This window comes from Xyrauchen texanus, chromosome 21 (assembly GCF_025860055.1).
Source record: "Xyrauchen texanus isolate HMW12.3.18 chromosome 21, RBS_HiC_50CHRs, whole genome shotgun sequence".
Classification (NCBI taxonomy): domain Eukaryota; kingdom Metazoa; phylum Chordata; class Actinopteri; order Cypriniformes; family Catostomidae; genus Xyrauchen; species Xyrauchen texanus.
In genome coordinates this window covers 1,117,928-1,170,427 of record NC_068296.1, presented here as the reverse complement: position 1 = coordinate 1,170,427, position 52,500 = coordinate 1,117,928, and the positions used below count along the sequence as shown (strand labels likewise).

General features: G+C 40.2%; 2 protein-coding genes across 2 annotated transcripts; one reads left to right on the top strand and one right to left on the bottom strand.

Moving 5' to 3' along the window:
- Nucleotides 1-6,618: 6,618 nt before the first annotated feature.
- On the top strand, nucleotides 6,619-10,778 carry lepa (leptin a). The gene is made up of 2 exons (XM_052152951.1): nucleotides 6,619-7,150; nucleotides 9,305-10,778. Exons 1-2 carry the CDS (start codon nucleotides 7,004-7,006, stop codon nucleotides 9,668-9,670), a joined length of 513 nt encoding a protein of 170 aa, XP_052008911.1. The 5' UTR covers nucleotides 6,619-7,003; the 3' UTR covers nucleotides 9,671-10,778.
- Nucleotides 10,779-11,060: 282 nt separating this feature from the next.
- Nucleotides 11,061-30,872, bottom strand: rbm28 (RNA binding motif protein 28). Its single transcript, XM_052152938.1, has 19 exons — nucleotides 30,556-30,872; nucleotides 30,292-30,456; nucleotides 30,076-30,203; nucleotides 28,647-28,722; nucleotides 25,842-25,934; nucleotides 25,682-25,753; nucleotides 24,438-24,501; nucleotides 24,147-24,322; nucleotides 24,012-24,075; nucleotides 23,796-23,905; nucleotides 19,068-19,141; nucleotides 18,856-18,991; nucleotides 18,674-18,738; nucleotides 18,400-18,555; nucleotides 17,750-17,899; nucleotides 15,654-15,728; nucleotides 13,364-13,581; nucleotides 13,151-13,265; nucleotides 11,061-11,739 (listed from the first exon to the last, which is right to left on the bottom strand). The coding sequence occupies exons 1-19, from the start codon at nucleotides 30,671-30,673 to the stop codon at nucleotides 11,602-11,604; spliced, it is 2,193 nt and encodes a 730-aa protein (XP_052008898.1). The 5' UTR covers nucleotides 30,674-30,872; the 3' UTR covers nucleotides 11,061-11,601.
- Nucleotides 30,873-52,500: the final 21,628 nt, after the last annotated feature.

Genomic DNA, 52,500 nt, shown 5'->3' with positions numbered 1-52,500 from the left:
GAGAGTGTTAGGGTTAGGGTTGGGAAAGAGGCTAAATATAAGTCAAGTGTTTATAAGTAAAAATCGAATTCGTTGATGTACAAATAAAACATAATAATATGTGTAAAGCCACAATTAAAGTCCGGGTCAAAAATGACCCATGAATGCAAATATGTAAGAATTGTTTTTTGATAGTCTTGACAAAGACACAAATTTGGTTCCTGTACTAAAAACTATGTGGTGTTTAAAAATTATGAAATACCTCTCTCAGGTCAAAAATGCCCCAAACACAACAGCAGGATTAAGATATCAAAAATGTACATTGGAACAAGAGAAAAGTATATCAAAGCAGATGTGAAAAATTTTCATTTTTAATTCAGTTTTTGATTTCAGGAATGGACATTTGCACCAGTAACAATGTTACTATTGACTTGTGTATATATATATATATATATATATATATATATATATACACAGTATATATATTGTTTTTACTAGTGACAAGGACAGTTGAAGTCAGAAGTTTACATACACTTAGGTTGAAGTCATTAAAACTAATTTTTTAACCACTCCACAGATTTCATATTAGCAAACTAGAGTTTTGGCAAGTCGTTTAGAACATCTACTTTGTGCATGACACGAGTAATTTGTCCAAAATGTGTTACCCAAAATTGTGCAAATCAACCCCAGAACAACAGCAAAGGACCTTGTGAAGATGCTGGAGGAAACAGGTGGACAAGTATCTAGATCCACAGCAAAACCAGTCCTATATGGACATCACCTGAAAGGCTGCTCATCAAGGAAGAAGCCGCTGCTCCAAAACCACCATAATAAGCCCGACTACAGTTTGCAAGTGCACATGGGGACAAAGATCTGACTTTTGAGAAATGTCCTCTGATCTGATGACACACATATTGAACTGTTTGGCCATAATGACCATCGGTATGTTTGGAGGAAAAAGGATGAAGAACAGTATCCCAACTGTGAAGCATGGGGGTGCAGCATCATGTTGTGGGGTGTTGCTGCAGGATGGACGGGTGCACTTCACTAAATAGATGATGACATCATGAGGAAGGAAAATTATGTGGATATATTGAAGCAACATCTCAAGACATCAGGAAGTTAAAGCTCGGACACAAATGGGTCTTCCAAATGGACAATGACCCCAAGCACACCTCCAGAGTTGTGGAAAAATGGCTTAAGGACAACAAAGTCGAGGTATTGGAGTGGCCATCACAAAGCCCTGACCTCAATCCGATAGAGCATTTAGTGGGCAGAACTGAAGCAGCATGTGCGATCAAGGAGGTCCTCAAACCTGACACAGTAACACCAGTTCTGTCTGGAGGAATGGGACAAAATTCCAGAAACTTATTGTGAGAAGTTTGTGGAAGGAAACCCAAAACATTTGACCCAAGTTACACAATTTAAAGGCAATGCTACAAAATACATATAAGTGTATGTAAACTTCTGACCCACTGGGAATGTGATGAAAGAAATAAAAGCTGAAATAAATAATTATCTCGACTATTATTCTGACATTTCACATTCTTAAAATAAAGTTGTGATCCGAACTGACCTACGACAGGGAATGTTTTCTACCATTAAACATCAGGAATTGTGAAAAACTGAGTTTAAATAAATAAATAAAAGAACAAAAGTGGTTACACTGACCACATTCACTTCCATTGTAAGTGCCTCAAAGACATTTGGCATGGAGACTGGGACTGTTTTTCAACATTTGATCTGGAATTGTGCTTAATAAAACCAGGAAAGCGTATTGATAAAGTACACCGCATTTCATGACGACTTCAAGTTTCTGTATATTCGTGTTGACAGTGTGACGGCGCTCAGAATTCCATGTAAGGTGCTTAAACTCCTCTTTACATTGCCGAGCCACAGCATGTGTGAACAATACAATAATGTTATGTGATTAAATGACACATGGATACATACCAACATTCCTGAACGTTAGTAAGTATTCCATTCTCTCTCTCAGTGGACCTAGAGAAAAGTCCAGGAATACACACACACACACACACACCCACACACACACGCGCACAAGCTCTACCCCCAAAACAGCAGAAATAGCAGATGCTACAGAAATAGAAACATTTCCGCTGCATTCCGGTTCGCTGGATTCCCGTAACTTTGGCTGTGAGTGAAGAAACACGCTTCAATTGCGAATGACGGAAACAAAATGACGGATTTAAAATAATTGCTTTTTGCAACACAGAGCAGATGTGTGTCACCACATCTGGATAACTGGAACACTAATTCAAAAGTGTGTAAATACACTTGAAGCTGCACATGTTTTCACTGAGGATAACAGTAGTGGGTTTACAGTGCGCTGCTGGATGAAGCATTAATACTTTCACCTTATATTTTATGGCCTTATAGACAACATTCTTGCACTTTTATTTCTATCTGATAAAACTAAAAATGGTTACAGTCTCTTCTTCAATGCAAGTCTATGGGAGTTTTTTCCCCCACTTGTTTTATGGTGACGCCGCGGAGACTCACATCATGTGGAGGCTCATGCTACTTTCCACGATCCACACACAACTCACCACACGCCCCATTGAGAGAACCACTAATCACCACCACGAGGAGGTTACCCCATGTGACTCTACCCTCCCTAGCAACCGGGACAATTTGGTTGCTCAGGAGACCTGACTGGAGTCACTCAGCACGCTCTGGATTCAAACTCACGACTACAGGTGTGATAGTCAGCGTCAATACTCGCTGAACCCCCCAACACGGACTAATCTAAAAGGAATAGTTCACCCCAAATCATGCAAATTCTCTCATCGTTTACTCACTATCATATAATCCCATATGCAGGGCCGAAACTGCAATATACATTGAGGGGTACAAGTCCCCCCCAGTAATCAGATATGGCCAGATTGTCCCCCCCAAAAAATGTATATCCTTGTTGCAGTCCATTATGAACCACCATCTAGTTGTCATTATGTTGTCGCTGGAATAACGTAACTTTTTAGCGTGCACAGTAGTCTAACAACACTCGTCAATGTCATTTGAAAGCCAATCAAATCAATGGAGGCGGGACTCAAGTTTAAGGCTGGATTATTCCAGTGCCACACATCAGCTCAGACGTGCATCACTTTCGATATTTAAGTCTTTTTTTAATATAAATTATTCTCCCTGTCCAGTAGGCGTCGATATGCATGAAGAACGTGAATCGGAAAAAACTAAAGAAGAATGTGAAAGTGGAGATTTAAAGTAACAAAAGGCGTTCAATATTGATCGGTTTCTCACCCACACCAATCGTATGGGTTACTTTCATGCTGCATTTATGTGATTTTTGGAGCTTTTAATTTCTGGTCACCATTCACTTGCATTGTAAGGAGCAAAAGAGCCGAGATATTCTTCTAAAAATCTTAATTTGTGTTCTGCAGAAGAAAGAAAGTCAAACACATCTGGGATGGCATGAGGGTAAAAGAATAATGAGATAATTTTAATTTTTGGGTGAACTGTCCCTTTAAAAGTTTACTTTGCACCCCTGATGTGTGTCATGTGTCTGGTGGTAAAAGCAATGTAATATCCTTTCTATCTCATCGCTGTGCCTCTGGTATTTGTCAATGAAAAACAACGGATGCATTCATTTTTATTTACTTATTTTCAGTATTTTAACTTTTTCCCCTTTCCTTTTTGTCTTTTATTTGATATCAGATTTCATTCGGTTGAGGATATAAAATTAAATGTGTTTGAATGAATTAATCCCAAATACTTCTGTGAACCTGTTGACCTCACAACCTCATGTTTATTCTTTACTATTAATATTTGCACATTTTAGATGAATTCAAGGGCATCAATTCTGTGAAATAACAAAAATCTAAATATGGGAATTATGTAGTAACCAAAACTATTTTACACAAATCACAACTCATTCTTGGGACGTGTTCAGTGTGGGAGGATTGTAAACACCTCACTCGCAAGAGACCCTGATGTCTGTCCCAATACAGTCCACCCACAGTTGAGCATCCCATGAGTAACACTAACCAGCATTAACCGGCCTAGACCAGCATGGAAAGCGGGTTTTTCACAGAAGGGTAGATTATGTATATATATATATATACACACACACACACACAGTATAGTATATGCAGTATGTGTGTGTGTACGGGACTTTACATTATTCTGCATATTACACGGCTACCTACAAAATTGACAAATGGACACAAAATATTGCTTTGCATTGAAATTGTGTTATTATGCAAGAAGAAATATATACAGTATATACACTCACTGATGAGCCAAAACATTATGACCACTCACAGGTGAAGCGAATAATGTTGATCATCTCCTAACAAGGTCACATGTCAAGGTCAAGAGCATCTCTGTGCTCCCGGTCAGCAGTGGTGCGTATGTGTCCCGGTCAGCAGAAGGCTATACAGTCTGGTCTGAACCAGGGGAGTCTGTGGCTCAGGTGGTAGAGCGGGTCGGCTGCTAATCATCAGGATTGGTGGTTTGATTCCCGGCCCACATGACTCCACATGGCAAAGTGTCATTGGACAAGACACTGAACCCCAAGTTGCTCCCAATGGCAGACTAGTGCCTTACATGCAGCTCTGCTGTCATTGGTGTGTGTGTGTGTGTGTGTGTGTGTGTGTGTGTGTGTGTGTGTGTGTGTGTGTGTGTGTGTGTGTGTGTGTGTGTGTGTGTGTGTGAGAGAGAGAGAGTGAATGGGTGAATGAGTCACAGTGTAAAGCACTTTGAATACCGCTAAGGTTAAAAAGGCGCTGTATAAGTGCTGCAGAACAATCAAGAGTGCCCATGATGACCCCCGTCCACTGTCGAAAGTGCCTACAATGGGCACGCAAGTGTCGTTACTGGATCTTGGAGCAGTGGAAGAAGGTCGTCCCGTTTTCTTTTACATCACGTGGACGGCTGTGTACGTGTGCTCCATTTACCTGGGGAATAGATGGCACCTGGATGCACTGTGGGAAGATGACAAACCGGATGGTCTGGGCAATATTCTGCAGGTGTCCGGCCATTCATGTGGATGTCGATTTGACACGTGCCACTTTCCTAAACATGTTGCAGACCAGGTAAACCCCTTCATGTCAACGGTATTCCCTGATGGCAGTGGACTCTTTCAGCAGGATAATGTACCTGTCACACTGCACACATTGTTGGGGAATGGTTTGAGGAACATGATGAAGAGATCAAGGTGTTGACTTGGCCTCCAAATTCCCCAGATCTCAATCTGATTGAGCGTCTACGGGATGTGCTGAACCAACAAGTCCAATCCATGGAGGCTTCACCTCGCAGCTTACAGGACTTGAAGGATCTGCTGCTCATGAGTTGGTGCCAGATACACACAGGACACCTCCAGAGGTCTTGTAGAGTCCATACTCGATGGGTCAGGCAGCTGTTTTGGTGGCATGCGGAGGACCAACAGCCTGTTAGACAGGTGGTCATAATGTTTTGGCATATCGCTGTATATACATAAAAATAAATATATATTTTAGCCTTATTTGTTTTTAAGATTAACACATTTAAATTTCATAACAAAATTCCATAAACATTATAATTGTGTAATGTTTAACCAAATTAATTGAAATGTAAAATATTCCGTTTTTTATTTGAACTTATTTGATTAAAGACTGCTCCATAAATCAATTTGATTCAAATGTTGTCATGAAATTGAAATTCATAAATCTTAAAAATCATTTTTAAAGTGTAAATATCTATATAATATTACTAATAAATATAAATATGAAATATAAAAAGTAGTGCATGTCGCTGTTACACGGATACAGACAATTAGAAGAGCAATTATTAGTCCAATTAAATGCTAGAGATCCGGAATGCACTGTTTTATTATTCATTCAGAGTATTATCAAAGTGCTCTCTTGGTACACAGCCACTGATGTCCCCAAAGTTTGCCCTGACATTCCCAATATTTGCATCAGATTGTGCTCAGGAAGTGGGTGAGAGTTTTTTTTTTTGTTTTTTTACAATGTTTGGCAAGTTTTCCTCAAAGTGTGTCCATTAGGATAAGAGATTTAAATTACTGTAAGATCAGCTTCTTGTGTTAAAAGCTACAAATCATTAGTGAATAGTAAAACATACAGCCACAATGCATTATAATGACACGTATGTGTAGTACATGCAGAAGAGATGGGTTTGTGTTGTGTTTGAGGTGCAAGCGGGGGTGTTGTCCCCCCTCGCACACACTGTCAAGGGAAGGCAAGAGGTGATTCACACATGAGTCAACAGCTATCAGCTATATAAGCCTGACCACTCATGGATCCTGAGTATGATACAGTCTTCACATCTCAAAGGTAAGTCCCCTTCTCTCTTCTGTACTTCAGAGCTCACCTGCGCATGTCTCGCCTGCTTTATCATCTAACTTTAGATTTATAGCTTTTAAATAAAGCATTTGTACCGTGTGGAAATTTTCAAATGCCACACAGAGGAAAATATTAGAGTATTTTTGGAATGAAGCAATGAGTGTGTACACAAGGCAACGTGCTGTTTGGGGAATTGACCAGATATTGAAAGCCACATGCTGATTGACACGGAGCCAGTGATGAAGAGCCGGACCGGAGAGGCCTCACTGGACTGCATGCATGTAGACATCAGTGTTGTCCGAGATCTGGCCATGCAGATGGGCACTATTCTTGATGTCGGACCATTTATTACTAGACATCTGAGATTTCCAGGGTCATGCAAGATGCAACGTCAACTCATAAAGAATCATGCCTGAATTGCAAGACATCTGAGACATGACACAACAGCTTGACAGCTTCAGAGAGACTGTTTTTAGTTTTTAGACAACTATATGTGTTACTATATGTGTAACATCAATGCTTGGTACAAAAGCCTCATAAAGGGTCATACGTAACGTTTATATACTCTTATGTTATTGAATGAAAGTTATCGTTTAGTGTAACTGAGATCAAATGTTGGTGTATATCATTATTGATGTATATGTTGATGTTTTGCTGCAGGTTTTGCTGCACTGTTGCAGTGACACAGACACGCCTACAAAATAAACATGCATTCTTCAACTCTTCTCTACATGTGCATTCTGAGCATGCTCAGTCTGTCTCATGGCATTCCTATCCACTCAGATAATCTGAAAAACTTGGTCAAACTGCAGGCAGAGACCATCAACGCAAGAATCAAGGAACACATTGACAAGGTAATGTCTTAGTTCATTAACCTCTTGAGACCCGAGCGGGACAGCTGTGTGCATTTTATATTCCCTTTTTTATTTGTAACTAGCAGCACCTAATAAACATGCAAAAAAAAAAATGGTTTTTCTAAAATAATTCCTCATATGTGGACAGCAGGAATAATCTCAAGCTATAGAAAGTTTTATTTTTTAATCAAATTGTTTATGATGTGTCCATGAGTCATAAATGATCATAATTAATTCAGATTCAAAGTAATGTCCAGCATCATCCAATCACTGTCAACCATATTCAAATCAAATGAGCTATAGGATGCTCCCTTGCTCCCTATTTAGTGCATGACTTAACCTCCAGTGTGCTGTCTGTCTGCACTGGTCTCAGAACAGTTATAGAGAGCTATAGGATGCTCCCTTGCTCCCTATTTAGTGCATTGCTTAACCTCCAGTGTGCTGTCTGTCTGCACTGGTCTCAGAACAGTTATAGGAGGGCTATAGGATGCTCCCTTGCTCCCTATTTAGTGCATGACTTAACCTCCAGTGTGCTGTCTGTCTGCACTGGTCTCAGAACAGTTATAGAGAGCTATAGGATGCTCCCTTGCTCCCTATTTAGTGCATTGCTTAACCTCCAGTGTGCTGTCTGTCTGCACTGGTCTCAGAACAGTTATAGGAGGGCTATAGGAGGCTCCCTTGCTCCCTATTTAGTGCATGACTTAACCTGCAGTGTGCTGTCTGTCTGCACTGGTCTCAGAACAGTTATAGGAGGGCTATAGGATGCTCCCTTGCTCCCTATTTAGTGCATGACTTAACCTGCAGTGTGCTGTCTGTCTGCACTGGTCTCAGAACAGTTATAGGAGGGCTATAGGATGCTCCCTTGCTCCCTATTTAGTGCATGACTTAACCTGCAGTGTGCTGTCTGTCTGCACTGGTCTCAGAACAGTTTGAAACTTATTTTCATCCTAACACCATATAAAGCCTCTGAATGACACATTTATCAGTTTATGGATGAACACATTTATTCTCAATGTGATAATGTACAGTAAATATAGGAATGCATTTAATAATATTAATGAATAGAACCGTATTGCACAGAGATGATAAAATAAATAAATAAAAATGTATATTAAAATAAAGCTAATTAATCCACAGGTTTGTTCATGTTAAAAGCTATTAAAAATAACAAACATGTTTTTTCATTTTTAAGGGAATAATGTCCCGAAATCCACGTATGTGGACGTCATGTTTATCAGCGCGCTGATGCACGAAAAATGAACAGATTTGTTAAAGCAGAATATCAAATGAAACTAGAGACTCTCCTCTTTACAACCAAACATGTTCAAATGAAAAAAAGTAAAGAGGTTTCTTACCAGAGTCACTTTTGTTGGCGCTGCACCCGTAGAAGCACTTCACAGTAATCAACATCATGTTGTTGTGTCACATGACTCGGAGCGGCAGCAGTTTAACTATTAAATGACAGTCTACAGTCTTGTGAACAGTATTCAGTCAACAGTTTAAATTCATTTAAATGATGCATTGCACATAGCAAAGCCAAAATGTTTTGGCCTTTCGGAAACAAAAAGAGATGTTTCCGTGGACCGTGTCAAAGGTTGGCAAGGGGGGCATTGCGTCCCTAGATTTGCCTCCAACCACCCCATAAACTTTTGATGCCCCTGCGAAACGACTGACAGCAAAAAGATCAACGTGTCCCCTTAAACATACAAGTGCCTCACCAAAACTTTGATTTGAAGCCAAAAATCAGACAAAAATACAAAGATTGTGAACTGCTAAAGTAACGTCTTTAATGAGGGAATGAACTACAATCCCATGATGCATTGCCAATGATGTACTACAAGGGAAGATATAAAACTATAGATTGAAAGTTGTTAATAATAAGTACTGTATGTAAACAATAAATAGCAGTTTGAGAGTGCTGGAGCGACTTGATTGCGTCATTCAGTTCGTCATAGGTCGCTGCAGAGCTCTTTTGGTGCACTTTGTTCACTGCGATACTCTGATTGGAGGAAATTACACTAGTAAACTTTTTTACAAAGCTGAAATAACATGGAATGATGGCTTCAACAGTTGCATTTGTATACTTAAACACAACTTGACTACACATTATACAGTCTGAACACCTCTATAGCTCAATTGCTGCTTCTCTTACAGTTGAATCTGTCTCCAAAGCTGCTCATTGGGGCCGATCATCATCCTGAGATTCCCATTGATAAACCCATCCAAGGGATGAGCTCCATCATGGACACTCTCACCACCTTCCAGAAGATTCTTAACAGCCTGCCCAGGGGTCATGTGAGCCAGTTACGCATTGACGTGTCCACACTGCAGGATTACCTGAATCAAAGAATGAGGTCTCTGCAATGCACGCCCAAGAAGACCGCCAACGAGAAGTCTCTGGAAGCTTTCTTAACGGACAACGCCACCCACCCCATCACCGTCGGCTACATGACTTTAGACAGACTACAGAAATTCATGCAGCGGCTCACGGGTAACCTGGAGCAGCTAAAGACCTGCTAATTACTCGTCTTCATGTGCCATTATTGTAGCATACAAGTACACTATTTATTATATTTATTTAAAACACTATATATTTATAAACCAAAGCAGTATTTATGCACATTTTCTATGAATTTACATGTACAGTTTTAAGATTAATCCAAAAGTACTTCCCTGATATTAAAGGGGATAGGGCAGCCCAAAATAATACATATTCCGTCAGCATTTACTCACCCTCATGTCGTTCCAAAGCCTGATGATGACGACTGTTCTGTGGTACACAAAAGATGTTGTTCATTCTGCACATCATCTCCTTTCATGACAGAAAGTCACACGGGCTTGGGACAAAATAAGGTGAAAAGAATTGACCGTGATATTTGGGTGAACTACACTGCAAAAAACGATCCTCTCATGGGGTATTTTTGTCGTTTTCTTTCTATCTGAACATTCTTAAAACAAGATGAATTTACTCGATAAACAAAAAAGACATTATATGCATAAACATTGACAAAATATCTAAATAAATAAAACTATTGACCTTGGGGTTTATTTGTCTTACCCAGACTGTAGGGTGTAATCGGATTACACAGTAACTTTAAATGCTCTGTCCTCCATGTAAACAAACACACAGGCGGTCTGTTTCTGCACACATTGCTGTATCACTCTCTGACCCGTTTGCTTGATGACATCACCACTTGCTGAGCATGCTTGATGATGTCACAGTCTTACCAGAAGAGCTCAGTCAGAGTCTGCTGGGAAGCACGGATCATTTTCTACTTTTACTTCTTGCTGCAATGCCCGCAGGGGCCCAAAGTGAACACGTTTCCCAATTGGGCAAGTTCACATTTAAAAGTATTGTTATGTTACACATGATATTATCGGCAAGACCATTTAAGTGAAACGCTGTTAAGTGTTCATGCATTTCAGAATGCTTTCAAAGTGCACATTTGAGTTGAAATCCCAGATTATCAATGTGCTCATGGACTTTTGGACCCCTACAGTACATTCTATTTTACTACGGTATAAATCAATGCACTTTGAATAGTTTTGTATTTTGTGACTGATATTTTACTGTAAAGGTTTCTTTTTTTTTTTTTTTACAAAAATGTCACTAATAAAGATATCTTTAAATGCCAATGGTTATTTTGTTTCACTTTGTAAAGATGTCAATGTAAAGATGTATAGGTTGGGAGTCTGAATACATCTTACAAACATCAGAAATGGTTTCAACAGTCGAGTTTCAGTCCTAAAGGATAAATCTGATCATGCAAAAATGTTTGCAAAACAACAAAAAACACATGATATGTCCTGCAATACCTGCTAGTGATAAACGTAAATATAAACGGATTGATTGGCCGATATTGAAACTATTTCACAATATTTCGCAGGTGCTTCCTCCCCTTTGTGTCAGTTCCAAAATCTCCAGATGGCTTTGTCAAAGGATAATAAATGAAACTGTTAATTTACAAATTTATTTATTTAGTAAATTGAGTAAACAAGAGTTCAGCGATGTTGTGTACATCTTTGCCGTATTTAAATTGTATTATTGTGTATGTATGCATTATATCATAAACATCTGTATCAGACAAACACTAATACATGCTTTAATACAACAATAAACCAAGAACAAAGTTCATTTAGAAGGACTTTCCCGAGATGTGTGCTCAGAGCGAGTGCAGCTGTTTGGTTAAATAATGACAGCAAGTCAATATTGACACCAGCCTACAAACTATTCTGGATACAAAGCTGCAACTTTGTAACGTCTAAAAGATTCCGTGTTCCATTTGACACAATTGTGCACTTGATAGAATGTAACAATGAATTCACCAGATCAACCAGATTTATCCATCTCGTTTAAATGTTAAAACTGACATGAATGACACATTTGAGCAGTTTTAAAAACTCAACTGAGCAAGAGATTTAATTCAGTCCTCTACAGAGCTTCAACACATTCAGCTGAACCATTTGTTCTTCTTAACTGCAGTCTTATTGTTGGAGTTGCCCATAAGTTTCTTTTTATACTGCGCCACCAAACTGTCAAAGCGGTCGTCCTCTCGGTTTCGGAAATTTCTCTTTGCAGGTTTGGCATTCTGAAACAAAATAAAAACATACTAAACTTTCAAAAATGACAATAGAATGATACAGACAAACCTGAATGTAAAACTTGCTACAATACAACACCTTTGCAAAGACGTCAACACAATTTACACATAAGTGTGTGTGTGTGTGTGTGTGTGTCTGTCTGAGTGCATGTGTGTCCATGTGATTGTGTGAGTGAGTGAGTGAGTGTGTGGTGTGTGTGTGTGTGTGTGTGTTTGAGTGTGTGCACGTATGTGTCTGTCTGAGTGCATGTGTGTCCATGTGATTGTGAGTGAGTGAGTGTGTGGGGTGTGTGTGTGTGTGTGTGTGTGAGTGGTGTGCATGTGTGTCCATGTGATTGTGTGAGTTAGTGTGTGGTGTGTGTGTGTGTGTGAGTAGTGTGCATGTGTGTCCATGTGATTGTGTGAGTTAGTGTGTGGTGTGTGTGTGTGAGTGGTGTGCATGTGTGTCCATGTGATTGTGTGAGTTAGTGTGTGGTGTGTGTGTGAGTGGTGTGCATGTGTGTCCATGTGATTGTGTGAGTTAGTGTGTGGTGTGTGTGTGAGTGGTGTGCATGTGTGTCCATGTGATTCTGTGAGTTAGTGTGTGGTGTGTGTGTGTGCTACGACTGAAGACAAGTGTATTATTTTAAAGAAGACCATTTATTTTCAAAAAGAAGTTGAATCCTCTGGTTCCACATCATTGTTGATGACCATGATTCTTTTTGAAAATAAATATATATTTTTTGGTAAAAGTGCATATTTGCCTAATTAAATGCTCCAACAACAACCTAAAACAAATTGAGTCTGTGTCGTGTATTTGGCGCCATCTCCTGGTGGTCATATGTAACATTGTGCTTCATGTGGATTATCTAATGATCTATACATCTGATTATCTTGTGTGTGGACTCCATTGAAAGAGAATCACAGACTCTAAATAATCATATGTGATCGTGAAGTTATAAGTTAAAACGCTGCATATAAGCAAAAACAATAATTGTCAAATACATATATTTAGCTGTTACTCGTTATTTTTGTCTGTGAATAAATCAAATGTTCTTTCCAACAACATATGACACATGAATATTTGATCAGTTTGATGTTTTAACTGATTGCAATAAAACTAATTAATAATCAAAACGTAACACTTCTGATTTATCTGCAATATTAAAAAGCACTTGTTCAGTTTTGGTCATAATGTCTGCATGCATTGGAAAGAAGAGCTTCTAAACTTTCAAAGAATTTATTTACTAATATTTTGACGATAATTTGTTTTGCTTTCTTGTGGGCCCATCTGAGCTTAAAGGGTTTATATATTGCAGAAATGTACTTCATCTTATAAAATAATTTTTTTCAAAAAGGCATCCAGAGAATGACCCACTAACATTGACATTCATTTAGGCTACAACTGCACACAGCTTACCTGTTTCTTGTTCTGACTGGGTTTCTCAAGAATAGTGGACATGTTTCTATCTCTCCTGGTGGGTCCCTTCTTCAGTTTTTTGGGTTGTACAGGTTGTTTCCCCTTGTCACGTTTCCTGAAGAACAGCGGAAGGGTCACTTAACCTCACAGTTCGGTCTATTCACTATTGAATGAATAGTTTAGGTTGTGTTTGGCACATGTTAAGAGCTCTACCTGATCTTTGGGCCTCTATGGGAAGGCATGTGCAGAACTTTCTGACGTTTTTTGCCGTCCTGCAGTTCCACGTGTTCCACCTCTGGTTTGGTCATGAAGCCGGTGTACTGGCTTCCATGTGCCTTCTCCTGTTTGGCAACGTTAACAGTATTTCCTTTCCGAACGGGACCTTGGCTTTGTACAACACTTTGTGGTGGCTGACCTTTTTTCAGCTGCTTCTATAGAAAAGGAAAGCAGACATCGTTAATGACTCATTAAACATCCGTAAACATTTTATTTACATCTGAATAAATCGGAGCAATTTATAGGTGATGTCATCTTCACAGGTGCACAAGTAATATTGTTTATTTATGTTGTGCTGATGAAGATGCAGCATCACACAAAACAGACAAAAAAAAGAATACGAATGCAAATTATTAATAACATATTTGTTTTCTAGTTGTGTTGGTATTTTTTTGATTAGACTTAATTAATTGTGTAGCTAACCGCGATCTGTAAATCGGAATTTCATTAAATTATGCATCATTAACAACATACTAAAATGCCGCTAAATGCAGGTGACTAGTCTGAGAGTTTGGACTCGTATGGGCTTGTTTCAAACTCTAGTCTGAGAGTTTGAAACAAGCGAGTTGGACTCGTATGGGCTAGGCGGCTCTTACAAGTTACTAGACCGGTTATTGAACCAAAGAACCCGTTCGAAGCGAACAAATCAAACCTACGGACAGAATCGAAAGTCAGTTCTTCGGTCATGTCCGTCTCAAAAAGGACCAAATGAGCCAGTCCAAATAACTTAAATTAATGAAATTTGCAGAGGATTACCGAGGAGCTGCTGATACTATAAGCATGCGTATAACAGTTATTGGACAGGAGGAAGCTGGGACCAGCTTAATAAACATGTAAGACACTTTAATCCCATTTTACAGTGTCCAACGTAACAGGGTGCTTTCCTTAAATACTCCTGCCGCCCCTCACTGGAACGCGAGACTGGTGTGGCATACAGATGGACCTCATTCATCACTCATCTACCTGGTCTCACTCGGCCCAGATGCCCCGCTCTGCACAGGCTCGGCCCAGATGCCACGCTCGGCACAGGCTCGGCCCAGACGCCACGCCCGGCCCAGATGCCACGCTCTGCCCAGACGCCCCGCTCTGCCCAGACTCGGCCCAGATGCCACGCTCGGCACAGGCTCGGCCCAGACGCCACGCCCGGCCCAGATGCCACGCTCTGCCCAGACGCCCCGCTCGGCCCAGACGTCCGGCTCGGCCCAGGCTCGGCCCAGACTCGGCCCAGACGCCACGCTCGGCCACGCCACAATCCGATTACAGAGAACATGTGCGAGCCTGGTGCGAAATGCGAGCCTCTTTAATGACTGATAAAAATTTACGCTAAGCCCAGACGCCCCGCTAGGCCCAGACGCCCCGCTAGGCCCAGACGCCCCGCTAGGCCCAGACTCGGCCCAGATTCCCCGCTAGGCCCAGACGCCATGCTCGGCCACGCCTCAATCCGAGTACAGAGAACATGTGCGAGCCTGGGGCGAAATGCGAGTCTCTTTAATGACTAGGTTTAAATAAATACAATTTTTATCAAAACATGCACAAAAATAAACTTTTTAGTTGAGACATATAGATATATTTTACTATAGCTTATTGTGCATGCAGATTATATTTTACATTTCTATAAGATGAATAAGGGTTGATTTAGACTACTTTATTCTCTTTATATGCTTTAGAGTCATAGAACAAATCCACATTTGTGCAGGAGTGTCTGTATTGGGTGATTTCGGTGCAAAACTTTAATGTAGGAAACGTATCCAAGATGTAAATGAACATTTGCTGGCCACATTCGACATGCAGGGTCACAGAATGAACCACTAATGACAAAAAACAGCCATTAATATTATTATACCTTAATAGAATAAAAGGTAATAATCAGATATATGCATTCACATATGACTTTATTGAAATGTTTGAGCATGAAAACCATCTAACAACCATGACGGGATGTTAGAATTAGATGACCCGTTCATGGAAACGAATCAGTTCACGAAAATTAATCGGATTTCCCATCACTACTGCGCCAGATAAACGGTAAGTCAGTATATATTCCCTTCCGTGAGGTGCCGCCATTAAAACTGTGTTTACTGTTACAATACAGCTACAAATGTTTCCAACGATCCTTAAATTAAATGTATTAAAGATAAACAAAACAACATTTGAAACATGCTTCTCCACTATAACCATTTCTTCCTGTTGAGAAGTTTAGAAGATCACGTGAACAACAGAGTCTCACCTTGCTGTTTTGCAGACGCATGGCTTTAAGTTTCAACTTTCTTCCATCCTCCAAAGAAAACTCCACGATGGGTCTCTGTCGGGAAAAACAGGATATGATGTCATGCATTCAAATTACATGACAGAGTGGTAAACATCCTCATTGTCTTGCTCATTTATCAGATATCGTTTGATTGCAACAGTCTCTATCGACATTTATATCAAGTAAATGAGCCAAGACTCTTGCAAATGCTATTCATCAGAAGTCGCAGTCCAAAATACAGAACGGCGTGCCAGAGGAATGTGTGTTTTTAGACGGACACAAGGTCTGATTTGTTCTCAAGTGTGTTCCGTTGTTCTCCTTATGCAAAACACTGCTGTGAATCTGGCACTGAACACCTTCAAAACAAACTCCTCATCTCTGAAACAAGATTGTTTATAAGCTCAAATTATCTAACATCGTCAACTACTGCAATGACCCTGAACATCACTGAAATACTTCTAGGAATCAAGGCAGTAGCTTTAATGCCCAGCATGCTTCTCTTTCTAAGAATACTTCTTCTTGATAGGACAAACAGGTTATCAAATGTCCCTTTTCACTCTTCCAGTTCTGAATTAAGGCCTCATGTAACAATAAAATGGTGGTCTGCTCTTCAACCGGTGGCCCGTCTTCAGATCAAACCTGTCAATCATTCTTGTTCAAACCTCCCTTTAATTTTCACGATCAATTAAACTCGGCAGCAAATTTAACAACAACATCGTTTAAAAATGCACAATATTTTCAGGACAAAAGCAAAGCTTTACTTACTGAAAGGGAATTATATAGAAAGAGCTTTGCTGATGTACATGTCAAAACCAAACTCTAAAACTCCTGCAGCAACCCCACAACATGATGCTGCACCCCCATGCTTCACGGTTGGGATGCTGTTCTTCACCCTTTTTCCTCCAAACATAACGATGGTCATTATGGCCAAACAGATCAATATTTCTTTCATCAGACCAGAGGACATTTCTCCAAAAGTAAGAGCTTTGTCCCCATGTGCACTTGCAAACTGTAGTCGGGCTTATTTATGGTGGTTTTGGAGCAGCGGCTTCTTCCTTGCTGAGCACCTTTCAGGTGATGTTCATATAGGACTCGTTTTGCTGTGGATCTAGATACTCATCTACCTGTTTCCTCCAGCATCTTCACAAGGTCCTTTGCTGTTGTTCTGGGGTTGATTTGCACTTTTCACACCAAATTACGTTCCTCTCTAGGAGACAGAATGCGTCACCTTCCTGAGCGGTGTGATGCCTGTGTGGACACATATACTTGTGTACTATTGTTTGTACAGATGAACGTGGTACCGTCAGGCATTTGGAAATTGCAAGGATGAACCAGACTTGTGGAGGTCCACAATTATGTTCTGAAGTCTTGTCTGATTTTCCCATGATGTCAAGCAAAGAGGCATTGAGTTTGAAGATAGTTCTTAAAATACATCAACAGGTACACCTCCAATCAGAAGCTAATTGGCTAATTTTCTAAAGGCTTGACATAATTTTCTGGAATTCTCCAAGCTGCTTAAAGGCACAGATAGCTTAGTGTATGTAAACTTCTGACCCACTGGAATTGTGTTCTAGTCAATTAAAAGTGAAACAATCGGTCTGTGAACAACATCTGACAAATTACTTGTGCCATGCACAAAGTAGATGTCCTAAATGACTTGCCAAAATGATAGTTTGCCTATATTAAATCTGTGTGGTTAAAAAATTAGTTTTAATGACTTCAACCTAAGTGCATGTAAACTTCTGACTTCAACTTGTACTTCAGACCTCTGTTTTGTTGAACAAGGAAAACTAGCTTTATACCATGTGACCCACATTTGGTTTTCAAATGGGTCAAATTTAAGCATGGAGCCACATTGAGAGCCCCATATCTCTGGGACTTAACCAGATAGGGCCTTAAAAATGGAGATGCAAAAAGAAAAGTTTGTTTTGAACCAGAATCTAAAAGGTTATTAGGATATCTTTAATGCTTCCGGAGTTACAGGCACTCCAACTTAGGAAAAAAGGTGTTTTTTCCCATTTTTGGGAAAAATGTTTTTTTTTATTTTCAAAGTAAATTTGATCTAACACACCAACCTTTTGGGGTCCGCAGATGTCTGGGTTGTTGTTGAGGTGCCGTAGGACCTTGAGGGCATGTTCATGCTCCTTAAACTCCACAAAGCCGTATCCTAGAGAGTGACCCATCACCTGCCCTTTAACGGGCTTCTTGTCATACATCACACGACACTGGAGATGGTGTAGAGAGATAAAGAACAAGTCGTGTAGTAGTCTGTTTATTGAAAACAGCAGCACTGTGCCAACTATAAAGAAACTTGAATTAGGGGTGGTGCGGTGTTATGGGTAAAGTTCCAGGATGGGAGGGAAAAGACTAAGTTTGAACCCTACAAGGTGTGATTCATGCTATCCCCAATGAGCTCTTGATTAAAATACTTAACACCAGGTCACACCAGGGCGACTGGCCTTGTAAAAAGACAGCCGTTTGTGAAAATAATAGGGTTTGGAACAACATGAGGTTGAGTAACTGATGACAGAATTTTAATTTTTTAGTTAACTATCCCTATAACGTCCTGCCCTCTAGTGTTGACCAAGCAGAACTGCAATTACAGCGCCAATGTATGCAATGCATCAAAACGACAGATGTGACTTTTATTCTAACGCTTGTTCATTTTTCCAGTATTTATCAGGTTTTACACAAAGGAAACATTTTTATGAATGGTGTGCGTTACCTCAGTGATGCGGGCCGTTTTATCCCCAGCGGCAGAGATACAGATCTTGCGTAGTTTAGGTTGAGTGACGCTCTTTGGCAGGTTATGAACACACAACCGCGTTTGGGAGACGTACACGTTCATGTCCTTTAACTTTTCCCTTTTCATTTCTTCAAACTAACAACACACAAAAACATACGTTGTGAACAGCCCCTTAGAAAGGCAAATGCAGCAGCGATGTTTACACAAGCTGGTGCACATTAGATGCGTTTGAACATTAAACGTATGAACTCACTCTTGTCCTCTTGGCCATGTCACTCTCTGAAACACCTTCTGCAGCTTTAGATTGAGGACGGACCACTGCAGAACGTTCAAGACATGACAGTTAACAGTTTAGCACAGCGTAGCGTCACTGCTATTGGTTGACCCATTGAAACAATCTCAGGATTTTAGTGTTGTGTGACTGGCTCTACTCACGGCCCTCTCTGGCGAGGTAAAGGTTCCTGGAGCCCGTGTGAATCTTCACTTTCTTGTCCTTGAATCTGACAGCATCTTCTCGGCTCACGGCAGCCGAAATGTTCAACCTTCTGCCATCAACTCTGATGCCACCAGACTGAGATACACAGATCATTTGATAATCAAATATCTGAGAAACAGTAACTCAATAAAACAGAGTAAAAGCAACTCACTTCTTTTTCATCCTGAGATGCAGCGATGCATTTGTCTGCAGCCTCTTTCATTTTGAACTGAGCAAAAGCGCAACCTGAACAGACACAAAGAGATTATTTGTGTCCCATGCAAGTTATGCAGCGACTGTGACTAGAGCTGAGCGATGCAAATGCAAAAATGGCATCATAATTCATCTTTTTAGACTTGTTCTCCAATATATAAGCATTAGGGCTTGGTATCGATCCCGATTTCTCGATTCGAGTCCATAAGCTTCTGATTTCAATGGCACTTCTTTTACTGTGTGTTTATTGCAGTTATAATGTGCATTTCTCACATATGAAAGCCATCTGGCGATTCTCAAAGGCAATTTTGACAAACTGCTTTTGTTTTGTTTCCGATCATGTAAACTGTATAGTTTGTGTTGATACGACAAAGCGATCAAAAGTTACAACATTACAAATATAATTGATCATATTGTCCAAAAACATCTCCAAACAAATAAAAGATAATAATTGTAAATAAGAACTAATTACACATGCAAACACAACAATGACTAAAGGTTTGCATAGCATGCACACATGATTTTAGTCATGAGATTTCACAGAATGAGTTTCATTCTGTGTCATTTGAGTCATCATTGAGTCTGTGTCGTGTATTTGGCGCCATCTCCTGGTGGTCATATGTAACATTGTGCTTCATGTGGATTATCTAATGATCTATACATCTGATCAGGGACGTGGGAACTATATTGTGAGGGGGGGGGGGGGGTTTAGTGTAGGCCTATAGTAGGCTGTGTTATGTATCCTGATTGACTTTATGATTAGTTAAATCTGTTTTGCACATGCATCGCCACAGAGTTAACCATTTCAGACAGTACCGGTCAGCCTCTGTCTCGTTCACTTCACGTCTGTGGGCGTTACGCACAGCTCAGTGTGGCCGCTCCAATTTACCTTCAATGAAATCTAACCTAAGTGTAATGGACAGAATTACTAAAAAATATTTTGCTACCTAAAAGTTAAAGATTTTTAATAAAACTCAAGAGATGGTGGATGTGTGAAATTTCATGATTTATGAGTGACGTAGTCTAGTAGAATTTTCTAAAAAATATTTTGCTACCTAAAAGTACCTAAATATTAAATATAAAATGTGGACTGATATTTTTCCAATGTCTGGACTCCTTTATTAATGGAGTATATAAACAGACGTTTCAATATATTGGTATTAAATGCATTTTCTGAGAATTTATATTTTAAGTTTTTACTGCAAATGTCGAAATGCGCGCTCTTTGTTCCATCAGTCATCATATATCGGAAAACATTTGGAATGGGTCAGACATAATTCTGACCACTTATTGATTTGTTTTAAGTGAATTTCGTTTTGTATAAATTGTATCTTCATTTTAATCAATGTTTTCATCAACAAATTGACTGGATTAATAAATAAGCAGCAAAAATAGTAGACAATATAATTAGGACACGGAGGCGCCGGCGCGTGAACTGGAGCGCGTCTCTTAAATGAACCGAAAACTGACAGAAAACACTAGTTTATTAATAAACAATTTAAATGTTTAATGCATAATCCTTACTTTGGCCGGTTCTTTGTGGGAAGCTTTATGCGTGCGTTGAGATGCGGAATAGGCAATATAAAAATGCTGTCATTATAAAAGGTTTCTAGTGTCAATGTATTGCTTGTTTATCGTTATTTAGAATGTGTCACTTTATGGTTTCCATGGTGACACACCGCAGCAGCAACAGCGCTGAATGAATGATGATCTGCTTTTATGTCATTTTTCCTTTTTTATTCAGAATATTCACAAATGTGTTAGCTATGGCATGAAATATCTGATATTCCGATTGTCAAATACATGCAAGTGGAAGTGTATTGTTGTTTAAACACCTTTATAACGATCGCGTTAGTTCAGCTGTATGCGCGATGGGCGCCGCCATGTTAGTTTGTGCCGCAGACACAGTTCAGAGAATCGGATCTGTTGGATTTACAACACGTGAATTCATCCACTCCCCCGAAATACTTAAAAGTAAGTGGCTGGTGAACTGGGAGAAGAATAGAGTAAACATTAAAGTTACTAACACAATGTGTATCTGATATGAATAAAACGTGTCGAATTATATTGGAAAGGATTATTATTACCTCTTACATAGACATCAGTCTGTATTTTACAAATTCTAACGTTAAATGTATTGTTTTTTTAGTACTTGGGTGAATTTAGGGGGCGGACGCCCCCCCCCCCCCTGTTCCAACGTCTATGCATCTGATTATCTTGTGTGTGGACTCGTTTGAAAGATAATCACAGACTCTAATTAATAACATGATATGTTATATTATGTTTATGTTTCATAAAGTTGTAAGTGAAATGCGGCATATAAGCAACACCAACATAATAATCAAAGACATATACTATGTTTGTGTCTGTGAGTAAAACTAATACGCTGGTTGTATTCAACTCTTGCAAATTATCTGGATTTATATGTTTGACTACATAAACATGCTTTCATATTGCTGTTTACTGTCTTTCTGTTGTGCTGATTTGCAGGTGTCCTGAACCGTTTGTGCTATTTTTAATTGTTGTTTTTTTGTAAATATGCACTAGATGGACGTCTTTGATCGTTTTGATTATATTTACTAGGGCTGTCAATCAATTAACATTTTTAATCAAATTAATTACATGGTGTCCCAATGACAGCTTTGCAGTTTGTGCTGCTCTAATCCAAATCAATAATTACCAGAAGAAAAAAAGTGGTACACAAGATGGGACTTTTAGTTATAAAGAACCCCAAAATACACATGGGACTCTTATTTTGAAATGTCGGCATTCCCAGTTGTGAACTCACTGACAGCTGATTCACTGAGTAAGTGAATCTGATTCAAACTAACCTGAGCTCTTTCTCAGATCTTTTCGGGTGACTCATGAAAAAGATCCGGTTCGAAAGAGTCATTTGTGAGTTTGTTGTTGCGTACAGTGCAGCGAGCTAGTCAAAAACAGAACGGGTGAAAAGTGGCGCAAGACACACTGGTTGTGCACGAGCTAAAAATATGTTCAATAACTCACAAGATGATATCTGATGAAACCGCACGTGAACGCACAAAACCCGACTGTTGCCAGTGGGGACCAGATTTTTAATTATTGTCGCAATCAATTATTTTTTAGTCGCAGTACAGCGCCCTGCTGTATTGGAAGGGCTGCACGATGTTATCCAATCACTATGGTGAGCATTTACATTGAAGTCTTAAAGGGCCAGACAGCATTAAACCGAGCGTTTCAGACAGAGGGCCGGAGACAAGGTGGAACATTATTATATAGGGATAAATTATGACCGTTTTGGTGCAAATTACTAACATGTGGACCTCAGGGAAGATAATACATTTACTTTAAAAAAAAAAAATATGTCATGACCCCTTTAACTGCAGTATTCAAGTAAACATTCAGAAATTTATAAATAATGTAACATAAAAAAATACTTCAATTACTGATCTTCCGCCAATGTCGTGCCGCCATTCGATTAATCGCATTCAATGAACGAAATAATCAATAATCGCGATTAAGAACAATTAATGCGTTAAACATTTTAAATTACTGGTAATTGCATGCATTAACACGTTCATTTTGACAGCTCTAATTAATACTTTTTAAAGTGACATAAGTTATCCAGCCAAGAGCTGTTTTCTCATTTTTGTGGTTTGATTAATATTAACGATATTAATCTGGGTAGCTCAGTGGTAAAGACGCGGACTATCACCCCTGGAGTCACGAGGGAATCCAGTCAGGTCTCCTTAGCAACCAAATTGGCCTGGTTGCTAGGGAGGGTAGAGTCACATGGGGTAACCTCCTCGTGGTTGCTATAATGTGGTTCTCACTCTCAGTGGGGCGTGTGGTGAGTTGTGCGTGGATGCCGCGGAGAATAGCGTGAAGCCTCCACATGTGCTACGTCTCCGCGGTAACACTCTCAACAAGCCACGTGATAAGATGCGCGGATTGTCGGTCTAAGACGCGGAGGCAACTGAGATTCATCCTCCATCACCCGGATTGAGTGACTACCCCACCACGAAGTCTTAAGAGCACATTGGAAATTGGGCGTTACAAATTGGGGAGAAAAATAAATCAATATTAACGACATAAGCAGCAGGTCTATTAGTGCATTTACACTTCAAGTTCACTTTAGACATTTACAATGTTGACACTGTTTACAATAATACCTCAACAAGACATTTTAAGATTAAGGTGCGTAATATTACAATGTGCAATTCCACAAGTACGGTTGACATAGTGAACACCCCTGATATTAAGAAATAGATCGATCTTGTTAATTTAAGGATTGATAGCGAGATTGTTCAAAGGTAGATCTTGGCGTCCAATGAATGGAACGAGATTGGAGGTGCGGGTTAGAGCTACTTTGACTTATAAAAAGCACTCAAACATTTTGAATTTGTTATTCACAAGCAGCAATTTTTTTTTTTACGGGAAAAAATACTCATCAACTAAAGATTAAGATTTAAGAACGTCACAAAAACCCTCATGTATCATCCTATAATTCGGTAAAAGTCATTCTTTCATACTAATTTCTTTATTGTTGGCAAGTACGTTTAGTGCAACCGCTTAAACTCAAGCACAAGATGAATTGTCTGTTAAGAGCTGTTGATTACTCGAATGAAGAGTAAATCAATCATTCTGAGACCTACTTAATATTTATAAAAGCAGACAGTGTTCATGTCGTTTTGGCGAGTGATTGTACCTTTCGAGTGTCCCGTGTCGGCATTCATCACCACTTGCACGTATTTTATCTCTCCAAAGTTCAGCAGAGCTTTCTCCAAACCCTCCGAATCAGAGTCAAAAGACACATTTCTGACAAAACCACAAATGAAGAATGATTTTAGCACTTCGTCTTAATAGACTGCGACACTTGAAAAGCCATCTATACTGTAAGTCAGTGACTTTGAATGATTGTTACCTGATGAAGACGGTTCTGCCCTCGTTCACATCTGAAGGAAGAGGGTTCTTCTTCTTTGGAGATGCTGAGGATACAGATTTACATTCACAACGATGGACACATTTCACATGGTGTCAAAGAATGCATGAATCATACCGTCACTTTCTCCCTCACTGTCGTCATCGTCTTCATCCTCGTCTTCACTGGCATCACTGTCTGTCTGCTGAGATTCAGAGTCATTGTTTGCATCATCCTCTTCATTGCTGGCAGACTCGTCTTCATCACCCTCTTCCTCTGACTCCGAGTCGTACTCCTCTTGCTTTGGCACGAACCTTAACACAAGAGACATCTCGTCCTAAACATGCAACGAGAACCGTTCGGCAGCAAACAACATCAAACACAACCCTTCAGATCTGTGCGTCACAGATAATACGGTCCTGCGCTTACGTGTTCTTAGCGTGTTTCTTCCCATCAACCACTGCAACTTCAGATTCCACTTCTTTCTTGACTCCTGCAAGACACAATATCACTTCAGTCATACAACAAACCTGCCTACAAACACTTTTACTTGGATCTGTTGAACACATGACAGGCCAAACTTCTCTTCCGGAAAAGGACAGGAGGAGGGGCGCCTTCACGAAACGCTCGCTTCACATTGTATGTGAATGCACCATTAGTCCACATGGTGGCGTAGTGACTCGCCTCAATCCGGGTGGTGGAGGACGAATCCCAGCTGCCTCCACATCGGAGACCGTCAACCCGCACATCTTATCATATTGCTTGTTGAGTGCGTTGTCATGGAGACAGTGCGTGTGGAGGCTTCACGCCATCCACCGCAGCATTCACGCACAACTCACCACACGCCTCACCGAGAGCCACATTATAGTGACCACGAGGAGGTTACCCCATGTGACTCTACCCTCCCTAGCAACCGGGCCAGTTTGGTTGCTATGGAGACCCAGCTGGAGTCTAACAATTGACTAGCATTATTAAAACCTGGAGGGATAGTGGTGGACTGTCAAAAACGTCATGTCAGCAAGTCAGCTGACTATCTGAATGTACTGAATGAACAGGTTATCCCATACATGGATTTATTCTTCCCTGACGGCACAGGCATATTCCAGGACGACAATGCCAAGATTGATCGGGATCAAATAGTGAAAGAGTGGTTCAGGGATCATGAGGAATCATTTTCACTCATGCATTAGCCAGCACAGAGTCCTTAACCCCATTGAAAGTCTTTGGGATGTGCTGGAGGAGACTTTACGGAGTGATTCGACTCTCCCATCATCAATACAAGACCTCGTCCAAACATGAGTGCAACTCTGGATGGAAATAAATGCTGTAATGTTGCATAAGATTGAGGGGAGGGGGCGAGTTGTTATCGTTAGTGATATTAGCTCTGATATGATGATCGCCTGTTACCATGGTTACACATTATATATATCGTGTTCTTATAAGTGCCAACACTCACTTTATTTTTATTTCTGGATCATGCATTTGAATTCAGAGTTTTTACAAAGTGTGTTACTAATTAATTATAAATAAACCTATGCTGATGGATAAATATGGGCAGCTGATGCATCAGTGCATCCCTACTTGGAAGCTGTTAATAACCACATCCTCATAACTTAATGCATGTTAAGACACATATAACACTTAAGAAACATACATATCAAAATAGCAATTACCAGATGCTGAAGCCTGTTGGGCGGCGGTATACTTGTCCTTTGAAATGGCCCAATCCACAGCCACCGGTCTGCCTGAGGGGGAGAAACACCGCACATTCTGTCATATTTCCACATTGAGCTGATAAGAGACATATAGTGTTCTGCCATGAGGAAGTCTCACCTTTAATCTCCTTCATGTTCGTCGCCATAAGAGCTTTTGCTGCTTGAAGCATGTTCTTAAACTGCACAAATGCAAAACCTCGCATCTTGCCATCTGCACAAAATCAGTACAGTAAACACTTAGGTCACATTGTGTTGCCAGGGCATCGCTGTGCGGTTACTAAGGTGTTCCAATATGTTTTTAGCACAGTGTTATACAGTCGCTAGGGTGTGTTGGCATGTGAGATATTACTCAAGTCTCTCCTTCAATCTAAACGCGTGTGATTTTTTGCTAACGGATGGGAATTGTACAGATTCGATGTTGTGCATGACACCGCGGAGACTCACAGCATGTGGAGGCTCATGCTACTCTCCACGATCCACACACAACTCACCACACGCCCCATTGAGAGAACCACTAATCACCACCACGAGGAGGTTACCCCATGTGACTCTACCCTCCCTAGCAACCGGGACAATTTGGTTGCTTAGGAGACCTGACTGGAGTCACTCAGCACACCCTGAATTCAAACTCACGACTCCAGCGGTGATAGTCAGCGTCAATACGCTCTGAGATACCCAGACCTCCCTGCGATAAGAGCAGATTCTTGAAATAAAGTGTTTATACAGACAATATGGTAACACTAAAATAAGGTTTGATTATGTCTGGGGCGACAATTGTAATGAAAACTCTATAAACACTTTAAAAAATATTAAATAAAAAGGTCAACATTTATAAACTGCTGATTGATTCCTCACCTCCCCTAATGCAGCCCATTATAAATGATCATATTTATTATGAATCAATTTCTGTCTAAATTACTAGCTAATACATCTATAGTATATATATGGTGACTCTAAGGGTGCTGATGTGTGAAATGTTTTGTTTATATCTGCATTCCTGTTCATCATGTCAGTAGCCTATGGGCCGTTTATAGCGGTCTTAACCCGTGTGCGTCAATTTAAATAAGGTCCTTCGAGGACAAAAATGTCCATGTCCACTTTTAAATAGTTATTTTTTTTAATTAACATCATTCCTGATCATAACTACCAAATATTCATTCACTTTCAGGATTTTAACACTTTAAATGCCAGTTTGTTTACATAATGCCACTGTCGTTTTACACACACACACACACACTCACAATCTCTCACACACACACACACAATCTCTCTCACACACACACACACACACACACACACACACACCATTTATTCAGTTGTCCTGCAGTGCTCTATAATACAGGCAACAGAGAATAGGGGAAAAGCTTGTATTTGCTCCATAGGCAAAACATGAGATAAATGGCACCATCTGGTGGAAACTATTACAAATGTACATTTTGAAGCCAGGGCTCTGGAATGAAAACATAATATCATAAAATTCATGATTTTATGCTTTAATGGCACTGGGATCAAATATTGCAGTTTTAATGGGTTTCAATGGGGACATTTTGGTGACACTATTTTGTGTACACAGTGTATTATAGATGTATTATAAAAAACTAAAATGAAAAAGGCAAAAATGTCCCCAAGTTCACACAAGTGTTAACTTTCAAAGAGGTTTGCGCCTGAGAATCCTGTCCCAAATCAAAATGTTATCCACGTCTCGTGCCGAGCTTCACTGGTTCTTGCAGGCAGAGACGTTGCAACGGGGTAGGCGAACCAGGCAATTGCCTGGGACCCCCTCAAGGACAGCTGATTACATTGCACCACAGCAACGACAACATGGAACCCCCTTAAATTATTTGATGGTACTAGACTCAGCAATGACACCTCCGGAACCCCCCTAAAGCCCAAATGACGTGCTAAATGATATATACAGTGAGAGGCTTCTGGATCTGTACAGTAATCTAAGAATTGCACTGCAGCTCCCCCTGACTCTTCCTGTCACTGTTGCCTCTGGTGAGAGGAGCTTTTCAGCTTTAAAGCTGGTAAAAACCTACTTGAGGTCAACCATGAGCCAAGAGAGGCTCACAGGACTGGCACTGAAATCAATTGAATTTGGTATTCGGAAGTCTTTAGACATGGAGGACATAGTGGCTGCATTTGCTGAACCGCAAGCAGCAGTTCTAAAACAAATGTGCACTACGGTTTTGTAAGCATGGATGAATGTTTAATGTGCATTATTCGGGAGGTGGGGGGGTAGTAGGGGTGGTTGTCTCTGGTGGGGTCACCAGGTCCCTTCTGCCTGGGGCCCCCAGTCTCTAGAAACGTCCCTGTTCGGCAAGTAAACACAACTTTGTCCCCGTTCACGCTGGTTCTTACAGCACTGTAATTATATACGCTCTGCGAGTGAACGCACCTCTTCTCTGCTCACGCTGTTCTGTCCATTGAGCTGTGCTGATAATTGATCTGGGAAGCGCCATTTCGTTCCTCATTTGATGTGTTTGTTATGCTAGCTTAACATAACATAGTGCATAGCTTAATCGCCAACCCTAATGTTGCCTGTACATTATCTTATTGTCAAATGTATAGAAGACATCACATCTCACCACAACAGGTTGGTGATTTGAGGTAGTATTAATGTCTATAGCACAAACGAGTAGCACAAATGGGTTTCATGCTTAAGTTTAATAATGAATAAGGGTTCGAAGATTATTAGGGATTTGAACATTAATGTATGCGCTATAGTAATAATGCTGCTTGCATTAGAATCTAGTGCAAGAATGTCACAGACTCTCCTTATCAATAATACACTATTATTTTTATGCTCAGCCAAAATAATGATAATAATTAAGCATTTTATTTCAAGTATATCTATTTCCAAACTTGATGGAATCCTTTCCAACATCTGGGAATATTTAGTGCAGGATTTGAATCATTTTACCTGGTTTTAGAGGAATCTTGGTTTCAAGCACTGCTCCAAATTCAGAGAAGATCTGCTTCAAATCATCCTCCGTACACTGCACATAAACAAACCACATCAGTACCATGTGCATTGGTCATCTGCAAGGGTCATTCCATGTCAACACAACCAGAGGTTACCAGCTCAACATTTAGATTTTTGCTAGTGAAAGACATAAAATGTTAAATGCCATGGATGAATATCGACAGAGTAATATTTTGTTGAGGGGGTCAAAATGGCAATTTTCGCCTATGATTTTGGTGCAAAACTACAGGTCAATAAAATAACCTTAGGAAGCTGTCAGCGTCATTATTTTATGTTTACACAGAGATCAGTAGATCTATTACTGAAATCAGTTGACTTCAGCAGCTCTTGTTGTATTTATTCGCCAATGGTGACAGTTCAAAAATGGGAAAAAGCTATTTTTTTGGGTTGTTTTTTTCAAAGTTTGAGTGCCTATAACTCCAGAAGTTTTAAAGATATCTTAAAATCCTTTTATATTCGGGTTCAGAACAAACATTTCTTTTAGTATTTTCATTAATAAGGCCCTATGTGGTTCATTCCCAGAGATATGGGGCTCTCAATGTCACTCCATGAGTAAATTGAGTAAAATTGTACAGTGGTTAAAAACCAAATGTGGGTCACATTGCATACAGCTGATACTCTTTGTCTTTTAAAGAGGAATGTCTGAAGAACAAATAATGTTGAAACCAGAACTGTATCTTGCTTCCCGCTATCAAACAACTGCATAGAAAGTTCCAATTTTAAACAATATCTGAGTCCCTAAAATACACTGAAATGGTCATGTTAAATAAATGGTACATTTTTAGTTTCAGCATTATGTGTTCTTCAGAGATTCCTCTTTGAATACAATCAGTATCAACTTAATACAAAATAACCCACATTTGGTTTTCGACCATTGAAAATGGGTAAAAATCAACCATTTATTCATGGAGCCACATTGAGAGCCCCATATCTCTGGAATGTAATCATATAAAGTCTTAAAAATGGAGATACAAAAAGGAAAGTTTGTTCTGAAACAGACCCTAAAAGGATATTAAGATATCTTTAATACTTCTGGAGTTATAGACACTCCAACTTTGGAAAAACAGCAGAAAAAAAATAGCTTTTTCCCATTTTTGACAGGTCACCATTGGCGTATAATACAACAAGAGCTGCTGAAGTCGACTGATTTCAGTAATAGATCTTCCAATCTCTGTGTAAACATAAAATAATGATGCGGACACCTTTCTAAGGTTATTTTATTGACCTGTAGTTTTGCTCCAAAATTATGACGCCCTCAACAAAACAGTGGATTACTCGCATTCATGCATGTATTGAGCCGGGGAACTCGGTTGGGTTGACACAGAATGACCCTAAAGTACATAACAACATCATTTAGTTGACTTGCCTTAAAACTGAGATTTCTGATGATCAAACGAGCTCTCAGTTTTGTCTTTCTCATGCCTACAGACTTGAGTGGGCTTTTGGTTTCTGCTGGTTCTTTGGGTACTTTAGGGCTCTTTGTACCTTCTGCAGCTGTGTGAACAGTTCAAAGTCATTTCTTCCAGATGCAGAAGAGTAATGGTGCAATAACAGGTTCATACTAAACATATACACATCTAACCTTCCTTCCGTTTCGCTTTCGCCATCTTCTTCTCGTCAGGTTTTCTCTTGGCCACATCTACAAATATCTTCAGTCCGTCGTACTGTCGGACTTCTTTCAAGGCCCGTTGAGCATCTTCTCCCATGGCGAATGTCACATATCCAAAGCCACGACATTTTCCTGATTCTGCATAAACACATACATGCCAGATTTGCTCATACATGAGTGGTGTAAATAATGACACGACTAGAGACATTAGAAGCCCAAAGAGACGTTAAATCTTACCTTTATCTTTGACAACAAAGCAGTTCTTAAGGGGGCCTACTTCTGAGAATACTTCTCCCAGGTGCTCACTGGTGGCTGTAGCGGGTAATTTTCTGACAAATAAAGTGACTGCAGGCATTTTCACCAGTCTGCAGCTTAAAAACAACACTGATAATTTCAGGTGGACAGATACTGTGATATCCTTCACATTAGTCGCGATAACATTGACAATCCTGTTGTCTGTATAATATAAATAGAGCTGCTAAGGTAACACACGTTTTCTCACGTGTTTCTGCTGCGCAGGAAGTTGTCAAGGATTCTTCCTTTAGGTTTGACTACAGTGCGCGCTCTGCAGGGTGAATGGAAACACTGCCACCTACTGGACTGGAGAGGCTCGTTAAAGGGATTGTTCACACAAAAATGAAAATTCTCTCATCATTTACTCACTTTCAAGCCATACCACCTGAAAGGTGAGAATAGCATAACGCTGCGGTCCCATATACATTCTATGCGGTACACAGGAGACAAGAGGCCGTTATTTTTTAATGGATGTCTATGGAGAGATTCTTCAGTGTGCTAAGTAAATTGCTTTTTTTAGGAAACAGTTCATCAAATAATGACTTGGCCGCCTGTCCACTAATCTTAAACATGTTTTACACTAAACAATCCCTTTGGAGTGAAATGTCTGTAGAGTTAACTACGATAAAATTGCTGTTTTATTTGTGAAGTCACGGAGGATTTTGCGACAGGTAGGTGTCAGTTTACGGCTCTCCCAATTCATTTGTATGGTTTTCGTAAACGGTCACTTATTGTCGTAACACGCGAATTGACCGTTACGCTCTTGTTGTTAGCAGAGTATAGAAGATCTCTGGCATGACTTTCTATCATCTGCTGGAGACAAACAAATATTTTTTGAATAATGTTTCAGCTCTGTAGGTCAATAAAATGCAAGTGAATGGTGACCAGAACTTTGAAGCTCAAAAAAAGCACATAAAGGCGTTTTGTAGTGATGGGCAGATCGAGGCTTCGTGAAGCAATGAAACAGTCGAAGCAAATGTGCCATTTTGTTTCGAGGCTTCGAATCAATCCGAAACCCGTCTCCACGGTGACACCTAGTGGTCACTTGCAGGTGTTGATCTGAAACAACCTTTGCAAAGAGCTAATAAAAAAATGTGTTGTTTTTTGTTTTTTATTGTATTTTTGTAATATATGAAGCTTGTAACCTGTAGTCTCTTCACATTGCATAATGTGATTTTGGTCATGAAAAATGAATATTAATAAAAATAAATCAAGCCACAATGTCTCCCTTTCTTATAGATTTTTATTCAAAAATATTAATTTCTCTGCTGTTGAAGGACTCAGCCTACTTCTTTTTTACAGATAATTTCTCCAGCCTTTGAAAAAATTCTCTCACAAGGGACACTTGTTGCTGGCATACAAAGATATTTTTTAGCTAGGACATACAAATGAGGAAAGATTACTGCTCTCTCTTTCCAGTAAGTTAGAGGATCATGAGTTCTGGGCAAAAACGCATCGCTGAGGTATTTTTTCACTTCCGCTGTGGCATCAGCTGTAGGATTGTGTATCATCTGGGTCTCACGGATACGACTGTCAAAATGTTCCCATAAACTGTCTTGTGTTTCAACTGGTGTTGATGATGGGCCTGATGTTGACATTTGTGGTTCTGAATTAAAAGAAAACGGCAATTAGTAACAAATCATAAACTGACAACACATATGAAGTATAAATTTCATGAATCACATTACATAAGATAACATAGACTGAAACTCACCAGGAGTTGTGTTTGAACGCATCAGTGAAGCACACTCCAGTGTGATGTGCTTTTCAGCATCCAGGGCTTTGGCAGGATTTCCAAAAGCCACATTTTTAAACTTTGGGTCCAGCAGTGTCAGTAGCAGGCCTTGGTACAGGGGGAACACTACCATCCTCTGCACCCTGCAGAATGGCAGGATGAATGCTCCTCAAATGGCGCAACATGGATGATGTATTGTTGCAGTAGGCGAGCTGCCGATCACAATACACACATCTCACTTTATTTGGGGTTTCCAAATGGAAATGCTCCCACACCACAGATGTACGGCATCTCTTCTGTGGAGCCTCCATTTCTATCTATCTATCTATCTATCTATCTATCTATCTATCTATCTATCTATCTATCTATCTATCTATCTATCTATCTATCTATTTTATATGTAGCCTATCTATCTAATAATCTATATGTATCTGTAATATATGTATCTATCTATTAATCTATATATATATATATATATATATATATATTTCTATCAATGCATCTATTCATGTGTCACTATATGTACTCTGTGTGTCTCTAAGTCAATGTGTAAATGTAAATTAAATCCTAAATATAACTAAACAAATCGCACTATAAATGTCACTATATCACCAAAAATCCACTATCTCAAAACCAAACTCCTCTCACAAAAACCCACGATATGAAAATGCGTTGACAAAACTTTTATACTGTGTGATTGTGTGATTTGTTCCCGAACCGACCAATCAATGAAACCCTGATTCGGCGGAGCACTCCACCTGATGAAACACTTAGACGCTTCATTTAGCCGTTGTCACGTGACGTGGGTGTTTTGAATCACGCTTCGGATCAGTGTTTCGAATCATCTTTGCTTCGGGATCTCGCAAAGCTTCGGAACGTCTGTTTCGCGCCAGCCATCCTTAGCGTTTTGTGCTTTTGCGTTTTTGGGATCTGCATTCATATGCTGCCTTTATGTGTTTTTTGGAGCTTCAAAGCTCTGGTCACCATTCAATTGCATTGTATGGACCTACAGAGCTGAGATTTTCTTCTAAAAATCTGCAGAAGTAAGAAAGTCACACATCTGGTATGACACGAGGGTGAGTAAATGATGAGAGAATTTTCATTTTCGTGTGAACTGTCCCTTTAAATTCACCACGTGTGCAGTTTTTTTAAACTCTGTGCTGCAGGTAAGCACATTTTACAACCAAAACATTAACAGTAAATGCATTTAAAGTACAATTGCATTACCATGTACATTGGAGTACCATGTAAATACCATGGTACATTAATAAAGTAATCACATGTCACATGGTACTGCCACAGTACGCTATGCAAATGAGTATCTAGGAAAACATTGGTAGCCCATACAATAGTACTCAAGAAATGCAGAATTGTATCAGAATTTAACGCTTTAGTGCTGTTTTTTTGCAATGAATAACTACATTTAAAAAAGATATATAAAATAAAGTATAGATGTAAATATTCAATCATTTTAGAACAATGGATTACACTTGCATTTAGGCTACACTCATATGAATCAAATCTGAGAATATATTTCTATTCATTGTCACTAGAGGGAGACAAAGTCCATAATGTCACAGAAGTATGAGTATCATAGCAGAATCATTCCTCTTAAGTTTAAGTTTATATATGTATATATGTATATATGTATGTATATACCAACAGTGGATTTTACATTGTCTTGTTTTTGCTTGAGTTAAATAATGGATCCTCCTTGTTCTGTAACCAAACTGCAGTCATGTTTTGCCCTCTTGTTCTTCTTTGTCACCCTTTCTCATAATCCCATCTGGTTAGTGTCTTAGCCCAATGTGTGGGTTAATCTAGCAAGATTTGTGACAAGAGTGTGCATGCACAACACTGTGTGGGAGTGCTGGGAGAAGAGAGAGAATGCACTAGCAGAACGTCAACACTGCAGAGCACCACTGCTGTTTCTGGTGTCATAGGCCAAAGAGAGTCACCAAGTGGCCAGCACAACTGTGTAATGATGACAAGTGTGTTTGTGTTTTCTTCACTATTGCAGCTCAGGACACACCCGTGTAATGTGAGTATATCAATATCAGCAGCACTTCTTTCATCACACAGAATGCTTTGTGCTTAATATGTATTATTTATTTATTGCAACAAATCATGCATGGAGACAATGATAATGCAGTGAATGGGGTTATTGTATTTCATGTTTGCATGTGGGTTCCTGCATAATATTTCCACTTGCATATGCACATTTGATATTATCGGTGTGTGCTTCCTGTGATGACAAATACAAGATCAAGTTATTGTGGTGCTGATGCAGTGAGTTTGTGCTTGTAAGGTAAAGAGGACTGAGGGTGAACAAGCACAATGTGTTCACGACAATTCACAAAGTTGGGTTTTGGTTGCAGTTAGGTTACGTCATACCACAAACAAGATATTTACATATTTGATTTATCAGAAAAATCTAATTAGCGCCCCCTAGAGGTAATGGGGTATAAATATTTGAATGAAAATATAAGTCATACATAGCACATACATGCACAAGTCATATATCAAATGAAAGCTCTCATTCTCAGGAATGTCACCGTATAGTTTATTGTGTTGCTCTAATGCCACAGTTTGAAAGATTTTCAAAGAATCACAAAGTGAAATATGATTTCTGTAAGATATCAACTACAATGTAACATCAACTCTTTACGCTCTGATAATTGCTGCTGTGCGCCACAAATAGATACAAAGTTTTATATCTGATTTTAATTTGGGAAGTTTTCTAAAAACAAGTGAGCCATTGTTTACGTGTCTGTGAGCTTGCTTGTGTGAATAATCCAGTGATATATCTGAGATGTCCAGAACAAAATCTATCTATCTATCCATCTATCTATCTATCTATCTATCTATCTATCTATCTATCTATCTATCTATCTATCTATCTATCTATCTATCTATCTGTCTATCTATCTGTCTGTCTGTCTGTCTGTCTGTCTGTCTATCTATCTATATCTCTCTCTCTCTCTCTCTCTCTCTTTCTCCGTCCGTCCGTCCGTCTGTATGTCTGTTCTATCGTACTGTCTGTCTGTCGTTTAGTCATTCTGTCTATCTGTCTGAAATTCTGTCTGTCTGTCTGACATTCTGTATGTCTGTCTGTCTGTCTGTCTGTCTGTTTGTTGTTCTATCATTATGTCTGTAATTTAGACATTCTGTCTGTCTGACATTCTGTCTGTCTTTCATTCTATCATTCTGTCTGTCTGTCATTTAGTCATTCTGTCTGTCTGTCTGACATTCTATCTGTCTGTCTGTCATTCTGTCTGTCTGTCTGATATTCTGCCTGTCTGTCTGTCTGATATTCTGTTTGTCTCTGTCTGTCTGTCTTTCATTCTATCATTCTGTCTGTCTGTCGTTTAGTCATTCTGTCTGTCTGTCTGATATTCTGTCTGTCTGTCTGTCTGATATTCTGTTTGTCTCTGTCTGTCTGTCTTTCATTCTATCATTCTGTCTGTCGTTTAGTCATTCTGTCTGTCTGTCTGATTCTGTCTGTCTGTCTGTCTGTCTGTCTGATATTCTGTTTGTCTGTCTGTCTGTCTTTCATTCTATCATTCTGTCTGTCTGTCGTTTAGTCATTCTGTCTGTCTGTCTGACATTCTATCTGTCTGTCTGTCTGACATTCTGTCTGTCTGTCTGTCATTCTATCATTCTGTCTGTCTGTCGTTTAGTCATTCTGTCTGTCTGTCTGATATTCTGTCTGTCTGTCTGTCTGTCTGATATTCTGTTTGTCTCTGTCTGTCTGTCTTTCATTCTATCATTCTGTCTGTCTGTCTGTCGTTTAGTCATTCTGTCTGTCTGTCTGATATTCTGTCTGTCTCTGTCTGTCTGTCTGATATTCTGTTTGTCTCTGTCTGTCTGTCTTTCATTCTATCATTCTGTTTGTCTGTCGTTTATCATTCTGTCTGTCTGTCTGACATTCTGTATGTCTGTCTGTCTGTCTGTCTGTCTGTTGTTCTGTCATTATGTCTGTAATTTAGACATTCTGTCTGTCTGACATTCTGTTTGTCTCTGTCTGTCTGTCTTTCATTCTATCATTCTGTCTGTCTGTCATTTAGTCTTTCTGTCTGTCTGTCTGACATTCTATCTGTCTGTCTGTCTGACATTCTGTCTGTCTGTCTGATATTCTGTTTGTCTCTGTCTGTCTGTCTTTCATTCTATCATTCTGTCTGTCTGTCATTTAGTCTTTCTGTCTGTCTGTCTGACATTCTATCTGTCTGTCTGTCTGTCTGTCTGTCTGTTCTGTCATGTCTGATTTAGACATTCTGTCTGTCTGACATTCTGTTTATCTCTGTCTGTCTGTCTTTCATTCTATCATTCTGTCTGTCTGTCATTTAGTCTTTCTGTCTGTCTGTCTGACATTCTATCTGTCTGTCTGTCTGACATTCTGTCTGTCTGTCTGATATTCTGTTTGTCTCTGTCTGTCTGTCTTTCATTCTATCATTCTGTCTGTCTGTCGTTTAGTCATTCTGTCTGTCTGTCTGTCTGACATTCTGTCTGTCTGTCATTCTATCATTCTGTCTGTCTGTCTGTCTGATATTCTGTTTGTCTCTGTCTGTCTGTCTTTCATTCTATCATTCTGTCTGTCTGTCGTTTAGTCATTCTGTCTGTCTGTCTGTCTGTCTGACATTCTGTCTGTCTGTCATTCTATCATTCTGTCTGTCTGTCTGTCTGTCTGTCTGATATTCTGTTTGTGTCTGTCTGTCTTTCATTCTAACATTCTGTCTGTCTGTCTATCTATCTGTCTGTTGGTCGGTCTGTCTGTCTGTCTGTCTGTCTCTCTGTCCGTCCGTCCATCTATCATTCTATCGTTCTGTCTGTCTAACTTTCTGTCTGTCTGTCTGTCTATCTGTGTCAATCAGTATGTCTGTCTGTCTGTTTATTGTTCTATCGTTCTGTCTGTCTGTCTGTCTGTCTGTCTATGTCTGTCTGTCTGTCTGTCTGTCTGTCATGCTATTGTTCTATTGTTCTGTCTGTCTGTCTATCTATGTCTGTCTGTCTGTCTGTCTGTCTGTCTGTCATGCTATTGTTCTATTGTTCTGTCAATCTGTCTGTCTCTCATTCTGTCTGTGCTCTGTCATATGTATCATTCTGTCAGAAACATAACAATCAGTTTGTCATACAGAGTCAACAATACCTTAATTAAAGTTCTCAGAGTTGCTGGAGTAGAAACTTGCGCAGAAGAAAGAGACAGACGAGGAAAGGTTTTTATTTTAAAATTGTTTGTTAAATTTAAAAGTGTAAGTGAATGCCTAACAATTTGTTTATTAAATGAGAATGTGGATGAATGCACAGTGTTAGGGACTGACCTTGTCAGAGGTCAGCAGAGGTCAGCAGAGGTCAGCACAGACAGTGGGATATTGAGTAATACTGCGCTGCCAGTGTGTTGAGTGGGAGAGTTCAGTCTCATGTGATGAGGGTCTGATGAATATACAAATGATTTCTTGTCACTGACTGAATCAACTCACCACTACAAACAGCAAAGCATTTTCATTGTCACTGTGTTGGTGGACAGAAATGCTTACTTGCACAAGGTTTACTATCCTGCAGATGCGATGTAAAGCTGCAATGCTCCTCCACACAGACGTAATGCAGGATTTTGAGAGACATCATCATATCAGTAAGTGAGAAAACTCCAGCTTTGTGTTTACATGTGAGAGTGCAAGTTGTAAAGCCACAAACACATGACTTTCATTGGAGGGCTGCTTCTATTGCTCTAACAGACCGTAGAAGTCACAGAGAACAGATCCAAATCGAGTGCTAAGAGGGGCATGTGAATAAAAAGGGAAATTATCTGTTTAAACCATTTATACCAAAGACGCACACACGAGTATCCATTAATCTACTCCCATCGTCTCATAATGTATTTATCATTGTTCATTATCGTGTGGGCGTTTCCTGGGCCAGAGACCATATGGAGGGTCTCAACGGGGGTTTGGGACACTGGGGGGAGGGTGGGGGTTTACACAGACGCCTTATGGGACGTCCGACATAACTCTGGATATGCTACTAGTGTCATGGTTAGTGGTTAGTGAGAATTCGCTGTAGATTTAGAAAACATACACACTAGAGAAAGCTCAGACGGAGTGTTTGATGGATATACATGTATTCTGACACTGGGACTGTTTGGGATCAACTGAGAATTAAACGAGTTGGATTTCTGAAAACTGGACCTACTTAATGAAATTGTCATTGGTCAGTGGATTCCAACATCGGAGTGTGTCTTCGCCATTTTATTATTTGTCTTGTCACACACCAATCGCATTATTCTCTTAGTAAAAACGATCATTATGTCATTATAATTGCATACTCAGCATTGCAGCTCTAGCGCTTAAAGAAATATTACGTTGTTAAGCACAATCGACAGCCTTTGTGGCATAATATTTATTACCAAAACAATTTATAAACCCTAAAACGACTGTAAAAATGACATTTTATAAAATTATATGTTTCACATTTCTGCCTTTAACCCTTTCAGTGCTGAAGGTATTTTTAAATATTGCCTGTTTCAGTGGCATACCCTAAAATTAAAGGCTTTTAAATAAATAAAACATTTACAAACAAGAAGGGTCGAGTGTTCGGTATAATTGTAAAGGAAACATTTCACATTTTGTAATGATGTAGATTATGATACATTCTGAGACTCTCAGACTAAGAAACTGCTGAAAAATCACACAGAATACAATTAGCCAAAAAATGTACTTTATTTACTTATTTTTCATATTTGACATTGTATATCTCTGGGTGTAAATAAGGCGGCTCCGGAAAACCACTTTTGTTTTCTTCCCAATCGTGTCGACTGTATCTGAGAAATTGTGTGTTGATTCGACAAAGCAATTAAAAACTATTGATCATAGTGTCCAAAAACATCTCCACACAAATAAAAGATAATAATTGTACATAAGAACTAATTACACATGCAAACACAACAATGACTAAAGGTTTGCATAGCATGCACACATGATTTTAGTCATGAGATTTCACAGAATGAGTTTCATTCTGTGTCATTTGAGTCATCATTGAGTCTGTGTCGTGTATTTGGCGCCATCTTCTGGTGGTCATATGTAACATTGTGCTTCATGTGGATTATCTAATGATCTATACATCTGATTATCTTGTGTGTGGACTCGAATGAAAGAGAATCACAGACTCTAAATAATGATGTGTGATAGTTTATGTTCCGTTTATTTTTTGTGAAGTTATAAGCAAAAACACGGCATTGTTATGTCGAACAATGTGGATGTCCACACAAATCAAAGTCTAATCTTAAATGTGCACCTCGATTTACAGATGAATTGGTAAATAGTGCACATTACAAACACCTCAGATAAACAAAAGTGATTGACTAAAAGTAACAGATAGTTACGCAAAAATAATGCTTAATTATGTTGGTAATAAAGCTGAATATCAGCCAGGTAGTTTACACCTGCCAAGCGTTTCTGAGGTGGCATTTCAGCACTTTACAAACAGATGACATTTTTATACACTATTCATATTAATGTTCGAATCCATTGTCAACACAGATACTGAAAGAAGTCTTTCAGACAGCCTGCTGACGTGGACAATTCATATTTCATCCTCATCTCACCCTTCCTACAGGCCTTCCTTCAGGTCAGCACCCATTCAAAACCCCCCAATTATCCCGACGTAACCCATCTGTGGCCGTATCCTCTGTAACCCAGACAGCCAGAACCATTAATCATTCCATGTGGCCGATTCTTTTGTCTGTGGTTCAGCTTGAGATGCCACTGCAAAGCCATACATGGACCCAATTCAGGGACAGTTTTTTGTCTTCGGGGAATTATTCGGAATGGCTGGTTTGGTTGCGACTCTGTGGCTGAGGCCAATTATCCAGAGGGGTAAGTTTGGATTCAAATGCAGCCTGGAGGAGCTTGACAGAAACCGAAGCTATTCCTTAGCTGATCTCAATGGGTTTAGCAGCAGAGGAGGATATTATCGTATTACTTGTTCATGATTATTTACATGCAGGGATTACGTTATAAAGCTGGAGAATTGTAGACATACTCAGTTTTCAGACTGGATCAAGGTTTAAGGATTGGGTACTAACTCAGGATTTGAACAAGGCCAGAAACACACTTTATGCAGGTATGCAAACGCAGTTGGCCAACTAATGGCAACGTCATATTTACATATTTGCAATAGTTTGGGTTCAATACAAGTTCAGCTCAACTGACAGCATTTGTGTTATAATGTTACCACAAACATTAATTTCGACTCGTTCATCCTTTTCTTTAATAAAAGCACAAATGCGTGTTCCAGTGCGACACTTATAATGGAAGTCAATGGGGTTTAATCTCACAGCATGTGGAGGCTCATGCTACTCTCCACAATCCACACACAACTCACCACACGCCCCATTGAGAGAACCACTAATCACCACCACGAGGAGATTACCCCGAAAGACAGATGAATAGATGGATGGATTGATAGATGGATGGACAGACGGATGGACAAATAGATGGATGGACGGACGGATGCACAACGGACAGACGGACGGATGGATGGATGGATGGATGGATGGATGGATGGATGGATGGATGGATTGATGGACAGATAGATGGATGGATGGATGGACGGACGGATGGATGGATGGACGGACAGATTCAAACTCACGACTACACTGAGATAGCCAGGCCCCGGTACATTTCTATTCTTGCAACTTATAGGCCTACTGTTTATATTAAAACATGTTTTTCATGCAACCTTACGTCCATCACAGGGCAACACACACAGACAAGCACATTCACATTCACAAGCAATGAAGAGTCTCCAGTTCAATTATCTGGAGGAAACCCAAATGAATACAGGGAACAGAGAGCACAGAAAGGCCCAGTTGAGCCGGGACATCAACTCAGGACCTTCTTGCTGTCAGGCGACAGTGCTACCCACTGAGCCGCCATGCCACCCTCAGAATCCCCTTTAAGTTGCATTTACATTTTCCCAACTGTTTCAAAGCAATGTGTTCTTGAATGTTATTTTTTTATTTGTATAGCGCCTTTCACAATACACCTCATTTCAAAGCAGCTTTACAGAAGATCAGCATTATCAGAACATAAAACTGTAATGTCTATAAATTCTTAAAGTCATCATTGTGTAGTTTGATTAAATATGATTATATATTGCGTATAGAAATACATAATTAAATAATAATTGTATTAATAACCCCAGTGAGCAGCTGAAGGTGACTGAAGGAACACAAAACTCCGTAAGATGTTGATTAATGGAGAAAAATAATCTTGTGAGAAATCAGACTCACTGTGGGGCCAGTTCCCCTCTGACCGACCCCACCCTAACCCTAAACCAGACTCACTGTGGGGGACAGTTCCCCTCTGACTGACCCCACCCTAACCCTAAACCAGACTCACTGTGGGGCCAGTTCCCTCTGACTAACCCCACCCTAACCCTAAACCAGACTCACTGTGGGGGCCAGTTCCCTCTGACCAACCCCACCCTAACCCTAAACCAGACTCACTGTGGGGCCAGTTCCCTCTGACTAACCCCACCCTAACCCTAAACCAGACTCACTGTGGGGGCCAGTTCCCTCTGACTAACCCCACCCCTAACCCTAAACCAGACTCACTGTGGGGGCCAGTTCCCCTCTGACTAACCCCCACCCCTAACCCTAAACCAGACTCACTGTGGGGCCAGTTCCCTCTGACTAACCCCACCCTAACCCTAAACCAGACTCACTGTGGGGGCCAGTTCCCCTCTGACTAACCCCACCCTAACCCTAAACCAGACTCACTGTGGGGGCCAGTTCCCTCTGACTAACCCCACCCTAACCCTAAACCAGACTCACTGTGGGGGCCAGTTCCCTCTGACTAACCCCACCCTAACCCTAAACCAGACTCACTGTGGGGGCCAGTTCCTCTGACTAACCCCACCCTAACCCTAAACCAGACTCACTGTGGGGGCCAGTTCCCTCTGACTAACCCCACCCTAACCCTAAACCAGACTCACTGTGGGGGCCAGTTCCCTCTGACTGACCCCACCCTAACCCTAAACCAGACTCACTGTGGGGGCCAGTTCCCTCTGACTGACCCCACCCTAACCCTAAACCAGACTCACTGTGGGGGCCAGTTCCCCTCTGACTGACCCCACCCTAACCCTAAACCAGACTCACTGTGGGGGCCAGTTCCCTCTGACTAACCCCACCCTAACCCTAAACCAGACTCACTGTGGGGGCCAGTTCCCTCTGACTAACCCCACCCTAACCCTAAACCAGACTCACTGTGGGGGCCAGTTCCCTCTGACTAACCCCACCCTAACCCTAAACCAGACTCACTGTGGGGGCCAGTTCCCTCTTACTAACCCCACCCTAACCCTAAACCAGACTCACTGTGGGGCCAGTTCCCTCTGACTAACCCCACCCTAACCCTAAACCAGACTCACTGTGGGGGCCAGTTCCTTCTGACTAACCCCACCCTAAACCAGACTCACTGTGGGGGCCAGTTCCCCTCTGACTAACCCCACCCTAACCCTAAACCAGACTCACTGTGGGGGCCAGTTCCCTTCTTACTAACCCCACCCTAACCCTAAACCAGACTCACTGTGGGGCCAGTTCCCCTCTGACTAACCCCACCCTAACCCTAAACCAGACTCACTGTGGGGGCCAGTTCCCCTCTGACCAACCCCACCCTAAACCAGACTCACTTTGGGGGCCAGTTCCCCTCTGACTAACCCCACCCTAACCTTAAACCAGACTCACTGTTGGGCCAGTTCCCCTCTGACCGACCCCACCCTAACCCTAAACCAGACTCACTGTGGGGGCCAGTTCCCCTCTGACTAACCCCACCCTAACCCTAAACCAGACTCACTGTGGGGCCAGTTCCCCTCTGACTGACCCCACCCTAACCCTAAACCAGACTCACTGTGGGGGCCAGTAGTCATCAGGACAGTAATCTAATTACAATTTTAGAAAGTAATCCTTATTCTGTTTTGGATTACTTACAAACAGCACTGCTGCTGTCTAGGTAGTCAGTTTCCTTCTTTCCAGCATGCTTTTCCTCTCTTTTATTACCCGTGACACATTCTTGGTGGGCTTGTGATTCTGTCAGTGGACAGTTGAGAGCTTTTGGATATCTGTAGTGAATCTGGGCCAGAGATTTGATTCTACCATTGACAGGCTTTAACAGAGGGCACTTTCTCAGCCAAGGGCAACTCCAGAACCTGTCAGGATAAAGCAGCGCTCGCCCTGTGTGCTCCGGCATACATGAGACGGTTATTAGATACTAAATGCCTGTGCTTTTAAGCCTCTGTAAACGGACTCTCTGAAGTTTATGCGGCTCTTTGAACTTGAGCGTGTACAGATGAAGTTCCCTATATCCTTTACGTGTCTCTTACATTCTCACATTCACACAAGTGCGTCACAAGCCAAAGTCATAATGTTTAATGAAAACTTAGAAGACACAAACATAAACACACACGGCAGCTTCGTGAGGCTCTCTCTCTCCCTAACTGCCGCATCCGAATCGCCCTTATCCATCTCTTCAAATGATTAGCCCGATTGGGGGCCGGCCTTGCGCACTCATGGCCCAGCCCCGCCCTGAGACAAGCACACACACACAGGTGTCGGACAGCTGTCTGTAAATCTCTCTCTCTTACACTGCCGTCTCCAGTCGGTCTTTATCCCTCTCGGAGGCTTGATTAGCCTGATTAGGTGTGTAGCATCACGACCTGACCTCGCCCTCCGACCTGCCACAGATAAATACAACATGATTTATGTGGGGGGAATTAATTTATTTTCTCCTCTTTCTCCCCAAATTGAAACGCCCAATTGCAAATGTGCTCTAAGTCCTCGTGGTGGCATGAGTGTGAATGTGGCCTAAGACCAATCATCTCCCCAACACTATTATTAATCATTTGTGATGGTCTTTTTAATTGTGTCAATTCTGGTCAGACTAAAGTCTCACAATTAGAGCTGTTACATTTTACCAGCTAATGACTGTATTCTACTTAATGGACAAACATATGGACAAACATATGGTCATAAATATTTCGCCATTAATACCCTTAATGCATACAGAAATCTATGTTGTGTGTTAAAACAGCGAAAGAGAGAACGAGTGTTTGTAATTTATGTGAGCTGGAGCTGCAGAAACCCAATTTGTTCACAGTTGTTCCCCTGAAATCCCACCAGTTCCACCAATATCATGTTTCATTGTGTGTGTGTCTGTGTGTTTGTGTGTGTCTGTGTGTGTGTGTGTGTGTGCGTGAGAGAGAGAATGTGTGTATGCATGTTGGTGTGAATGAGTGTGTGTGTGTGTGGGTGTGTGTGTGTATGAGTGTGTGTGTGTGTGTGTGTGTGTGTGTGTGTGTGTGTGTGTGTGTGTGTGTGTGTGTGAAAGAGAATGTGTGTGTGAGTGTGAGTGTGTGTATGTGTGTGTGTGTGTGTATGTGTGTGTGTGTGTGTGTGTGTGTGTGTGTGAGTGTGTGTGTTTTTGTGTGTGTGTTTGTCAGAAATGTTTCTTCAAAGGACTGTACATGCAATAAGAGTTACAATATTTGAGCAAGATGTGTTTGTTTTATACGTGTAATTATGGGTAATGTTAACCCTTTGTAAAATGTAGTTATTTGGTTTTCTATCATCAATTATGGATAAGTATCATTTTAAATAAAAAAAAACAGGATAAAATAATAATGCAAGACAAACATTTTCAAACGGCAGTGTTAAAATGCTTTTTCTGCACATAAATGTTAGACAGATTTTTAATAATGACATTTTTGGGGTCAGTTTTAGTGTATTTTCGATGGCCTTGGGTTCTCTGGTCTTGCTATTACACCTCAATCTGTAAAGCCCTTAGAGTCATTTTCTTACCCTTCATATATCAAACAGACAACAGTCATAACAAGTGAAAAAAGCTCGTTATAAAACCTTAGTTCTGACTGATTGGATGAAGCCGTTGCATACACTGACATACATCATTTGAATTATTTTGTAAAGTTGCTACATTTGTAAACATTCTACAGTTCAGTGATTATTTTCTCACAGTTTTTTGTTTTAGTCAAACTTTTTGTCTTTTGACTCCATTTAGACAATATTTCACTTTGTCATATTCCTTCATTTAGTCATTTTTATTCAGACTAAAATGGCATAACATTTAATCGACAATAATGTGACAAATGACAAAACAATGTGTCAAACTATATCAGATATGGTATATCAGTATTGATACAGATTTCTCGATTCGATTCTGATTTCAATTTGATATTGTTTGATCTGGGTATATTACAGTTATAATGTCCCGTTTGCTTACATATGAAGGAAATCCTCTCCCAGCTAATGCTGTGAAGCTATCAGAAAAAGTGGTTTCAATGTTTATATCGATCTATTTAAAATATGGCGGACTTGCACGTGAAGTGACTCTTATGTTGGGATAAATAACAGCTTATTTTAATAAAGTAAAAGTGACTGATGATTATATTGTTGCTGATATTTTAAAATGAGTGTTTGCTGAATATAAGCAACTTGTGCTTGGTCAAATTTTGTACATTATTTTATTGAAAATCCCCCTTTGAAATTCCCGTATCAACTAGGAAACAACAGGTGAGTTATATCTCTCAATCATCATTACATTCATGCACACCACAAAAACAATTCTGACATATACATTTAATAACATATATTTAAAGTGTGAAATAATATTTCTGTATATTTTCATATATGCAGCCTCATTATAATGATCTCATTATTTAACATCACAAGCTATTATGATGTCATCTAATCAGAAGTTCATGAGACCCAGTGAAAAAAGATTGACAATTTCCTTTTTTTAAAGTGTTTGTTGCATGAAAAACATAGGATAAAAATGGTTTATTGAAAAAATCATATTTTATTCATATTGTATTTAAACTGTGATACATTCAGTCTGTATTTATACAGCAAGAAGAGGAAGTTATCATGGTCAAACCCTCTGAAAAGCCCAGAGAGATGTCCGATAATACCCCAAGATTTACCCCTGAAGAAAAACTCACATAACAAACATCTTACACAAACATCAGGAGGATAATGACCCAATTTAAAGCATCATGGATCAAATATTTACCCTTTTGTAAGTCGCTTTGGATAAAAGCATTTGCCAAATGAATAAATGTAAATATGATACATTAAAAACACACACATATATATATATATATATATATACATATATATATATATATATATATATACACATTTCTTTATATAGTTTTTCTAATGGTACTAAAAGCAGTTTAATGTAAAACAAAATACATTTCTCTGACAGTCTTTTCATATGTCAGGCTTTACAGGGTTAAAAATGATCAAATCCATGTTTTCAATCACTATATATGATATTATATTGCATATATTATTTTTTGACAGATTTATAGTTTAATCACATAATTTGCACTATTTACAGATATTTGCATTGATTTATTGAACACGTGTTAAAACGGTACTGTCTCTTTAAGAACGATGCGTCTGTTCATTAACGCATGTTAACGAGAGACTCGAAGGGATTTATCTCATCTGTCCTATGAGTGATTACAATTAAACATTTCTTTTTTGTTGTTTTTGATCAATAACTGACTGTAAAGAATATTAAGAGACATTATTCAATGACAAATCGTCGTTTGGATCTCGTCTTTGGAGACACATTACACGGAACAACTTTTACTCTCAACACACCGTAAAAGATCTCACTGCTGATTCTACACAATCACTGCTGAGTCAAATCTAAACATGCAGTTGCTATATATATATATATATATACATTTTAGTCCACAGCATGACATTAGTTTGCAAATGAAGTGATTTCCTCTCATCGTAAAGAGTTGCACAGAGAGTGAAAGATTGATCTTGGGATTTAAGAATTTAAGATGCATCGGAATATCTATATTTTACCCACCCCTATTGGCTCGTGTCTTTCAACATTTCTGGACATTTCTTTCTATTCTGGAGAAATAGTTCCTATCCTATAGTATGCAACTATTTACAAATACAGTTTTTCTTGTATACTTTGAAACTATGATGACTGTTAATTTTCATAGTAATATATATATATTATTTATAAATTGTTATCGTGAGGATCTCGATACAGCATCGACACTTTAGGATCAATCTGCTCTAATATCCCTAAGATTTGACTTGTCACATGATCTCACCATGGCAGCGCTCACGAATGAGCATCGACACCGTATGTAGAATAAAACCTCTTTTTTTCTCAAAGACGGATATTAGTACTAATAAGTACTATTAACTTCTGTGGTTGCACACCTTTTTAAATGAAAACATAAAACATACAATATAATACTTTGTGCACCTTTAACAACCTTCCACAGTTTTATGATGAACACAAACCTGACAAACACGTCAAAGTAACTGTGACACCACTAGCATGTCCACAGAGATGACCGAGCCAGTTGTGTACAGTTATGACACCTTCTCCGAAAGGAAAAATATGTGATGCAACACGTTTATAACGAGGAACATTCCTCTTGACCTCAGCTGCGCATTACAGATTTGCTACAGTAACACGGAAAGGGATGACGTCACAATGTAAACATGCAGATATAAACAGATATAAGCTTAGACAGCAAGACGAGGAGACATCAAAGTTTCTGTAAAATCACCGTTAGATCGCACAGAGCTCAGATCTCTCGTTATGGGAAGATTAAAAGGGATTCAAACTTTGTTTTGTAAAAACTTGCATTGGTCTGGAGCTCTATGCATTAACATTTGACTGAAGAAAGTGACATTTTTATGCACAATAGTTGTCTGTTAATTTTATAACACAATTGTTCTGTTCACAGTGTGTTAACTTACAAGCAAGTGTATCATGAATTATGATGCACAGCTGGAAAGAGCGATTTAACTGGCTTAAATAAAGCAATAAGCCGCGAGAGGATGTGCGTTTAGTGATTGCATCATGGGTAAAGGGTTTTCTTAGGCACGATAGAATTAGTGGGAACAGCAATACAATAAAAGACACCAATCTTTAATAAATATCCATCCATCCATCCATCTTCAGCCGCTTATCCGAAGTCGGGTCGCGGGGGCAGCGGCTCCAGCAGGGGGCCCCAAACTTCCCTATCCCGAGCCACATTAACCAGCACTGACTGGGGGACCCCGAGGCGTTCCCTGGCCAGTGTGGAGATGTAATCTCTCCACCTAGTCCTGGGTCTTCCCCGAGGCCTCCTCCCAGCTGGACGTGCCTGAAACACCTCCCTAGGGAGGCACCCAGGGAGCATCCTTACCAGATGCCCAAACCACCTCAACTGACTCCTTTCAACACAAAGGAGCAGCGGCTCTACTCCAAGCTCCTCACGGATGACTGAGCTCCTCACCCTATCTCTAAGGGAGAAGCCCGCCACCCTTCTGAGGAAACCCATTTCGGCCGCTTGTACTCGTGACCTAGTTCTTTCGGTCATGACCCAGCCTTCATGACCATAGGTGGGAGCTCTGACTGGGGGACCCCGAGGCGTTCCCAGACCAGTGTGGAGATGTAATCTCTCCACCTAGTCCTGGGTCTTCCCCGAGGCCTCCTCCCAGCTGGACGTGCCTGAAACACCTCACTAGGGAGGCACGAAAATAGGAACGAAAATTGACCGGTAGATCGAGAGCTTTGCCTTCCGGCTCAGCTCTCTTTTCGTGACAACGGTGCGATAGAGCGAGTGCAATACCGCCCCCACTGCCCCGATTCTCCGGCCAACCTCCCGCTCCATTGTCCCCTCACTCGTGAACAAGACCCCGAGGTACTTGAACTCCTTCACTTGGGGCAATACCTCCTTCCCTACCTGGAGTACACACTCCATCGGTTTCCTGCTGATAATAAATAGCTTAATTTATTATTAATACTAATAATCAGAATAAACCATTCCTCTGCAAGAATTAGGCTAACTGTACATCATCAACTAAATGACTGATGATAAAGTGTGTTGGTGATGATAACGAAGGCATCATGAACGTTTGATTCAAACTTACTGTTGATAAAAAAAATATGATGAGAAAAAAATTATTCTTAAATCCCAAAATCGATCTTTCACTCTCTGTGCAACTCTTTACGATGAGAGGAAATCACTTCATTTGCAAACTAATGTCATGCTGTGGACTAAAATGTGTACATATATATATATATATATATATATATATATAGCAACTGCATGTTTAGATTTGACTCAGCAGTGATTGTGTAGAATCAGCAGTGAGATCTTTTACGGTGTGTTGAGAGTAAAAGTTGTTCCGTGTAATGTGTCTCCAAAGACGAGATCCAAACGACGATTTGTCATTGAATAATGTCTCTTAATATTCTTTACAGTCAGTTATTGATCAAAAACAACAAAAAAGAAACGTTTAATTGTAATCACTCATAGGACAGATGAGATAAATCCCTTTGAGTCTCTCGTTAACATGCGCTAATGCACAGACGCATCGTTCTTAAAGAGACAGTACCGTTTTAACACGTGTTCAATAAATCAATGCAAATATCTGTAAATAGTGCAAACGATGTGATTAAACTATAAATCTGTCAAAAAATAATATATGCAATATAATATCATATATAGTGATTGATTACGTGGATTTGTTCATCGATATCGGCAATACCGGCTTTGTCAATAACTTGCATTACAATGAAAAGAAAATAATATAACTTGCTTTATCTTGCTTTGACTCTCAGGGTAAATGAACCGTGTCCACATTTATTGCAATGACATATCTAACTGATATCTGCTGTTTTTGTGTGATACTGCATCTATGCCGCTAGCCGTCACTGCAACATAAACACAATTTTTACTCTAAATTTGTGGGACATTATTCCAGAAATATACTCCAATAACAGCTGAACCTCTGAAACAAAGGGTGTGTCACATTCTCCCAGCATTCCCTCTGATGCACTGGTGACATGTGTATTTATCTCTGAGGTTGTGTGTCTAACCATGTGCAGTTTGTTTGCATGACTGTGCTGCAGTAACTGAGAGAACTGTGATGCGGCACGCTGCACAATGCGTTCTGTTCTCTGCCAAGACAGATGACAGTCTGATAGTGGACTAGTCCTGTTCTCTCTCCCTTTTGTCCCTCAGTTCATGATTTAAAAGCCCCCTTTGTGTCCGGCTGAGATCACATGCCACAATATTTGAACAGCTGCAGTGTGTGTATGAGTGGGTGTGATTGTGTACAGTTGAACACGGGGTGGAAGCTCATTCTCTCAAGTGTATGTCAATGTTTTCCCGGAATGTAATGTGTAATTTTATTCTGGCCTCTAACAACGTCGAATGTCAGTTCACATAAAATTGTCATTATTGAATCACTGTCATGTCGGACGTTCTTCAGTGGAACACACCAGAGGTTATTTTGCATTATGTAATGCATCATGTGCTTATGTGCGGCTCTCTTCCGTACACTGAAAGTAAAAGGGGATTGTAGGCCAGTGCAGCTGCTTTGCAATGAGGTGCTTTTGTGACTATTACTTTAGGCTCATGAGCTCCATATGACTTGTGCACTACATTGTAAATCATGTGAATTAAAATATGTAGTAGTGGGCTAAGCTCATACCTTGTAATCAGAAGGTTGCTGGTTTGATCCCCACAGTCACCACCATTGTGTCCTTGAGTAAGGCACTTAACTCCAGGTTGCTCCGGGGGGATTGTCCCTGTAATAAGTGCTCTGTATAATACATTGGTACTCAGAAGGTTGCTGGTTCGATCCCCACAGCCACCACCATTGTGTCCTTGAGTAAGGCACTTAACTCCAGGTTGCTCCGGGGGGATTGTCCCTGTAATAAGTGCACTGTAAGTCACTTTGAATAAAAGCATCTGCCAAATGCATAAATGTAAATTTGCTTCCATGACCGATTATCATAAATGGCAAAATCACTGGATTATGATGTACGTCCATGCATCATTACATCATGTCCTTAAACACAGGAAATAATTAATAAATCGAACATTGTTCGTTACGTTTAAAATGTTTAATTTTAGGATATCAACGTGAAAAGAGCACGTCCAGTCATGATCACACACAGACGATGTCCAGATAACCAGACAACTGCCGGAAGAGCAGTGCCTAAACACGACTCACGTAATGCGTTCTTCCAGAAATTACTTGCCATTTTAAGTTGCAACCACAGGTGTCGCTAGAGAGCATATTTCCAGGTTTTCCATGATTGTGCCCAATTCCCACTACTTAGCAGGTCCTCGAGGTGGCACGGTTACTCGCCTCAATCCGGGTGGCGGAGGACACATCTCAGTCGCCTCCGCTTCTGAGACGTCAATCGGCGCATCTGATCACGTGACTCGTTGTGCATGACACCGCGGAGACTCACAGCGTGTGGAGGCTCATGCTACTCTCCACGATCCACACACAACTCACCACACGCCCCATTGAGAGAACCACTAATCACCACCACGAGGAGGTTACCCCATGTGACTCTAACGGGCCAATTTGGTTGCTAAGGAGACCTGTCTGGAGTCACTCAGCACGTCCTGGATTCAAACTCGCGACTCCAGGTGTGATAGTCAGCATCACTCGCTGAGATACCCAAAAGAGAAGCAATCAACTAGATGACTTTGACTTCAACAAGTCCCCAAGTAAACAATAATACCATTAAAAGTTTTCGCACAATTAAAGCACTTTATTTCAGTAGTGGCCATGTAAAGAGCTGCATCAAATGGTTTTATAGCAAACTTTCTATTCTTTGAAAGGGTAAATAATACCTTATGTTTTTTGTTTTTTAATACCCTTAACACTAACATAATATTAAAAATAACACAGCGTATTGTGATGCCTCCATACGTTTCTGTTAAAAGGATGTGGTGATGGGGCCGTGGCCGAGGGATGTTTGTAGAGAGAGAGAGGCCGGGAGAAACAAAACAGCTGTTAGAGGTGATTTCCCACAGGTGTCAATCCTTACCATTCTGTCTCTCCCAGCCTCGCTATCTTGGCATGGATTAATAAAAGAGAAAAGTGTCACGTGACTGAAACAGTATGTGAGTCACAATACCTGTGAATGTTGTTAGTCACTGTCCACGTCCACACTAATACTGTATGTTTTGTTTTGGAAATACTTTGAATTTGTTACGTTTACACCTCTCATCCACTGAAAATCAATACTTCCCAAACAAAACAGATAAGTGTGGACGTGGCCTCAGGAATCCATTCTTGCATG

Excerpts from the sequence above, each read along its gene's own strand:
- lepa (XM_052152951.1), top strand. The coding sequence starts at position 7,004 with ATGCATTCTTCAACTCTTCTCTACATGTGCATTCTGAGCATGCTCAGT. Across the intron at positions 7,151-9,304 it reads TCAAGGAACACATTGACAAG|TTGAATCTGTCTCCAAAGCT; the intron begins GTAATGTCTTAG and ends CTTCTCTTACAG.
- rbm28 (XM_052152938.1), bottom strand. The coding sequence starts at position 30,673 with ATGCCTGCAGTCACTTTATTTGTCAGAAAATTACCCGCTACAGCCACC. Across the intron at positions 24,076-24,146 it reads CAGTGAGGGAGAAAGTGACG|CATCTCCAAAGAAGAAGAAC; the intron begins GTATGATTCATG and ends CTGTATCCTCAG. Across the intron at positions 17,900-18,399 it reads AAACGGCCCGCATCACTGAG|TGTCGTGTGATGTATGACAA; the intron begins GTAACGCACACC and ends CACCATCTCCAG.